At 47.9% G+C, this 71434-nt stretch overlaps 1 long non-coding RNA gene and 1 other non-coding gene across 3 annotated transcripts; both read left to right on the top strand.

The window, feature by feature from the left end:
* The first annotated feature begins 28017 nt into the window (after nucleotides 1–28017).
* Nucleotides 28018–54484, top strand: LOC103232910 (uncharacterized). 2 transcript variants are annotated; one of them, XR_012092044.1, is made up of 4 exons: nucleotides 28018–28168; nucleotides 46674–46741; nucleotides 48614–48914; nucleotides 50817–54484. It is a non-coding gene; the product is annotated as an uncharacterized lncRNA (long non-coding RNA). The 2 variants fall into 2 exon arrangements; XR_005238615.2 differs by having other exon boundaries at nucleotides 28020–28168; nucleotides 48614–54484.
* LOC119622058 (small nucleolar RNA U13) lies at nucleotides 50386–50489 on the top strand. Its single transcript, XR_005238652.1, has one exon. It is a non-coding gene; the product is annotated as a small nucleolar RNA U13 (small nucleolar RNA).
* Nucleotides 54485–71434: the final 16950 nt, after the last annotated feature.

Raw genomic sequence — 71434 nt, 5'->3', positions numbered from 1 at the left:
GGGTGCAGTGGCTCATACCTGTAATCCCAGCACTCTGGGGAGGCCAAAGTGGGAGGATCGCTTGAGCCCGGGAGTTTGAGACCAGACTGGGCAACATAGTGAGACCCCCATCTCCACAAAAAATTAAAAAAATTAGCCGAGTGTGGTGGCATGTGCCTGTACTCCCAGCTACTTGGGAAGCTGAGGTGGGAGGATGGCTTGAGCTCATAAGCTTGAGGTTATAGTGAGCTATGATCACACCACTGCACTCCAGCCTGGGTGACAGAGTGGGACTCTGTCTCTAAAAAACAACACAAAACTGAGGCAAAATTCACATAACACAAAATTAGGCATTTAAAAGTGAACAATTATGGCATTTAGTGCATCAAGAATGTTGTGCAACCATCAGCTCTTTCTAGTGCCAAAGCATTTTCACCATCCCTAAATTAAACCCTGCACCCATTAAGCTGTTATTCCCTATTCCCTCTCCCTCAGCCCCTGGCAATCACCAATCTGCCTGATTCACTTTAAAAAGTAGTTTCTGATTGTCAAGGATACGTAATGTAAAATTTAGTATCCTAACCATTTGAAGTGCAGATCTGTGGCCTAAAAGTACATTCACAAAGTTGAGCAACCATCACCATTATCCATCTCCAGAACTTTACAACTTCTCAAGCAGAAACTCTATCCCCATTGAAAACTAACTCCCCAATGCCCCCTTCTTCAGCCCCTGGCAACCACCGTTCTATTTTTTGTCTCTATACATTTGCCTATTCTAGGTACCTCGTGTAAGTGGAGCCATACAGCAGTTGCCGTTTTGTGTCTAGCTTATTTCACTTAGCACAGTATCCTCAAAGTTCCATCACGTTGTAGCAGTGTCAGAACTTCTTTTTGAAGGTCGAGTAATATTCCATTGTATGGTTACACCATTTCTTGTTCATCCATTCATCCACTGGCGAATACTCAGGTTGCTTTCACCTTTTTGCAATTGTGAATAGTGCTGTATGCTTGAGTCTCTGCTGCTAGTATACTTTTGACATAGCTGTGACAGTACCTTGGACAGTTTGGAGTTCTGATATTTCATTTAATGTTATAGCACTTATGCCTTTTTCTAATTTGCCATGCGGTCTTTATAACCATCCTTCTCCATAGCTCCATAATAGTCCATTTGAGTAACTCATTTTTTTTTTTTTTTTGACAGAGTCTCGCTCTGTTGCTCAGGTTGGAATGCACTGGCACTTAGCTCACTGCAGCCTCCACCTCTCAAGTTCAAGTGATTCTCCTGCCTCAGTCTCCTGAGTAGCCGGGTTTCCAGGCATGCAACACCACGCCCAACTAATTTTTGTATTTTTAGTAGAGTCGGGGTTTCTCCAGGTTGGCCATGGTGGTCTCAAACTCCTGACCTCAAGGGATCCACCTGCCTTGGCCTCCCAAAGTGCTGGGATTACAGGTGTGAACCACCACGCTCAGCATTTTTTTTTTTTTTTTTTTTTTGGCAACTCAATTTTCAGAAAGAAATGAAGGGCCAGTTTAGACAACTCTTACAGACCTTTGCATCCATTCAAAAAGGTTTAGAGTGGGACATGTTGTGTATGATTTTTATTTATTTATTTTTTTTGAGAGGGGTGTCTCGCTATGTTACCTAGGCTGGTCTTGAACTCCTGGCCTCAAGTGATCCTCCTGCCTCAGCCTCCTGAGTAGCTGGGATTACAGGTGTGTGCCACCATGCCTAGCTGAAAGTGGGGCATATTTGAAAATCTCTCCCTAGGAGAAGTTTGAGCCCATAGCACAGACACCCCTTGCAGAGCTCTCTTCCTCTGATCCTCCCCCAGCCCCAGCCTATCCCCATCAAAGCTCCAGGAAAGCGAAAGGAGACAAAACAGATAACAAGCTGAACAACAGAGAGGAGTTTCTCTGAAGTTCAATGCTGAAAATAGGAGGGGAGAAAAAAAGGAGGCAAGAAAAAACTTTAAGAAAAGCAGAAGTGAATTCCAATCAGTTTGCATTCAGCTTCAGTGAGTAGCCGCGAGGCTTGCCAAGGAAGCAAGCTGGGTGCCAGGCCCTCGCTATCTCTGCCTTCACCCACACCCTTCGTGCGCATCCGTGGGTAGCACCCGTAACACAGCGGGAAAGCCGACCTCCCGGACTTGCCTCTGCTCATGTCAAGTGATATAAGCAAGACTCAGGCTCCTTCAGGTAGCAGGGAGCAACAGAGGCATACAACAGCTTTAGAGAACCCAGGGACTCCTGCTGACAGCCCAGGGTGCCTGGTAAGGAAATAAAGTGTTTTGTTTGGCTTTGTTTTGTTCTGCACAGCCTACTCTCCCAGCCCCATTCACCTCTACAGCATCACTTGAAGCAACAATGTAGCTTAATTATGCTGCCTTTATAAAACTTTGAACTAGGCAGGCTCCTTTCCTTGTGCTAAAATCCTTTCCTTCCTTTCAGAGCTGAAAGAGCTTCCCTGCTCAGTCTGGTTTTAAAACCCTCACATCAAGCATGGAAAATTCTATAAATACCAAATGCATACCTGGAGTTTAACCTTTAATTATTCTAGCCTCCAGCTCAACCTCCTGATTCTACCATTTTCTTTCTGCACATATGTCCTCTTTAAGCTCTGTCCAGAGTTTGATCAGCATTAATAATAGTAAAAAAATTCTCCTTGGGAAGACTTTCAGAGCTGTCTGAAGAGGAACAGAAATTGTCAAAGTGGGTGCAATCTTTGGAGAAACACTCATCTGGCAGCCTGTGGTGCTGTATTGATGCTGGAGGTTTGGCTCAGTTTGGCGGCCTGAAATCACCACAATCCCATGCAAAGGAGGTAAGGCAGGTATACACTGATTTGGCTCCATTTTCTCCCAAGCAGTCTCCTGGATGCATTTGTTGTGATGACCACTGTTCTGGTTATTTATTGCTGCATAATAAACCACTCCAAAATTAGTGTCTTGAAACACCAAACATTTAGTTTTGAAACCAACCAATAGTCCCATAGACAGTTTTGTTTTGTTTCGTTTTGTTTTGTTTTGACAGCGTCTCACTCTCTTACCCAGGTTGTAGTGCAAGTAAGTGGTGTGATCTTGGCTCACTGCAGCCTCTGCCTCCCCAGTTCAAGCAATTCTGCCTCAGCCTCCTGAGTAGCTGGGATTACAGGCACACACCACCACACCCCAGCTAATTTTGCATTTTAGGTAGAGACAGGGTTTTGCTGTGTTGTCCAGGTTAGTCTCGAACTCCTGACCTCAAGTGATCCACCCACCTCGGCATCCCAAAATGCTGGGATTACAGGTGTGAACCACTACTCCCAGCCGACAGGTTTTTTTTTTTTTTTTTTTTGATAAACATAGAAATGGACCCTTCTGGTCTTAAAGTGCAAACCTTTATTCGTTTTATCCCAGTTCCTTCCTCAGGAAAGGACCTACAGGCCTCTCAAAAAGTATCAAAGAACTGAAACTCACCAGATCATCACATCCAGACAAAGAGATGTCAGGCTGCTCATCCCATCATGATTGCTTCCTTACCCCTCCTGGGTTCCTGTTTTCTCACATATAGTTACATTTCTTCCTTGCTAAATAAACCCTAATTTTAGCAGGTCAAGGAGATTTTTTTTTTTTTTTTTTGGCACGGAGGAGTGCAATGGCGTGATCTTGGTCACTGCAACCTCTACTTCCTGGGTTCAAGCGATTCTCATTCCTCAGCCTCCCAAGTAGCTGGGATTACAGGCGCCTGCCACTACGCCTGGCTAATTTTTGTATTTTTAGTAGAGACTGGGTTTTGCCATGTTGGCCAGGCTGGTCTCCAACTCCTAACCTCAAGCAATCTGCCTCCCTTAGCTCCCCAAAGTGCTGGAATTACAGAGGGGATGGATTTGACACTGATCTCCCATCTCTTCGGCTGCAGCACCCTATTAAAGACTTCTTCCTTGGCAATACTTGTTTCTGTGATTGGCTTCTCGTGCAGGAACAGCAGGACCTAGACAGAACCCCTGGTGTTTTGGTAACAGATTGCTCCCCAATTTGTGATCTGGACAGAGTCAGTGGGCCCAGTTTGTCTTTGCTCCATGGAGCATTCTCTGGGGTGGTTTAAAGGATGGGGAGTGCTCGATGGCTGGGGGCCAGAATCAGGCAAAGGCTCTGTGATCTGATCTCTCATACGTCTGGTGTCGATGCTGGCTGTTCAATGGGACGCAGCTGGGGTTGTTGACTGTAGCCTGTCCATGTGACTTCTCTCTGTGGCTTCTTGGCTTCCTCATAGCATGGAGGCTGGGTTCTAAGCATGAGTGTCCCAAGGCAACAAGGTAGAAGTGCATGGCATTCTCATGGCCTAGTTTCAGAAGTCACATAGCTTCACTTCTAACATGTTCTAGTGGTCCAGGTAGTCATGAAATCCTGATTAGGTTCAAGGGGAGCAGGAGTAGACCCCACCACTGGAAGGGCCATTGTCATTGGGGTGTCATTGTTGCATTGTAAGAAGAGTCTGTGGGATGGGAGATTGTGGTAGCAGTCTTAGTTTGCTTGGGCTGCCATAACAAAATAGCATGGATGGAGTGGCTTAAGTGACTCACATGTATTTCTAAGTTCTGAAGGGTAGAAGTCCAAGATCAAGGTGTCAGCAGGGTTGGTGCCTGTGAGGCCTCTCTTCCTGGCTTGTAGACAGCTGCCTTCTCATTGTATCCTCACATGGCCTTTCCTGTTTGTGTGCATGGAGAGAGAGATCCCTGGTGTCTCTTCTTATAAGGACCACCAGTCCTATTGTACTGAGGCCCCACTCTCACGACCTCACTTAATCTTAATTACCTCCCTAAAGGCCCTGTCTCCAAATATAGCCACATTGGGGTTAGGGTTTCAACCTATGAATTTTCAGGGGGACACAATTTAGTTCATAACAGTGGCCTTCTTTGGAAAATCCTATTTGCTACAAGCCCTGAGCTGTGTTCCTCTCTTTGGGTCTTTCAAGCTGAAATCATCCTTTTTGAGTGATAAGCAGGTCAAAAGGATAGCGTTGTGCTTGACCTGTAGGTGAGCTTTGGAAGATGTTACTCTGTAAAGGTCTTTTTCTTTCTAAGCCAAGTCTACCTGCCAAGCCTGGGACAAAGAAATATTTGAGGACTAGTAGCACAGTCTTCCTTTCTAAACTAGCTGTGTCACAGGGCCACAGGGGAGACTGTGTTGATCAGTTCAAACCTTGACTCCTGTCGTGGTTTTGTATTCTGTCACCTTGCCTAATCTGGAGCGATGTTTCCCAGAATCCGCTTCTTTTTATGGCTCCAGATTAGAGTTGGTCAGAAGACAAACTTGCACAACATTTAGAAGGTGGAGGAGAAGCAGCTGTCACTCCTCTCTGGTCATCTGGTTAGATGCAGTGAAAGACAGAAGGTGCTGGAAGGTACTAGCATGTCCTTATTCTCTCCTGCTCTGCATCCAGCTCTCTTTCCCAATTACCAGCCCTGCTGAGCCACAGCCACTGCAGGCCACCTCCAGACATAGAGCCACAGTCTCTATGGGTTTCTTTCTCCTTGAGCCCCCTCAGGCAGCTGGACATACCTGGCTTTGAGAGGGCTGGCTAATGAATCTTTTCTGATCCTCCAACTTCTCCTTTTAGACCCTTCCTCTCCCACACTCTCCCAGAATTGTGTAGAGGTAAAGTCTTAACTCCTACTCAAAACCCTTACTGCATAATACTCATAGAATCTGTTTGCCTGCTTGGACCCTGACTTGTACAACTCTCTTCATCCTCTCTGCCTCAGTCTCTTCACAGAAATGCCCAGGTATGGGTGACTTTCCATGAATTTGATGAGAATTATTCATAATGGAGACCTCAGGGGCAACCATGTCCCCCCTCCACCTGCAAACCACAAAACCACCTTTTGATTTGTTTGTTTCTTTTTGAGACAGGGTCTTGCTCTGTTGCCCAGGCTGGAGTGCAATGGCATGATCATGGCTCACTGCAGCCTCGACCTCTTGGGGCCAAGGGATTCTCCCACCTCAGCCTCCCAAGTAGCTGGGACTATAGGTGCATGCCACCATGTCCAGCTATTTTTTAATGTTTTGTAGAGATGGGGGTCTCACTATGTTACCCAGGCTGATGTTGAACTCCTGGGCTCAAGTGATCCTCCTGCCTCAGCCTCCCAAAGTTCTGGAGCTGGGATTACAGGCATGAGCCACCACGCCCCAGCCCTTCCCCTCCTCACCCTTTTTTTTTGCACACAATCACGTTATACTTGCAGTAGTCCCAGGAAAAACCTGGGGAAAAGGATCACACACATGCACCCCATTCCCTCAATAGGTTCTACCCTTGCAGGACTGTAAGACACTGGTTCTCCCCTCCCTGAGGCCTGGCCATCCTTGAGCTAAGATACACACACCTTTCACTTTAAGTAAGGATACTTGAAGACAAAATGGATTCAGCCTTGTACAGGAGAAAGTACACAGCAAGGGTTCAAGGGAGAAGGTGTAGGCTGGTGCAAAAGTAATTGCGGTTTTTGCCACTACTTTTTTTGTTTGTTTGTCCTTTTTTGTTGTTGTTGTTGTTTTGAGATGGAGTTTCACTGTTGTTGCCCAGTCTGGAGTGCAATGGCGAGATCACAGCTCACTGCATCCTCCGCCTCCTGGGTTCAAGCGATTCTCCTGCCTCAGCCTCCCTAGTAGCTGGGATTACAGACATGCGCCACCACGCCCTGCTAATTTTTGTAATTTTAGAAGAGATGGGGGCTTCACTATGTTGGTCAGGCTGGTCTTGAACTCCTGATCTCAGGTGACCCACCTGCCTCAGCCTCCCAAAGTGCTGGGATTACAGGCCTGAGCCACCATGCCCAGTCCACATTATCTTCTCTTTATGTGTGTCTGTGTCCAGATTTTCCCCTTTTATGACGACATCAGTCATATTGGATTGGGGTCCACCCTAATGACCTCATTTTATTATTTTAATTTATTGATTTATTTATTTTGAGATGGAGTCTCGCTCTGTCACCCAGGCTGGAGTGCAGTGGCACGATCTTGGCTCACTGCAACCTCCACCTCCCAGGTTCAAGAGATTCTCCTGCTTCAGCCTCCTGAGTAGCTGGGATTACAGGCTCGTGCCACCACGCCCAGCTACGTTTTTGTATTTTTAGTAGAGAAGGGGTTTCACCATGTTGGCCAGGTTGGTCTTGAACTCCTCAATCCACTCGCCTTGGCCTCCCAAAGTGCAGGGATTACAGGCATGAGCCACCGCGCCCGGCTACCTAATGACCTCATTTTAACTCAGTTACCTCCTTAAAGACCCTATCTCCAAATAAGGTGACATTCTGAGGTACTGGGTTTAGGACTTCAACCTAGGAATTTAAGGGAGACACCAAGGCAGCCCCTAACAGTACCACTCCAAGGGTTGTCTTGCATAGCACTTTGCATGTGCGTTCTCCAACCCTGGGGACCTTCTGGCATAGTAACCAGTGCAGAAACTTCTCTTGCCTCTCACTTTCTCTTTTGCTGGTCATGACTAATACCTCTCAGCCCAGGTTTGAGCAGAGGACAAGGGCACCAGATTTAAAGACCCCACCCACAGCCCCATGATGGATCAGGAGAAGCCCTCACCTCTTTGACCACACCACACCCAAGCCTTAGGTTGAGTTCACCAACATGGCTCACAGTCGCTTTGCTAGGGGGAAAAAAAAACCCCTGTTCTGTTGGCTGTAAGGTGTCACCAAGGCAAGACTTGCGTGTGTGACTCTTACCTCCTGTGAAATGAGTAGTTTGACTCCCTTTAATGGGGTGTTGTGATGTTTAATGTTTGCCAGAGAAGCCCCAGAGAAAAAGGGTAGAATAAATCCCAATGATGATTCTGTAGAACAATCCTGCTTTTCTTATTCATGCTCAGGAAGGGGTCTGGGATAAATGACTGAACTCAACACAAGTTCGTGTTCCAACGAGCAGGGCCGCATGTACGCACGCAGTAAATATCTTTAACACTTTACAGGAGAGCAAAAGGAGGCAATTCTCTTAGCAGACTGCCCTGTAATGCTGGTCTGATTCATTCCTGACTGATGTGGCCCACATGTGTTCCCTGCGACAGCAGAAACAAGTGGCCTTTGTGCCCTGTCAGCGTTTTCCGTCCTGGCGTAAATTAGTTACACTCCAGCCATTTCATTAAGAAATTATGTCTCTGATGTGATGTGTCAGGTTTCCAGAGGTGGACAGAAAAGCCTGCTTGTGGCTGGGGACGGCCTTTTCCCCTGAATACAATGACTGCTCCTGTGCCACTTGATCATTAGGGGGAGAGGGGGAGGGACAAACAGTCAATGCTGGACACGCCATGACCACAGTGGAGTAGGACAAGAATGTAACAGAATTGTCGGAGGCTTCATCGTCGTCCTCCTCACCCCCACGCCTGCGGTTAGAATATTACAGACATCTGGAATTATGACTGGTTAAATGCAGTCAAACACAGATTTCTTTTTGTGGAAATATTCTGATCTAAGACCCAGGAGGGCAGGGAGATTGGGTAATTGCCATCCTTGCAATAAACATATTATGGAAGTTTATAAACTTGGCCTATCTCTTGGCTGCTTTAGGCTTCTGGTGCGCCTGGGATGGCTTTGATTTTGAAATTACTTAGACGATAGGCAGACTTTTCCTCTCCTCAAATTCGCAGTTCAATCTGATAAACACATCTGCTGCAAGCCCTGTTTTGGCTAGTTTGAGGCACACCAAAGGACAGCGTACTTTTTACGAAATAAATATCTAAAAAGCATTTCTGTGGCCCAACTGGAGTTGGGAAGAATGGAAAGTATCACAAGATATTCCGTGCACACGATATCTAATCTCCCTTTTATATAGAAGAAATTCAAATGAGCCTCTGCCATTAAAACTTTGATTATCAGAAACTTCGTTTTAATCAGCGCTTGCCATAAATGCCGCGTGCTCAGCTGACTTGTGTATTTAACATTCTTGATATTATACACTGTTCCAATTATCCAAATTTTTCTTAAACTCAATTTCCTGGGGCCTTGTGGTGTTCGGCTAATCAAGCTTTAACTTTTTAAAAAAGTGTTTATCTCTGGGCTCTCTCCATACACACTGTGTATATATACACACAGGGACCAGATCTAGGAAGATGCCGGTGTGCATTTTTCAGGCAGCCAAATGCACACCCATGGTGTAGGACTTTGCTGATAAAGGGAAAACGCTGGACAATCGGGAATTTAAATGCCACTAGCTTTATTCCTGACCACCTCAATGCCCTGCCTCAACAACTGGCCTCATATTCATACCGCCAGCCCGGACCACCCCACAGTCCCCCGCGGCACCTGATACTGACCACCAGAGGCAGATGGCGCACTCTGTGAATGCAGACTTTGCTGGCTGCCTGCTTTCCCCTTCCATCTTCCCAGTCGCTCAGAAAGATTAGCTTTCAGGGATGTGGTGAGCACAGACAGTCCTCATAACCCAATCCAGTATATCACACAATGACAGGAAATACCGCATGTCATTACAACGTGCATGCTTCTGAGGCAGTCCCCTGCACAACACACATCGTGGCATATGCACATGCACATATTGCACCCAGATACACACACCCTCCATTCCGCACCCACGATTCACTGTGCAGGCTGTTGCCTATTTGGGCAACAGAGCAGTTCGGGAAGAGGATCGACTTTTTTTTTTTCTTCAATTTTTGTGGCTACTTTGCTTTGTATTCTAGCTAGGCTCGGTCCACAGGGGTCAAGAATTGTTAAGAAAGTCCATCTTGGCCTCAGTCCATTCCAGCCACCAGAAGGGTTGGAGCCAGATATTGTGTTCTTTCAGTTGAGGGAGGGCAGGTCAGCTATAGCAGGCCCCCCACTGCCCGCCTCGGATCCAGCATGATTGCATCCTGCAGACCGGCCGAGCCGCGCCAAGCCAAATGTCCACTCAGCATCTTCTGCGCATGTCTAGCAAGTTTCTTTGCCCTTTGAACCAAGCTCTTTTCTGCCATCGGAATGTTCTTTCCCCCTTTTTCTGTCTATTGAAATCTTCCCCTTTTCTCAAAGCCCACTCAAGCCCCACCTCCCCTGAAGAGGCCAGCTGGAAATGATCTCTCTCTCATTTCAGCTCCTCGAAGCCCTTATTCTCTATAGCACTTCTTAGATCCAAAGTAAACACTACCATTGGGTGTTTGGGGTGTTTTTTTTGTACGTGTAAGAGTAAGGACATTGCCTTGTGCTTCTCCGCCTCCGGATGGAGACTAAATATGATGACTTGCACATAATAGGCATTCAACAAATGTTTGTGGTTGCTGATACTACTACTAGCAGTTACTGTTGATTGAACACCTACTGTGTGCCACGCATTCTCTATAGATAATTCTATTTCATCTTTTTCTTTGTTTTTGAGACAGAGTCTTGCTCTGCTGCCTAGGAGGGAGTGCAGTGGTGTAATCTCGGCTCACTGCAAGCTCCGCCTCCCAGGTTCAAGCCATTCTCCTGCCTCAGGCTCCCAAGTAGCTGGCACTACAGGCACCCGTCATCACGCCTGGCTTATTTTTGTACTTTTAGTAGAGATGGGATTTTGTCATGTTGGCCAGGCTGGTCTCGAACTCCTGACCTCAAGTGATCCACCGCATCAACCTCCCAAAGTGCTGGGATTACAGGTGTGAGCCCCTGCACCCAGTCCTTTTTGTTTTTGATTAAATAAATTTTACATACTTGATCTTTTAATATGTTCTCTTTACAAAAAATTAAAATTCAATGCGTAGGGCAAAAAGTGAACGTTTTGGCTGGGTACGGTGGCTCACACCTGTAATCCCAACACTTTGGGAGGTTGAGGTGGGTGGATCTCCTGAGGTCAGGAGTTCAAGACCAGCTGGCCAACATGGCAAAACTCCATCTATACTAAAAATACAAAAATTAGCCAGGTGTGGTGGCACATGCCTGTAATCCCAGCTACTCGGGAGACTGAGGCAGAAGAATCGCTTGAACCCAGGAGGCGGAGGTTGCAGTGAGTCGAGATCACACCACTGTACTCCATCCTGGGCAACAGAGTGAGACTCCACCTCAAAAAAAAAAAAAAAAAGCAAACGTTTCTCCCATTCTGCCCCCACCTTCTTTATGTCCCCACCTTAATTTCCCTCCCCAGAGAAACCCAGTGTTAATAGTTTGGCCTACCAGACGTTTGCCTAATATATACAGCAGTGATTCACAGTTTAAACTTCACAAAATCTTTAAAAGTATTATTATTATTTGTTTATCTTTAAACATTTTATTTTAAAAAATAAATAGAGATGGGAGTCTCACTATGTTGCCCTGACTGGTCTCCAACTCTTGGGCTCAAGCGATATACCTGCCTTGGCCTCCCAAAGTGCTGGGATTACAAGCATGAGCCACTGTACCCAGCCTACTTTTATTTTAGAGTTGAGAACAATGGAGTCAGAGAGGTTAATGGACATTTCCAAGGTCACACAGGTAGTAAGTGGAAGAGCCAGGATTTGAACCTGGCCTTTGCACTCACATCTGAATCACTGTGGGGCTTACAGAGTTGCCTCTGGGCTGCCTGTATTGTAAAAATCCCTTACAGGTAGATTCCAGTGTATGCAAAGGTTTATGAAAATACTGCTCTAAAAGCATCCAGGGTGGTCTCCTGCCTTCTAGCACCTGTTTACACTGCCCCATCCCACCCCCACCTGCTAGAGGGACAGCCAGAGGAGGTAGAGGGTAGGCCCACATGAATCACACCATCTAGGTTCAGATCCTGGCTCTTCTACTTCCAACTGTGTAACTCCAGCAAATTAATTAACCTCTCTGGGCCTCATATGTCCCATCTGTAAAATGGGGATGGTAAATAATAACACTTTACCCACAAGGTTGCTGTGAGGATTAAATTAGGTTAATGCGCATAAGGCATTTAGAATCACACCTGGCCAAGTAGTAGCTGTACCTGTTGCTGCTGTTATTGGAGCTGAACTAATCTGGAAGCTTTCTGGGGAGCCCCTTAGGTCTCTCAAGCCAGCATTCGACAGTAGGATCACAAATTGTGGTTCTCAGTGACATTCTCAGATTGGGTCTTTTTTGAGCCCAAACATCCTGCTTGTAACTGCCTGGAAAGACCCACATGAGTGGAGGCCATTCCCTGTCCAATCCCTTCCAGCGACAGGCAGCTGGAAGGAGCTTCAGAGCATCCAGTGGCCTCCAGAGCTTTTTCTTATGTCTATCCTACTTCTCTCCTACTGTCATTTGAGAGGCCAGCCCTTCGTGGGTGCTGTTGGTGTCCAGCCAGATTCCCTGTACTGGCCAGTGCTTTCATCCCCAGACAAATGGCTCGCGGCATCAGCCTTCTCTGGGGAATTGCTATCGGCCTTACCCAGGGATGACCACTTGGGCTTATGTCCTCCTTTTGCCCTCATGGGGGTGGCCTGCAGTCAACCAATTACTAACTGATTTAGGGGACAGAAAAGCCTGGCTGCCTTGTGTCAAGTATGGGGAGGAGTGTCGTTATGATGCCATTCATACTCCAGAACCCCCACTCCAACCCCAGGCTGAGGCTAGACTTTGGCCAAATCCCAATCTTCACTTGCCTTCCCCACCCCCACTCTGCTTCTCTCCATCCTTACCTTTATCTCTCGAGAGCCCTCCCTCCTCCATCTTTCACTTGCACAAGAATCCCTGTCTAGGGCTCTCTGCTTCCAGGGAACCTGATCTAAGATACCACTGGTCACCACGGCCTGCAGTAAGAACCCTCGCAATGCATGGAGACTGTTACCAAGCCATTCCTTGGCCTCTCTGTCCCCCACTTAAGTAATTAGCTCCCTCTCAGGGCTTATTTTCTAACCCTCTAATCAGAAGCTGGCATCAGAGGGAGAGGATGATAAATGAAATAGGGGGTGGTGGTGCCGCGTGGAGCTGAGAAGCACAGTCACCTGGGAGCCAGGAGCAGCGGGAAGCTCCTACTCAAACCCGAGTGTCAGGACCACCGGCTGAAGACACTAATTTGCCTCTGCTTTCTGCACATTTGCACCCTGAGGTCAGGAGCCTTAATACCAAGAAAATAACATTAGTTAGTTCTGCTTGCTGCAGATACATTAAAGCCAACAGAGAGAAGGTTGGATATGTGGGAAATACAGAAGAGACTGTTCAACCTGTTCATGCTGTGCATCGTAGGTTTGGAGGGGCAGGAAGGTGCTGAGTGCACGCAGGCCAGGGAGGTGTGTCTGCCCTGGTCTATTACAGTATCACAGAAACAAAGCGGTTGCCAGGAACGGCTGTCCCGCCCCACTGCCTTTTGGTGGAACACTTTCTCGATAAATATCTGTTGACATCAGAGCCTTTGTGTTTCTCTCTGCAGTGCAGTTCCCTGAACAGTATCTCTCCAGAAACTGTTTTCTTTTTTTTTTTGAGACAGAGTCTCACTCTGTGGCTCAAGTTGGAGTGCAGTGGCGTGATCTCGGCTCACCGCAACCTCCCCCTCCCGGGTTCAAGTGATTCTCCTGCCTCAACCTCCTCAGTAGCTGGGATTACAGATGCCCACCACCACGCCCGGCTAATTTTTGTATTTTGAGTAGAGATGAGGTTTCACCATGTTGGCTAGGTTGTTCTCGAACTCCTGACCTCAAGTGATCCACCCACCTCGGCCTCCCAAAGTGCTGGGATTACAGGTGTAAGCCACCCGTCCCAGCCCAGAAACTGTTTTCTAGGGAGCTAATACTGCTGTAATGGTGGACATTTCCCTTTTCCCTTTCCTAGTTCTCCGAAAAAAGCCAAGTGATACATGACCTACTCCTTCCTTTTGGAGGTCAGGGTCTGCCATTGGGTAGGGGACTCACAGCCAGATTTACAGCAATAGGGTAACTGACATGGCCTAGAAAGGGGACAGCAGATGTCATATTAAGGACACTTTTTGGTCCTCTAAAAATTACTTATGATTTAAATTGATTTAAATACAAAACATTATACACTAGGGGGAAACATCAAGAAACACAAACACCTAAGGGCAAGTCTAGCAACTTTCTGCATAAATTTTAATTCACAAGTAAATGCTTACTTGTTCTCTATTTTTTTTTTTTAAGAGACAAGGTCTCACTCTGTCACCTTGGCTGTAACACAGCAGTGTGATCACTGCAGCTTTGACCTCCAGGGCTCAAGTGACCCTCCCTCCTCAGCTTCCCAAGTAGCTGGGAGCACAGCCACATACCACTATGGCTGACTGATTTTTAAAAAATTTTTGTAGACACAGGGTCTCCCTATGTTGCCCAGGCTGAGGGAGAACCTTTAATTTACTCTCAGCTAAGTTTTACTGAATTTTGAAAACCATCAGTCCTGCGTAAATCTTCCTAACTCTTTCCTCCATGAGGATGATCCAACATCATTTACTGGATTCTCTCTCTTTCTCTGTGTGTGTGTATATATACATATACACACACACATACACACACGTGTATATACATATACACACACACACATATATACACACACACATACACACACACTTACCCCCACATACTTACATATACCATTAATAGGTTTTATTTCGGTAATCTCAGCACTTTGGGAGGCTGAGGCAGGCGGATCACGAGGTCAGGAGATCAAGACCATCCTGGCTAACATGATGAAACCCCGTCTCTACTAAAAGTACAAACAAAAAATTAGCCAGGCGTGGTGGCGGGCACCTGTAATCTCAGCTACTCGGGAGACTGAGGCAGGAGAATGGCGTGAACCTGAAAGGCGGAGGTTGCTGTGAGCCGAGATTGCGCCACTGCACTCCAGCCTGGGCGACAGAGCGAGACTCCATCTCAAAAAAAAAAAAAAAAAAAAAAGATTTTATTTTCTAAAGCAGTTTTAGGTTTACAGGAAAACTGGGCAGAAAGTTTAGAGTTCCCATATAGTGCCCCCAGTTTCTGCTATTATTAATATCTTGCATTAGAATATTGGTTCAATATTGATGAATCACTATCGATACTGATTATTAACTAATTGCTGACACTTCTTAACTAATGTCCATAGTTTACATCAGGGTTCTCTCTTTGTGTTATACATTCTACAATTTTCCACAAATGCATAATCACCGCTGCGGTATCACACAGAATAGCTTCACTGCCCTAAAAATCCCCTTTGTGGTCGGGTGTGGTGGCTCATGCCTGTAATCCCAGCACTTTGGGAAGCCGAGGTGGGCAGATCATGAGGTCAGGAGATCGAGACCATCCTGGTCAACATGGTGAAACCCCGTGTTTACTAAAAATACAAAAATTAGCTTGGCATAGTGGCACATGCCTGTAATCCCAGCTACTTGGGAAGCTGAGGCAGAAGAATCGCTTGAACCAGGGAGTAGGAGGTTGCAGTGAGCCAAGATCATGCCACTGCATTCCAGGCTGGTGACAGAGCAAGACTCTGTCTCAAAAAAAAAAAAAAAAAAAAAAAAAAAATCCCCTCTCCTCCATGAGTTCATTCCTTCAGCCCTGCCCCCTAACCCCTGGCAACCACTCATCCTTTGACTGTCTCTCTGGTTTTTCAATTTCCAGAATGTTATATAGTTGGAATCACGCAGCATATGGCCTTTCCAGGTTGGCTTCTTTCACTTAGTAATTGGCATTTAAGTTTCCTCCATGTCTTTTCATGGCTTGATGGCTCATTTCTTTTTGGCCCTGAATAAGATTCCATTGTCTGGATGTATATGCCCCTTGCTATGTACTAGACATTGATGTCAGAGCTAAGGAGATTCAGAGGAGGCTAAAAATTGGTTTCTACCTTCGAGGAACTTCTAGTCAAGGAGAGAAGACATGTACCCATGCAATGTCATTAACATGAAACAATAAGGCAGACACATCGAAAGACACACGTGAATGAAGAACCGCTGCAACACTTAGAAGGAAGGAGGGGTGACTGGGCACGGTGGCTCAGGCCTGTAATCTCAGCCTTTGGGAGGCGGAGGCAGGTCGATGACGAGGTCAGGAGATCGAGACCAACCTGGCTAACACGGTGAAACCCCATCTCTATTAAAAATACAAAAAAATTAGCCAGGTGTGGTGGCAGGCACCTGTAATTCCAGCTGCTCGGGAGGTTGAGGCAGGAGAATTGCTTGAACCTGGGAGGCGGAGGTTGCAGTGAGCAGAGATCGCATCACTGCCCTCCAACCTAGGCGACAGAGTGAGGCAGAGGACCGAGAGGGGCTTTGAGGAAGGCAATGCTTGTCTTGGGACCTTCTCAACTTTCAACCCTGTATCCCTTCCACTGAGGTTGAAGACAGAGAAGAGAAAAAAAGAGGGAAAGGATGCACCTATGGTGTGTCCATTTCTCTGTTGTGAGGTGGCCCTAGAATGGGGAGCACTTCTGGCAATCAGGCTGCAAGTGTGCGGGCTCCTGCTGTCTCCTCCCTCACTTAACAGGAGAAGGACAGCAGTGAGGAAACTAGTGTCTATGTTAAATTCCATCTCAAGGAAGCAAAATCTCTCAAATCTTTAGCTGACTGTTTTGTGTATGTGTGTGAGTGCGTGTGTGTGTGGAGTATGAAGTTGACTTTAGAAGAGATCATTTTATATCATGTTTTATTGTGGTCAAATACACATAAAATAAAATTTACCATCTTTTTTTTTTTTTTTTGTTTGAGACAGTGTCTCACTCTGTCGCCCAGGCTGGAGTGCAGTGGCACGATCACAGCTCACTGCAGCCTTGACCTTCTGGGCTCAGGTGATCCTCCCACCTCAGCCTCCCGAGTAGCTGGGACTACAGACATGGCTCCACCAATTCTGGGTAATTTTTGTAGTTTTTGTAGAGACCGGATTTCACCATGTGACCCAGGTTGGTCTCAAACTCCTGGGCTCAAGCAATCTGCCTACCTTAGCCTCCCAGAGAACTGGGATTACAGTCATGAAAAACTGGCCATCTTAACCACTTTAACTGCATAGTTTAGTGGTATCAAGTATATTCACACTGTTGTGCCGCCATCACCGCCATCCTTCTCCAGAAACTTTTCTTCTTCCCAAACTGGAATTCTGCATCCTTTCAGCACTAACGCCTCATTCCCTTCCCCCACCCCCTGGCAACCACCATTCCACTTCTGTCTCTGAGTGTGACTACTCTAGGGACCTGAGATATGTCAGTGGAATCCTACAGCATTCGTCCTTTTGTTCTGTTTTCCACAGCATTTGCACCATTTTACATTTCCACAAGCAATGCACAAGGGTTCCAATTTCTCCACATCCTCGCCAATACTCATTACTCTCTGTGTTTTTGTTTGGTTTTGATAACAGCTATCCTGGTGGGTATGAAGTGGTATCTCATTCTAGTTTTGATTTCTTCAGCTACACTTTTTTTTTTTGGAGACGGTCTCACTCTGTCGCCCAGGCTGGAGTGCAGTGATGCAATCACAGCTCACTGCAGCCTCAACCTCCTGGGCTCAAGTGATCCTCCCACCTTAGTCTCCCCAGTAGTTGGGATTACAGGCGTGCACCACTATGCCTGGCTAATTTTTTGTAGAGATGGAGTTTCGGCATGTTGCCCAAGTTGGTCTCGAACTCTTGAGCTCAAGTTATCCACCCGCCTTGGCCTCCCAAAGTGCTGGGATTACAGGCCTGAGCCACCGTACCTGGCCCTCAGCTAAACTCTTTTTTTTTTTTTTTTTTTTGAGACGGAGTCTCACTCTGTCGCCCAGGCTGGAGTGCAGTGGTGCGCGATCTTGACTCACTGCAAGCTCCGCCTCCCGGGTTCACGCCATTCTCCCGCCTCAGCCTCCCAAGTAGCTGGGACTATAGGCGCGTGTTACCACGCCCAGCTAATTTTTTGTATTTTTAGTAGAGACAGGGTTTCACCATGTTAACCAGGAAGGTCTTGATATCCTGACCTCGTAATCCGCCCACCTTGGCCTCCCAAAGTGCTGGGATTACAGGTGGGGGCCACCTCTCCAGGCCTAAACTCTTTATTTGTTGGGGAACGAGTTGGGAGTCCTGATGCCTGTACAGCATATGAACTGTCAGTGAACTCAACTCTGCCTGTTAGAGGCCAGACTTCCCACCTTTGACAGTTCACCTGCGGGGCCTGTCGTTTAAAATATGGAGAAAATGTTGACATCCCTTCCCCACCCTTCCCTGCACTGCATCCTTCTTCCCCAAGGGTTATGGATCCTATTTGTTCATGTGTAAAATGTGCTTCTAAATAGTTAAATGCACACATATATTCGCATATAGTTGTGCCTTATCTTTTGTTAATCCATTTGTAAAATGGCAAGCAAGTCCAAAATACAGGGGCCCAAAAGCCAGAGTTGGGGCAAAGACTGTGCCACTCCAGCAGAAAAGGGCTGGGTACTGGTAGGGGTATGGCGGCTGGGGGATGGGAGTGAGCAGAGGGCCACAGAATTGGGAGCCATTCTTCATGTTTTCCTTTTTCTCCCACTTCTGGTAGCAAGATTTTTTTGTTTTTGCAGTTCATTCCAGTGTCTATTATCAAGCACACACAAGACAAGGCAAAGCTGAGACCAAGGCCTGGAGGATTCAGCTGCTAAAGATGCAGTAGCCATTTTTAGACTTGAACAGTTCATCATTCACATAAACAGTGAAAGGAGGCTGGGTGCGGTGGCTCACACCTATAATCCCAGCACCTTGGGACACGAAGGCAGGCGGATCACTTGAGGTCAGGAGTTTGAGATCAGCCTGGGCAACATGGCAAAACCCCATCTCTACTGAAAATACAAAAATTAGCCGGGTGTGGTGGTGGGTGCTTGTAATCCCAGCTACTTGGGAGGCTGAGGCACGAGAATTGCTTGAACCCAGGAGGTGGAGGTTGCTGTGAGCTGAGATAATACCACTGCACTCCAGCCTGGGTGACAGAGTGAGACTCCATCTAAAAAAAAAACATAAAAAACAGAAACAGTGAAAGGAAGATTAACCAAAGGTGCCAGCTCTCCTGGGTCCTTGTCCCACACCAAAAAGAACGACCTTGAAACAAAAGGGACAGGATGACTGCAACAGAAGTTGAGGGCTGCCCTATTGCCAAAGGACTCATTCTAGACTGGCTGTATCCGACTGGCCAACTTGATAGGCCTGCTGTACTACCAGGAGGTGGTGCAGGAAGCCTCAGACCTCCTCAGAACCCAGGTGAAGAGAAACTGTCTCCTGACAGTGTCTAAAGAGAGATAGGGAGGCACTGTGAGCTAAACTGTGCCCCCACCCCCATTCATTCATATGTTGAAGTCCTAACCCCCAGGATCTCAGAATATAACTGTATTTGGAGACAGGCTTTTTACGGAGGTGATTAAATTAAAAATGAGGTCGTGAGGGTGAGCCTTAATCCAATCTGACTGGTGTCCTTACGAGAAGAGGAAATTACCACGCAGACACACACGCAGGGAAGACCACGTGAAGACACAGTGAGAAGCCAAGGACAGAAGCCTGGGACAGATCCTTCCCTCACAGCCCTCACAAGGAACCAACCCTGCCAACATCTTGATCTCAGACTTCCAGCCTCCAGAACTGTGAGACAATAAATATCTTTTGTTGAGGCTACACAGTGCATGGTACTTTGTCGTGGGAGCCCAAGCAGACTGTTCTAGGAGGCAAGTGGAAGATGGCCTCCGAGCAATTCCTCACAGGCCTCCTGTCTTCTCATGTTCTGCCAAGAGCAGATAAGTTGCATTTCAAGCCTTTGCCTGCATGGCCCGCATGGATATGTGCAAGGTAACTGGGGTGCCATGGCAGAGCCCTTTCCCCCAGCTGTCACCAGCTTTGTGGATAGTGAGAGATGTTGTGCTACCTGGCAAATATTTCAATGCACACGTGTTATTCATATTATTTTAACTTGTTTTTGTTTTTCTTTTTGAGACAGAATCTCACCTGGTCACCCAGGTTGAGTGCAGTGGTGCGATCATGGCTCACTGCAGCCTCCACCCCTCAGGCTCAAGCAATCCTTCCGTCTCAGCCTCCCACGTACTTGGGACTACAGGTGTGCACCACCACACCCAGCTAATTTATTTTGTGTGGAGCCGGGGTCTCACTCTGTTGCCCAGGCTGGTCTCCAACTCCTAACCTCAGGTGATCCACCCACCTCGGTCTCCCAGAGTACTGGGATTACAGGCATGAGCCACGGTGCCTGGCCCTAATTTTTGTATTTTTTTAAGTAGAGACGAGGTTTCATCATGTTGGCCAGGCTGGTTTCAAACTCTTGACCTCAAGTGATCCGACCGCCTTGGCTTCTCAAAGTGCTGGGATTACAGGTGAGAGCCACCTTGCCTGGCCTTATAATGTTTTTAAAAATATATTTCTTATATTTTTTATTTAATTAATTAATTAATTAATATTTTTAGACAGAGTCTTGCTCTGTTGCCCAAGGCTGGAGTGCAGTGGTGCAATCACCACGCACTACAACCTCAACTTCCCTGGCTTAGGTGATCCTCCCACCTCAACCTCCTAAACAGTTGGGACTACAGCTGTTTGCGACCACACTGGGCTAAGTTTTTATTTTTTATATTTATTTTTTGTAGAGATGAGGTCTTGCTGTGTTGCCCAGGCTGGTCTGCCACTCCTGGCCTCAAGTGATCCACCCGCCTCAGACTCCCTGTCTAAAAAAAAACAAAAAAATTATTTACATTTCTTTAAAGGTGTATATAATTAAAATAATGACTGGAACTGCCAGATCACCCTCCAAAAAAGATTGCACCAGTTTTCACGCTCACCAATAACACACGCAAGTTATCTCTTCCCACATCTTTGCCAACAGCGGATGCTGGAAAGCTTTTTGATTTTGTGCCAGCTTGATGGCTTTTTTTTTTTTTTTTTTTTTTTAAAGATCCTCTCGATTTCATTGGCATTTTTCTGGTCACCCGTCGGTTGAGCATCTCTCCTATTTATTGCGCATTTGCATTTCTTTTTCTATGACTTACCTGTTTATAGTCTCCCCTTCCCCATGTTTCTATTGAACTGTTTGCCTGTTTCTTGTTTATATGTAATGGATATCCACTTTTTGTTGGATGTGTAGCAAACATAGTCTGCTGAAGTATCTTTTGTTTATTCCTTTTGTTTATGGCAAATCTTGGGCAAGCAGCACAAATAAGTGAAGCAGGCGTGAAGGGCATCTCTCTAGGATCGGCAGCCCCTCCTGGGCTCCAGCTAACCACTGCTGGGTGGGAAGGTGGAAACCTCTGTGCCAAATCTTCTGATTTTTCAGGAGATGCCGTATATATGGGTATTTACAGGAAAATTTCCAATTCTTTTTTTTTTTTTTTTTTTGAGACGGAGTCTTGCTCTGTCGGCCAGGCTGGACTGCAGTGGCACAATCTTGGCTCACTGCAACTTCCGCCTCCCGGGTTCACACCATTCTCCTGCCTCAGTCTCCCGAGTAGCTGGGACTACAGGCGCCCGCCACCACCTGCGCCTAATATTTTTGTATTTTTAGTAGAGACGGGGTTTCACCATGTTAGCCAGGATAGTGTCGATCTCCTGACCTCATGACCCGCCCGCCTCGGCCTCCCAAAGTGCTGGGATTACAGGCGTGAGCCACCGTGCCCAGCCTTTTTGTTTGTTTGTTTTTGTTTTTGAGATAGAGTCTTGTTCTGTCAACCAGGCTGGAGTGCAGTGGTGTGATCTCGGCTCACTGCAACCTCTGCCTCCCGGGTTTAAGCAATTCCCTTGCCTCAGTCTCCCGAGTAGCTGGGATTACCGGTGCCCACCACAATGCCTGGCTAATTTTTAGTAGAGATAGGTTTTCACCATGTTGGCCAGTCTGGTCTCAAACTCCTGACCTCAGGCGATCTGCCTGTCTCGGCCTCCCAGAGTGCTGGGATTACAGGCATAAGCCACCAAGTCTGGTCAAAAACCAATTTAAAAACCCTGGCAACTCGTTCAAAAATTTGTAAGCACTATAAAAGACACCACCTGTTTGAGCTGGGTTGCATTTGCAGGATGCCAGTTTGCAACCTCTGGTTGATGGTGCATTTTTGTTGCACAGGAGTTTTTTGTTTATTTTGTTTTTTTTAAAGAGAGGTCTTGCTATATTGTCCAGGCTGGTCTTGAACTCCTGGCCTCAAGTGATCCTCGCGCCTCAGCCTCCCAATGTCTTGTGATTATAGGCATGTTGCCACACTTGGCTGCAAAGTTCTGTTTTGTCACATCTGTCCATCTTTTCCTTTATGACTTTGGAGCCCTGTGTTATTCTTTTTCTCTTTTTACCATTCTTTTTTTTTTTTTTTTTTGAGACAGAGTCTTGTTCTTTTGCCCAGATTGTAGTGCATTGGCATACTCTTGGCTCACTGCAACCTCTGCCTCCCAGGTTCAAGCAATTCTCCTGCTTCAGCCTCCTGAGTAGCTGGAACTAGGGGTGCATGCCACCACGCCCGGCTAATTTTTTGTATTTTTAGTAGAGACGGGTTTCACCATATTGGTCAGGCTGGTTTTGAACTCTTGACTTCAAGTAATCGGCTTGCCTTCGTCTCCCAAAGTGTTAGGATTACAGGAGTGAGCCACTGTGCCTGGCCCTTTCTACCACTTTAGCATTTTTTTAAAAAAACTCTTTAAATCCTTCTATTTTAAGGATACATAAAGAAGCTTTCATGCTTTTTATTCATGTCTCCTTAATGAGAAATAAAAGAAAGTGTATACATTACGGGGCTTGGAGGGTAGGGCAAGACGTGACCTTGGGGACTTGGGTGGCTAGGCCTGGGAATGGCTGAAGCACCAGCATTAGAACTCCTCATCAGCTTCCCATTTTCTTTTCCTTTTTTTTTTTTTTTTTTTTTTTTTTTTTGAGACAGGATCTCCCTCTGTCACCCAGGCTGATCATAGCTCACTGCAACTTGGCACTCCTGGGCTCAAATGATCCTTCCACCTCAGCCTCCTGAGTAGCTGAGACTGTAGGCATGCATCACCATGCCCAGTTAATTTTTTTTTTAAGATTTTTCTTTTTGTAGAGGTGGAGGGTCTTTCTTTGTTGCCTAGGCTGGTCTCGAACTCCTGGCCTCTAGTGATGCTCCCACCTCAGGCTCCCGAAATGCTGGGATTACAGGCATGAACCACCTTGCCCGGCCTCCATTTTATTTTATTTTTTTCTTTCTTTCTTTCTTTCTTTTTTTTTGAGACAGAGTCTCACGCGGTTGTCCAGGCTAGAGTGCAGTGGCACGATCTCGGCTCACTGCAATTTCTGCCTCCCAGACTCAAGTGATTCTCCCACTGAACCCTCTGAAGTAGCTGGGGCTACAGGCATATGCCACCATGCCTGGCTAGCGTTTTTGTATCTTTTTTTCTTTCTTTTCTTTTTCTTTTTTTTTTTTGAGACGGAGTCTTGCTCTGTCGCCCAGGCTGGAGTGCAATGACACGATCTCGGCTCACCACAACTTTTGCCTCCTGGGTTCAAGCAATTCTTCTGCCTCAGCCTCTTAAGTAGCTGGGATTACAGGTGTACACCACCACGCCTGGCTAATTTTTTGTATTTTTTAGTAGAGACGGGGTTTCACCATGTTTGCCAGGCTAGTCTTGAACTCCTGACTTCAAGTGATCCTTCTGCCTTGGCCTCCCAAAGTGCTGGGATTTCAGGCGTGAGCCACCGCACCCGGTCTGTATTTTTTTTTTTTTTTAAGTAGAGACAGGGTTTCGCCATATTGCCCAGGGTAGTCTCAAACTCCTGAGTTCAAGCAATCCACCCACCTCAGCCTCCCAAAGTGTGGAGATTACAGGTATAAGCTACCATGCATGATCTTCCATTTTCTTATTTAAGGCCAAAGACCCCCGACATGGTGACATTTCAGGGGGAAAGAATAAAGCTTCTCATTCCACGATGAAACCAGAGGGCCTGGGACACTTAAATTCATACTAAAGTGTAAATGACTTACTTCAAACTCTTTCTTGGGAGTAAGTGTGTGAGTTAGAGCAGGGAGAGAGCAACTGGGCACTGTAAGCCTGAAAGTGCAGGAGGGCAGAGGAGTTCAACTTGAGCCCCACTCCTCCGTCTGGGGGAACTTCCCCATTCCCAATTGTGCGAGGCCCTCCCCGCAACACTTGGCTTCCACTCTGGATTGGTGCTGGCATAGCTCCAAGCAGAGTGGATGGGAAGCAAAACAAACACCCCCAACCATCTGGGGCTGTTTAATGGCCTTTGGTGGCATCATCTGGGCATTTGTCACCCATCATAATGCACAGCTTGCTTTGGCCAAAGCAGCCCATCCTAGAAACTCCTCCAAGGGTTATCTGGCTGTGTAGAAGGTGGGATCTGATGAGGGGCAAGACAGGAGATCACTGGCTGGGGATGGGCCAGGGCTCATTCCATTTTCTGGCACAGGATGAGAGAGGTGCTGGGCTCACCCGAGAGAGTTGGTGCTGATGGGCATGAATTTACTCCTAATGATTATAATTGCATTTTTATAATTATAATTATAATTGAGCACCTAGTGTGTCCCAGAAGCTGTACTAAGCACTGGATATGCACCACCTCAACTCCTTTAATCCACACCCAGCTTTCAAGGTAAGGCTGATACTATTTTGTGATAGGGCCCAGTGTAAACCAGGAAGCATGCATGAGCCTGGCCTCTCAATGCTAATTCCAGCCCAGGGCTTCCTGTCCTCCCCACCCCAGGCAGGGAGGGGTGGCCCTCCATTCCAGCAACGTCTCCAGCAGGGCCTTGCAGGGCCCTGGTCCCATGTCTCCAGCCTAGAGGAGGGTGGGAAGCAGCCCTAGTTACTCACTGTGCAGGCTCCATCCTCGCTGATCCCACCCCTTTTGCCTTCCTGGTTGCTGCTGCTCCCTGCCCATCTCTCCCCTTGTTGAGGACTAATGTGTCCTGAGCCACTCGCTGACAATCCAGGTGTGAACCAACAATGAAGGTGCTGGATGGGAAGGGTTTTAAGGTGTGACTTCTCCAAGCCTCTTGGATTTGTAAAAAGCAGCACAGACAATAACAGTTTATGTCCTGATTATGAAAGCAATTCATGCCCTTCATAGAGAAGTCAAAGATACAGAAAGATATAAAGAAGGAAAAACCACATCCTACCACTTGGAGATAATTATCATCAATATTTTCAGGTGGTTCTTGCCAGTCATTTTCATATGTTTATATATAAATATATAATTTTAAGCAAAATTGAGATCATTTTAGCAATGTACTTTTGGATCAGTTCTTCCCACAAATTGTATCATGTGCGAGCACTTCTAAAAGGAATGCCTTGAAGGTAAAAGTCTTTTGGGGGCTGGATGTGGTGGTTCACACCTGTAATCTCAGCACTTTGGGAGGCTGAAGCGGGAGGATCCCTGGAGTCCAGAAGTTTTGAGACCAGCCTTGGCGAGACACTGTCTCTACAAAATAAAAATACAAAAAATTAGCTGGGCATAGTGGTGCGTGCCTGTGGGCCCAGTTACTCAGAAGGCTGAAGTAGGAGGATCACTTAAGCTCAGGAGTTCAAGGCTGCGATGAGCTAAGATTGCATCACTGCTACATGCCTGCCTAGGCAACAGAGAGAGACTCTGTCTCTCAAAAAAAAAAAAAAAAAAAAAAATTCTTCCTGAGTCAGATGGGTAGAATCAAGGAAAGGAGAGGATGTGGAGGTTTGATCAGCTGGGGGGCCCCCACCTTACCTTCACCCTGGGCCTCTGCCTGGGGTGGAGAGTGGAGAGTGACACCATCAGCTTGGGATGAGGGTGAGGGTGAGGGAAGAACCCTTTGCCACCCTGTTCACTCACCAGTTTCGGGGAGGTGGGGAGCCTCCCTGCAACATTCACCTGCCTTTGAGGTAGGAGCCTCTGGTCATGTCTCACCCCCACCCCATTGTAAGCCAGGTGCCCCCTCCCCCCGCACAGTCACCCCCTCCCCTGCCCCACCTGGTTTCCTGTTTGTGTGTGTGTGTGTGTGTGTTGAGGGAACATGTCACAGAGGGACAAATGGGCTGGCTTCTGGATCCTTGAGGCACTCTAGTGGCGGGGGCAGGGCACCCTTGGCCAAGGCATTTCCTGTCTCTTGAGAAACAAGCTGCCTTTTGGCCGAGACCACAGAGCTACTGATCCCCATTAGCTGTTTTCCTAGAAGTGAAAATGGATTTGCTCTGAGTTCTGTCATCCCTTGTGACCCAGGGCTCACAGAGGCCGGGCCAAGAGCACAGGACTCACCACCCAATGGAGCCATGCTAATCTACCCTCAAGGGGACCTGGGCTTAATGCCAGCCTTGTGAGTATGCTCCCTGGCTCCTTCCTCTAACCACCTGACGATGACAAAGCTCTAGAAAGGTGTGACAGTTTGGTGCTTCCCTGGAAGGTCATCCATTCATCGGTGCCAGTAGAGGATGCCCTGCTAGACCACAGTGGTTAGAATCCAAGAGACCTGAGTTAGAGTCCCACCTCTGACCCTGGCTGGGCCACCTTGGACAAGTTACTTAACCCTTCTGAGTTCTGCTTTAAATGGCATACATACCACATCTCCCACAGTACCCGAAACACAGCAGGCACTCCATAAATGATCATTATTGTGTCTTAAATTGACTCCTAACTTTTGGCAGCAAATATTATCACCCCATTTTGTGGAGGGGGCCACAGAGGCTCAGAAAGGTTCACCAGTGCTTCAGTTCCTTTTTACTGTGCAAAAACTACCCCAAATCTTAATGGCTTAAAATGACAATGAATGATAATTTCTCATGATTCCATAGATTAATTGGGTAGTTCTTGGGCTCCATATGGTGTCAGCTGGGGTCTCTCATGGGGATACAATCAATTGGCAGCTAGATTGGGCTGGAAGGTCAAAGAAGGTCTCTCACATGATTGGGACCTTGGTGCTGGCTGTTGGCTGGGTGGCCTGAGCTCTCTTCTTCATGACCTTTTCATCTGGCTGGCTTGGGCATCTTTAAGTATGGCAGCTGGGCTTCGGGAGCGAGTGTTCCAAGATGACAACCCTCAATATGCAAGCAATTATCCTTCCTCTGCTTTTCCTCATGCTCATTAATATTCCATTGGCCAAAGAAAGTCACATGGTCAAACTCATAGTCAACACACGGGATGTGGGAGGCATGGCTCCTAGGGGACTGCCTGTGTAACAGTCTAGCCACAAAAGCTTGCCTCGGATGCCACGGCCATTGACTGATATAGCTGGGATTTGAACCCAAGCCTGTCTGACTCCAGATCTACGCTCCTTCCTCAAGTATTGGTTGAGGCTGGCGTTTGTGGTTCCACTGCCTGAACCTAGTGGTTAGGCGATTTTCCATCTTGTCTCCAGCCTACCTGTGTCCCTGGTACTCTCTGTGATGGTCTTATCGTACCTCTCCTGCTCCCGACAGAGGGGAGAGAAACACCCTTCTTCTGCCGGGCTCCCCCTGCCCTTTACTCCTCCGTGTTGACTGCAGAGATCTACCCCTGCTTCCTCCAGAGTCCCAGAGAGGTTAGTGGTGGCCCCATCCTTTCTGACCCCTCCTGCAGCAGCAGCAGCCTGGCTCTGCAGGCCTCATGACCCACATGCCCTTCTGGGCCTCAGCTCAATTTTCAAGGGTACTTTTATTGGGAAAGTGAGGGATCACGAGAACAAAGACAACATCCTTGAGATAAGCCCAAGTTTACAGCATGCTGTCGTCATCCCAATGGACTTCCGGTCTCCCTACCAGCTGGGCTGTCTTCTGAGATGGGCCCCCTCCCCTGACCCCTGTCTACACTCAGCCAGAAGCTGATTTGAGCTGGTCCCACGGTGCTGCCTGTGGGAACCCAAGCCCTTCCTGCTCCTATCTGCCTCTGGCTGGATGACGCCCTGGGCAATTCCGCCCACTGGTTTGACCCCAGGCCCCAAACCTAGGTGAGGAACGCCCTCCTCACAGTCCTTCCCTGCTTCCAGTTCAGTGTTGACAGTGAGCAGTGCTCGCTTTGCTACGGCTAGGCCCTCACTCTCCTCTCTTTTCAAGGCCCCAAGAGAGTAAGCCATTTATTCACACCCTATCTTGACGCAAAGCCGGGGCCTTGAACCTGGGGCACTGCTTTCAGCCATTATTCTTGCAGAGGCCGCAGTGCTCCTAGCCTGCATTTTTGGAGTCTGAGCAGGGCCCACAGCTGTTTTGCCTCAGCTAGGAGTGAAGGCTGACAAAGAGCAAGGTCTCTGGAGAAAGAGGAAATGTTTTCTGGATGCCGAACTGGTGACTGTGGGGGGTGTGGGGCAGCGGGGAGGGAGGGGCTCTCACTTGTGCCCAGGGAAAGGTCATGGTCAATGAGAAAGCCTTTGATGGGGAGAGTCTGAGATGAGACCCAGGAACATCACCACGCAGCTGTCCAGGAAAGATGTGGGACCCTCTGTCAGACCAGGCCAGTTCTCTTAAGGTAAGATCAGCAGGCCAAGGTCCTGGGATGTGGGAGCTCCTAGGAAGTGGACTGGGATGCCTGAGGGATCCAAGAATTAGCAGTGTCCTGTGTGGTCTCGCTGAGGGAAGCCAGGCAAATTCTAGCAGCTCAGCTGTAACAGCCAGAGCTCTTGGCTCCAAGCAACAGGAAACAATTCTGGCTTATTTAAGCAGAAAAGGACTTTATGAAAAGGATCTTGGGGAACTCACAAAATAACCAAGAGGGCTGAAGAATCCAGTTTGGTGAGCCGACCAAGGAGGCTGTACAGCAGTCAGGACCACAGCCAAAGTCGGGCCAATCCAGGGATGACCTCGCTGCCAAGTCCAGGACTCCCTGGCATACACTGCCACCTTGGGACATGGATATGGTCCCTGCTGCCCCAGGAAATGGAATGCCATTGCCTTGGTGACTGCCACCGTCCACCAGAATGGACTTCAGTGCTCCTTGCATCTCAGTATTACCAGTTCCCAACTCCAAGCCTTTAATAGGGGCATCTGATGGGTTGAGCCTAAGGCAGGAGCCTATGCCAACTGCAATGGCGGCTGTGAAAGTGCCTATCTGGGATTTTTAGCTTCTCTGGTGGGAGGCAACTAGGAAGATGGAGGATTCTCCAAATATGGGAGGAGAGGTTGGAGGCTAGATACCTCACCTGGAAAAATGCAGGGCAGCTGAGTGTTGGAGAAACGTGTCTCCAGAGACAACCTGTGCATGTATTCCCCCTCCTCCAGATGTCGATGTCGGGGGGCAGGGGGGTGAGGTCAGGAAGTATACAACGTGGGGTTGGGAACCCTGGGTTTGATTATGAGTCTCCTCTGCCTGTCAACTTGAGATAAGCTATTCACAATCCTGGGGCCTCAGTTGTACCTCAGTGCCTTTGAGCATGCAGAAGGAGTGTGCTAGCTTTTGCTGTCGTGTGGGCCCTCTGGCCGAATGATGCCCCAAGACTGCCAAAGCCCCAAATGGAATGGGGCTCTTTGCTCAAGGTAATGATTGAAAGTACGGGTTTTGGAGTCAGGGAGATTGGGGTTTACCAGCCATGTGCCTTTGGATGTGTTCTTTAACCTCTCTGAACATTAGTTTCCTTATCTGCAAAATGTAGGCATGGTGGCAGGCACACAGCCTCCCTTCCAACCTTGTCCTATGGTGCCCCCATGGTCTGCAGAGACTGAAAGGCTAAAAACTGGATTTCCCAGACACCTTTGCAGCTGGGACTGTGGATGAGAATTCAGTTTTACCAGTTAGATGCACTCGTGTGAAGTTAGGATGGCAGATGTGAGGCAGAGCCCACAATTCTTGCCTGCTGCTCTGGCTGTACCTGCTGGAGGTGTGTGTGTGTGAAACAACATTCTAGTGTTTGCTCAGTTACCAGCTTTGTGGGTGTTGAGAGGGGTTGTGGTGGCAGTGGCTTCCTGATCCTTGGATCACAGCTATGGTAGTGCACTCTGGAAATCTACATTTCCAGAGGCGGGCTCCCTCACGCCCCACCTTTCTGATAGTGGAAGAGATGGCAGTAATCTTGGCGGACCAGTTCAGTGGTGTTGTTTTGGGAGCCCAGAGACTGACTGCTCCTCCTGCACCCTTCCAATAATTTTGTCAGTACCTAATTTCCTGTGTTAAATCTCTTCTTGCTTAAAATAGCTGGAGAGGTTCTCTCTTTCCTGCAATTGAACTCCAACTGCTGTCAGGGTAACCCCCATTTGCTCCCAAGGTTATTGATGGAATGAAACGAGATGATAAATCCCTTTATGTATGCTAGGTATTTGTCTTTTTCTTTTTCTTTTTTTTTCGAGGCAGAGTCTCGCTCTGTCGCCCAGGCTGGAGTGCAGTGGCGCGATCTCAGCTCACTGCAAGCTCCGCCTCCTGGGTTCACGCCATTCTCCTGCCTCGGCCTCCCGAGTAGCGGGGACTACAGGCACCGTCACCACACCTGGCTAATTTTTTTGTATTTTTAGTAGAGATGGGGTTTCACCATGTTAGCCAGGATGGTCTCGATCTCCTGACCTCGTGATCCACCCACCTCGGCCTCCCAAAGTGCTGGGATTACAGGCATGAGCCACCGCGCCCGGCCTGCTAGGTGTTTTTCAAAAACAGGTCTCTTTTTTTCAGAGGTGACTAAATGTGATAGAAACCCTTGTGACAAGCCACCCTAATTTGTACAAGCTCTCAGCCAGTTGTTTTACATAGAGTTGCTGGGGCAGGAAACAACCTGAAAGAATTCAGATTCTTTGGGTGGGTCGCCTGCTTTCAAAGGCTCATCAAGTCCTTGTACTTATTCAGGGGGAGTTCTGCCTCCCTGCCTACCATTAGAGTAATGACTGGCACCACAGGCATGGCACAGGCAGCTGGGAAAGGTGACAGGCTTCCTGGTGTGAGCCCAGAAGTTCAGCTGCCAGAGATCCTCCTCCGTCTGTGACTGTGCTCCACCATGATCACTACTAGTTCGTGTTAAAGCACACTGTTTAGGCTGGGCGTGGTGACTCACGCCTGTAATCCCAACACTTTGGGAGGCTGAGGTGGGTGGATCACTTGAGGTGAGGAGTTCCAGACCAGCCTGGCCAACATGGTGAAACCCCGTCTCTACTAAAAATACAAAAATTAGCTGGGTGCGATGGTTCACACCTATAATCCCATCACTTTAGGAGGTCGAGGCAGGCAGATCACTTCAGGCCAAGAGTTCGAGACCAGCCTGGCCAACATGATGAAACCCTGTCTATTCTAAAAATACAAAAATTAGCAGGGGTGGTGTCATGCGCCTGTAGTCTCAGCTACTCAGAAGGCTGAGGCAAGAGACTTGCTTGAACCCGAGAGCCGGAGGTTGCAGTGAGCTGAGATCGTGCCACTGTACTCCAGCCTGGGCGACAGAGTGAGACTTCATCCCCCTCCCCCCAAAAAAATTTTAGCTGGGCGTGATGGCGTGCACTTCTCATCTCAACTACTTGGGAGGCTGAGGCAGGAGAATCACTTAAACCCGGGAGGCAGAGGTTGCAGTGAGCGGAGATGGTGCCACTGCACTCCAGCCTGGGCGACAAAGCAAGACTCTGTTTCCAAAAAAAAAAAAAGAAAAGAAAAGAAAAGAAAAAAGCACGTTGTTTAATTCCTGCCTCCTCCCAGTTAATCTCCACGCGATATTTACAAAACCTTCCCCTCCCCTCCCATGAAGAACAGGCTGACAAAAGATCTTGCTTTCTGTGGTGAAGAATGTTCTCATGGCCATGGCATTGGCCTCCTGAGTTAGGAGTTTCCAGAGAAAACAACTGAGAGGATGTAAATTGTACAAGGACAGGTTGCTTGGGGAGAAGTTCAAAAGACAAGGCTGGGCTTGGAGGACTGGGCCACCCATGCAGAAGGGCGTTGGGTGCTGCGAAAGGAGAGGAACACAGAACTGGAGAAAGGGTGTGAAAGTAAAGGGGGATCTTGGAAAGCCCCCCCCCCCCGCCCCCGACCCTGTTCAGTGGACAGAATGCTTCTCTCCCCTCATAGATCCAAATCCTTCATCTTCCCATCTCACCCTCTTGCTCTCTGTCATTCGATTTCCTGCCACAAAATGGGGACCCTCTGTGGAGTGAGGAACCAGGCAGGTGGCCCTAGGGGCCTCCAAGCTGGGTGGAAGCTGGGCTGGGGTTGGTTGCCGGAACAATCCAGGCTCCACTCCAGCCCATAGGGGGCTTGAGGCTGGGTGGGTGTGATAAACTGTTTCAGTGGTTTTCAGGAGCCCTAATCAATTGCGAGGCAGAGCAAAGCCCTCTGGGGACAGATAAAGCCAGCCCTGTGTCAGTGCCCAGTTGGAGTTTGTGTGGTTTGAACTTTTGTGTGGTTTGGACAAGTTCACCGGGTTTTGCTGGGGCGGTTTATTCTGTTTCCAAACTGCAGTAGAGGGAGGCAAACGGCCCTTGGACCCTACAAGCCACTCCTGAAATGCGATAGGTGGCCTCTCCTCTCTCCCGCATGGTCCCAAAGGCTCAGGGAAGAGAGGCCGGGCAGGTCCAGGCCACAGCGTTCCTGGTTCCCGCCGGTGGCTCCGGGTGTAGACATTTCTAGAAACGCTCCCCCACCCAAGGCTGGCTAAACCTTCCCGTTGGGGAGCTGAGCTGCTGCAGGTTTGACTGTCTGCTCCCGCTTCCAAACTAGAAAGACGAATGCCCACTTTCGGATTCCATCTTCTGCCACGGACGCCTCCGGGACGCGCAGCCGCCCGGCGCAGAGGAAGCCCGGGACGCTGGGGACACCGCCTGGAGCCTCCGCGCATAGCACCGGGGCGTTTTTTTCCTTCCAGCTGGAGGCTTCCCATTTAACCTCGAAAGTGCCAGAAGATCCGGATCTCTGGCGGGCAGGCCTTTGGCTGGCTCTGGGCGAGGCTGGGACCCCAGATCCGAGTGCCTCTGGCGAGCACTCGGCGTGCAGATGTCTTGGGGGGCCTATACGCTGGAGAGGAAGTCTGCCCAGCGAGGTGGACGGACACTGGGCCCTCGGGGACCCATCTGACAACGCCTGGTTCCCTGGGAAGCCTGTGCGAGCCTGCGGGGGGCCAGGGCAAAATAGAACCAGGAACATGTGTTGTTTGGGAGGGAAGCCGGGGCGCATGGCATGTCTCAATAGTGCTGGCACCCTCCAGGGACCTTCCTGCTTCCACAGAAGGTGGGGACGGGGAGGCGAGCATGGAGAGAGAGAAAGGAAAGTGGGAAGAAATTGGTCACGGAGGAAGCTATTTTTATGCTTTGCTACAGCTGCGTGCGTTTCTCTGACCAACTAGGCAGCGAAAATTAGACCGGCTCTGGCTGAAAACAGGCCCTAAACCTCACCGGGGGGTGGGGGTAGTGGGACACGCGCAGGAAAGGGGAGGAGAGGGGGAAATCCCCTTGGATCTGGCAAACCCCAGTGTCCCGGAAGCTGTCAATGCGCAGCGAACAAGCTCCCCTGCCCTCCCCGGCTCCAGATGCCTCAACCTTCACCTTGGATGTCGGAGGCATCCTTTCCCCTCTGTGTCACATCTTGGGCATGACACAGCCAAGACTGAGGGTTAGTTCATCAGTGTCTTCTGCTTTTAGGCCTCAGAGGACCTTATCCTTTTTGGCAGGGGACCAGACCTCCTGGGTGGCCTCCGTCACCACTAAGTCACTTGGGCACCTGGAGAAATGGCAAAGGTCCCAAACAGGAAACCAAGATTGGGAAGTGAGGGCCCTAGAATTAGAATCTTTTGGGGTCTATGATTGTCTAGGTCAGCGGTTCCCAAAGTGCGGTCTGAGGATCCCTGTGGTTCCCTGAGCCCTTTTCAGACTGTTCTTTTCTAACTGCAAAGCTCCATTAGGCTGGATTTTCTTCAGCCAAAACAACCTATCACAACGCATTGGATGCCCAAGCCACTATGAGGAAGCAGCTGTCTTCGATTAAGCCAGATATTAAAGAGGTTTGCAAAAATGTAGGAACGATGCCACTTTTCTCCCTAAACTTTTTTATTTGTTTTGGAAAATATGGTTATTTTTAAATAGAATTGTGCTATTGATGTTACTATAGATGTTACCATGCATTTTATCCATTGCTGTGTAACAAGTTACCCCCAAAACTTAGTGGCTGAAAACAACAGACATTTATTATCTCACACAGTTTCTGTGGGTCAGGAATCTGGGAGCAGCTTAGCTGGGTGGTTCTGGCTCAGGGTCTCTTAGGAGACTAATCAGGGTGTGTTCCAGGGGTAGGATCATCTCAAAGCTCAGCCGGGGAAAGATCCACCTCCAGGCTCACTCGTGGCTGCTGACAGGCCTGGGTTTCTTGCCACGAGGCCCTCTCCACGGGGCTGCCTCGTGACAAGGCAGCTGGCTCCTCCTAGGGAGAGAAAAGAGGGCACCCAAGACAGAAGGCACAGTCTTTTTGTAATCTAATTTTGGAAGCCACATCCCTATAGGACAATAGATCTATTAGGAGTGAGTCTGTAAGTCCAGCTAGCGTTCAAGGGGAGGGAATTACTCAAGGGTGTGGGTGACAGAAAGTGGGAATTACTGGGCGCTATCTTAGAGGCTGCCCACCACACATGTAATATATTAATGATTGTTATTTTTAGATCAATTAATACATAAATATTAAAAATGTTCCTGTTTTCATTTTTAATGTGGGAAATACTGATAAGACCAATATAACCAAAAGCATTTTGGAGTCCTCGATAATAAATTAAAAAGTCAAGGAGTCCCAAGACCTAAAGGTTTGAGAACTGCTGGTCTAGGTTTGTGGTACTTACAGGAGAAGTACCTTGGTACTATGTGGGGGCCAGTCCATCCACCCACCCATCCACCCATCCATCCATCCATCTATCCCTCCATCCAACCATCCCTGCATCCTTGCATCCATCCATCTACACACTCAGCTATCCACCCATACATGCAATCGAAATATTCAAACTACTGGGCTAGGGCTGGTGCTTTAACAGTAAACAAGACCGCCAGTGATTGTCCTATGGAGCTATAATATGTTAACAGATGACACAATTAACAAATAAATAAGATAAATTTTTAAAACAGTAACTTCAAGTTGTGATAAGTTGGGACCCCAAAGCCTAGACCCTGGAGAAGCAGTTACTCTTGAATTGACACTATTTTGGGGGGCATTATAATAGGTGACCCACACTGTGGGTGAGGTGGGCCCAGACTGCATGGTCCAGGGAGAAGGGAGTATGTCCCAGCTGTGGCCAGATAAGTGTAAAGCCCTAATGAGCCAGAATAATCTGGTATCTCCCAGGTTCTTCATGCTTAGTTAATTTTTGCCCCCCACCCACAATGAGTTTTTCATAAAAGTCCAGCTTCCTTTAAGTCTCTAGGGCAAGCCTGGGGGGAAATAATCCAGGTTTGTCCTGGAAGCCAGGGTACTGGTGACTGTGAGACTTAGGGTGAGAGGCTCTCACGTGGAAGATGCAACCCATATGGGCAGAATAACTGGGACTACAGGCGCGTTCCACCATGCCTGGCTAATTTTAAAAAATGTTTTTTTGTAGAGACCCAAGCTGGTCTCAAACTCCTGAGCTCAAGTGATCCTCCCACCTCGGCCTCCCAAAGTATTGGGATTACAGGCATGAACCACTGTTCTCCACCTGATAACATTTTTTGGGAGGAGGTAGGGATAGTCTGGGGCAGAGACAGGCAGTGATCCCAAGCTGGAGACACAAGGAGGCCAGGCTGTGGGACAGAAGCAGGGGGTGGGTGGCTGGGATGAGAATAGAGCATACATGACAAATAGTGGCTGAGCACAGTGACTCACGCCTGTAATCCCAGCACTTTGGGAGGCCAAGGCGGGCAGATCACTTGAGGTCAGGAGTTCAAGACCAGCCTGGCCAGCATGGTGAAACCTGCCGTCTCTACTAAAAATACAAAAATTAGCCAGGTGTGGTGGTGCACGCCTATGATCCCAGCTACTTGGGAGGCTGAGGCAGGAGAATTGCTTGAACTCAGGAGGTGGAGGTTGCAGTGAGCTGAGATCACACCATTGCACTCCAGTTTGGGCGACAGAGCAAAACTCCGTCTCAAGGAAAAAAAAAAAAAAGACAAGTAGTGACCTTTCCTACTTAAAACCCTTGCCTAGGCCAGCCCTGTTCTGAGCATCAGCTGAAAGACTTTGAGCATTTTTAAAGAGGAAATGTGCCCCCTCCCGCTCCCCCCAACTCGTGGTTTCACAGTGTACATTGTGCTTCAGAAGGCAGGGCTCACCCCCTCAGGGGACACAGCAGCATTAATCTGTTACAGCTGCTTTTAGTGACCAGGTCCCAGCACACAACAGCCTCCAGAAAGACCAGGCCAGGCCTCTTTGGAATGACATGGGGCAGGGGTGCTTTTTTCTAGGGTGGGTGGGTCTTTGCGGACCAGGCACAATTCTGCTTCCAGAGCAGTCTTCACCATAATGGTCCGTTGGTGGCTTCAACCTCAGATTTGAATGTGGGCTGCATCATAGCAAAATGCTAAAACCTTGTGAATATTTGTATGCAAGTTCAAGCCCTATTTGGCTCTTGACCCCTTTTAAGAGAGAACGGGATGTTGCCATTGGTTTCAGGCCTCATCTGTGGATTAAATTGAGCTAATAATAACCAGCTCAATTGCCCCTGACATCAGTGGTTCTGGAAGTATGGTCCTGGCCCGGCAGCATCACTGGGGAGCTTGTTAGAAACACAGATGTTGGGGGCTCACACCAGACTGGCTGAGTCATGCTCTTTGGAGATGGGCTGAGGCCTGGGGATCTGTGTTTTAACAAGCCCTCCGGTTGATTCTGACGCCCATTCAAGTTTGAGAGTCACTGTTCATTAAGTGTATTAACCCTATTTAAGAGATGAAGAAAATGCAGTTCAGAGGGGCATAAGTAACTCTACCAGGATCAAGCCGCCAGCAAGTGGAGTGCCCGGACTCAAACCTACGTGTTTCATTGGAGGAATTATGTGGGCCGAGCATGGTGGCTCACACCTGTAATCCCAGCACTTTGGGAGACCAAGGAGGGAGGATCTCTTGAGGCCAGATGTTTGAGACCAGCCTGGCCAACAGGGCAAGACTCCCCCATCTCCAAAAAAAAGAAAAAAAAAAAAAAAAAGAGGAACTGTTTTTTCTTTTGTTTCTTCCGGTCCACCCATCTATCCTCTTTCAGCCTCGATTCTCTCTCCTGGGGTTCTCAACTTGGCTGCATATTGACACCAGCTGGGGAGCTTTAAAAAATAATATTGATGCTAGGGCTTCACCCTAGGAAACAGCATCTGCAGGGGGTGGCTCCAGCATCTGTACTTTCTTCTTCCCTGATCACAGGCAGCTTCACCCAGGTTCCGCTGCCATTTAAAATGCTTCTTGGCCAGGCGTGCTGGCTCACGCCTGTAATCCCAGCGCTTTGGGAGGCTGAGGCAGGCAGATCACAATGTCAGGAGTTTGAGACGAGCCTGGCCAACATGATGAAACCCCATCTCTATTAAAAATACAAAAATTAGCCGGGTGTATTAGCGCATGCCTGGTAATCCCAGCTACTCAGGAGACTGAGGCAGGAGAATCGCTTGAACCCAGGAGGCAGAGGTTGGAGTGAGCCGAGGTTGCGCCACTGCACTCCAGCCTGGGTGAAAGAGCGAAACTCAGTCTCAGAAAAAAAAAGAAGTCTCTGATGAATGCATTTGCACTAAGGTGTGAGTAATTGAATGTGTTACCTTTCTGGGGTATCTGCATTTGAAAAAAGAAACCAAGGACATAAAATAATGAATTGCACAAGCATCCCAGCAAGTGGGAGAGGCCGGCTTTTGATCCCGATTTGCACTTGTGGTAGATTGATTGCTCTTAACGCACCCTGCTGGAATCTACCCGGCAGACCTGCTCGTACCCAGCCTTATCTGAGGTTTCTGAGTATGTTGTGTCTTTTTGAGGGGCGTTTTGGACTAAAAGAACTTGCATGAATCATTCTTGAATGCCCTTAAGCTCAGCCTTGCTCACACAGGGCTGAGTTTCCCAAACCCGTAACGGCCGGTCAGTTCCATTCTAACTAGCCAGCAAAACCAAAATCGTTTTTAAAAGGATGTTACTTTTAAAGCATTCCAGAATGAATGCTAAGGACCTCTCTCTTCAGGCCTCTTCCCACGTCCATCCAAACATATTCTGCCACAGAAATTGCGGCGGCACCTAAGTCATAAGTTAGAGAAGAGTAATTCCCCAGACCCTTATTCAAACACATTGTGTGAGACCCACAGTGTGGCTAACTCTAGGACTTGAAAAGATTTAGATGTTGACCTAGGCTGCAGGCTCCCTCCATCCCGTTTAATTTTAAGTTGTGATCAACCTTTGGTCTTTAAAAGCAAAGAGAAAGAAAAGCCCACCCTAAAATGACTTTTTTTTTTTTTTAAATGGCAGCGACAGTCTCTACCCTGTTTCCCGCACCTGGTGGGGGACACAGAAACACCTCCGCCCTTCAGGAAACAGCCCACTTGTCAGCAGCTGGGCTCCCAGGAACAAAGGCCTAGGTTCATTACCACAGTATCGACCGTGACACGTTCCACCCGGGCCACCTCCCCCAGAGTTCCTCAATTCACACCCCAAATGAAGTGTAATTGGACCTGGACACCTTTGAAGTCCTCTAGCAGATTGCCAGCATTTTGAAATGTCCTTGATTTGCATGGTGAGGACCTGGTTGGAGGTGACATTTTCCTTCCCCTCATCCCACAGTTTTAAAGACAGAATTATTTTAAATGACATTCTCCAACCAGGAAGAGTTACCATGGAAGAAATCAAAGTTCTCAAAGCCAAAAAAGAAAAAAAAAAAAAAAAAGAAAGAAAGAAAAGAAAAGGAAAAATGTCCGATGATTTGATTAATTTCTAATTCACACTTTGGCCCAGTCCTGGATCTAAGGGTGCCACATAGGGAGCCATGGTTTCCTCCCCAACTTCTCCCCAGGTCTCCAACCTAGGGGATGACAAGGACTCAGGAGACTTGGCTAGGAGGTTCTGATGGCCAGCAGGCCACTTGTCAGACCTGAAATCAGAAAACAAGCGCAGCTGCAGGCCCTTGGGTTGGTGAGGGAGGCAGTGTGTTGATTGCAGACCATCTATCTTCCTTCCCAGCTGAGCCAGGGCTGCTCTGCGGAAATCACGTGCACTCCCAGAAATAAGCGTGCCTGTGTGCACCATGAGTCTAAAGCTTGATGGTTTCCTGCAAGCCAGAGGAGGAAGGGCCTGCCTGGTGGAGTCATGCCTGCAGACACGTGTCGAGCCCATGAGGGGCCAGATTGGCAGTCCATTTTGCTCTAGGAAGCGGCCAGCCCCCAGTTTGCAGCCGCCCCCCAACTTGTCTGCTTCTGAGAGCTTCCTCGGGGGCAGCCATCCTCTGAAGCAAATGACCCACTTTCCCCCAGAGCAGCGCTGTCCGACAGAACTCTCTGTGAGCACGGAAAGGCTTTCTATCTGTGCTGTCCAATAGGGGAGCCACCAGTCACATGTGGTTACTGAGCACTTGAGATGTGGCTGGTGTGATTGAGGAACTGAATTTTATATTTTCTTTAACTTTAATTGAAGTAGCCACATGTGGCGAGTGGACAAGTGGGACAGCACAAAGATAGATGAACAAATAAAACCCATAAGAAGGCCGGGCACAGTGGCTCACTTCTGTAATCCCAGCTCTTTGGGAGGCTGAGGCAGGAGGATTGCTTAAGGCCAGGAGTTCAAGACCTCATCTCTACCAAAAATTTTTAAGAAGTAGCTGAGTGTGGTGTCACACACCTTTAGACCCAGTTGCTTGGGAGGCTGAGGCAGGAGGACTGCTTAGCCCAGGAGGTTGAGGCTGTAGTGAGCTATGATCGAGCCACTGTACTCCAACCTGGGGGACAGAGCAAGACCCTGTCTATAAAAACAAACAGGCTGTGTGTGCTGGCTCACGCCTGTAATCCTAGCACTTTGGGAGGCCAAGGCGGGCAGATCATGAGGTCAGGAGATCGAGACCATCCTGGCTTACATGGTGAAACCCCGTCTCTACTAAAAACACAAAAAAAATTAGCCAGGCGTGGTGGTGGGCAACTGTAATCCCAGCTACTCCAGAGGCTGAGGCAGGAGAATGGCATGAACCCAGGAGGTGGAGCTTGCAGTGAGCCCAGATCATGCCACTACACTCCAGCCTGGGCAACAGAGCGAGACTCCATCTCAAAACAAACAAACAAAAAACAAAACACCCAAGAGTGGAAGTCCCAGTTTGCAGGGTATATAATGTTGACTATCAACTCCCCAAAAAAGGCCATCAGAAAAAATCAAGCAGTGCTAGTTTAAGTTTATTAGACCTGCTTCAGTAAGAGAGAGCCCCCTTGACAGAATGTTACTAGCGTCTCAAAGTGGGGAAACTGGCGACATGTATTTATAATGTTTTAGAGCCCAGACTGGGTGATTTCCAAATTGGGTCTTTCAAGGCAAGAAATTTGGACTGGGGAGAGTTTATGGAGAAATAGCTTTCGGCTGGTGAATACAGCAAGGCCAAAGTCCTGTAGTAACCCTTGATTGGCTAGCTAGCTGCTGGTCTTGACAACAAGTTATTTTAGTGGGTTCCATCTTATCTTCCAGAAGCAAGTATTTCTTAGGGCAAGTAGCTAAGGTATTTTTGCTTGTTTTCAGTATTATTTTAACATAGGGACATGAGCGTATGCCTGGTCCCAGTATTGTTTAACATAGGGACAGGGAATAACAAATTACCCCAAAACTTCATGACTTAAAACAATAAACATTTATTATCTCACAGTTTCTGAGAGTTAGGAATTTGAGAGTGGCTTAGCTGGGTGGTCCTGGCTTGAGGTGTCTCATGAGGTTGCAGCCAGGGTGTTGGCCGGCACTTCCAACAGTTATCTGAAAGCTTTCCTGGGACTGAAGGACCCACTTTCAAGGTTGCTCGCTCACATAGACAGTACAATGGGGTTGGCTGTTGGCAGGAGGGCTCAGTTTCTTGCCATGTGGTCCTGTCCAATGGGACTGCTTGAGTGCACTTATGGCATGGTAGCTGGCTTCCCTGAGAGCAAGTGACTCAAAAGAGAGCCAGACTGAGCCCACAATGTCTTTTATTACCTAACCTTGAAGTCTCAGTTTATCATTTCTACACTATCTTATTGGTTATATAGGTCGGCCTTATTTAATGTGGGAGGTGACTGTGCAAGGAGTTAATATCAGGGGGCGAGAATCCCAGGGAGAGGGAATAATGTGGTTTCAGTTCTTAGTGGTAAGTGAGGGATAGTAATATAAGGGGAATGGAGGTTTCTGGGTTTCAGAGCTGAGAAGCAGTGGTGGCAAATCTGAACATGTAGGTTGGGGGGACCCACTGACTGACCCAACATTCCACCCACTTCTTTTGGTATGTTGTTCCAGTTACTGTTGCTACATAACAAGTTACTCCAAAATTCAGTGACTTCAAACAAACATTTCATTATGCTCATGGACTTTCTGGGTCAGGAACTTGTGCAGGGCACAATAGGGGATGGCTTGACTGTGCATTGCAATGTCTGAGGCCTTAGCTGGAAAGACTCAAAGATCAGAGATGATGTGATGCTTAGGAGCTGAGGGTCATCTGAAGGTTCCAGCATTTACATGTCTGGTGCCTGGACTAGGAAGACTCAAATACTTGGACTGTGGATTGAAGAGTTATCAGATGACCTCACCATGTAGCTTGGGCTTCCTCACAGCATGGCAGCCTTAGTATAGTGGGACTTCTTACACGGCAACTCAGGGCTTCAAGTGTGATTGTTCCAGAAAACACGGTGGAAGCTGCATGGGCTCTTATGATCCAGCCTTGGGAACTTCCACTGTGTTGATTGAACCAGTCACAAGCCTGCCTGGATTCAAGGGAAGGGGACACAGACCTCATTTCTCAATGTCAATGGAGAATGTCAATGCCACATTGTAGAAGAGCACATGAGGTGGATGATATTGCTGCAGCCATTCTTGGGAAATACAGTCTGCCATGCGTGACAATTTCCTAAAGCTTTTGTCTTTGATGGGTGGGAGCAGTGGGGGTGGGAGGAATTTGGGCCCAGGGCATCCTACAGAGCTATCTTTGTTAGACAATGCTTGTTCTGTCCTAATCATAGCTTGCTGGCTGCAATGGTATAAACGTTTGTGTCCCCCTAAAATTCATATGCTAATACTAATCCCCAGTGCAATAGTATTAAGAAATGGCGCGGCCGGGCACGGTGGCTCAAGCCTGTAATCCCAGCACTTTGGGAGGCCGAGACGGGCGGATCACGAGGTCAGGAGATCAAGACCATCCTGGCTAACCCGGTGAAACCCCATCTCTACTAAAAAATACAAAAATCTAGCTGGGCGAGGTGGCGGGCGCCTGTAGTCCCAGCTACTCGGGAGGCTGAGGCAGGAGAATGGCGTGAACCCGGGAGGCGGAGCTTGCAGTGAGCTGAGATCCGGCCACTGCACTCCAGCCTGGGCGACAGAGCGAAACTCCGCCTCAAAAAAAAAAAAAAAAAAAGAAATGGCGCTTTTGGGAGATGATCAGTTCATGAGGGCTCTGTCCTCATGGGATTAGTGCCCTTATAAAAGAGGCCCGAGGGAGCTTATTTGTCCCTTCCACCGTGTCCTCACACATAGAAGGCGCCATCTATGACACAGAGGGCCCTCACTAGACACTGGATCTGGTGGTGCCTCGATCTTGGACCTTCCAGCCTCCAGAACTGTGGGCAATAAATTTCTGTTGTTTATAAGCCACCCAATTTATGGTAATTTTTATGGCAACCTAAACAGACCAAGACACTGGCCCAAGCCCAAGCTGACGGGGACACACAAGGAGGAAGAGATGAATCTAGGAAAGGTGGTTCTTCACACAGGCACATAGGACAGTGTCCCAGAGGATGGTGCCAGAGAGAGCTCAGACTGTGTGGCCTTGAACAAGTGGCTTGACACTTGTGTGCCCTATCTCTAAACTGGGAAGGATAAGCCCTGTCTCAGGATTTCTTTTTTTTTTTTTTTGAGACAGAGTCTCGCTCTATTGCCTAGGCTGGAGTGCAGTGGCGCGATCTTGGCTCACTGTAAGCTCCGCCTCCTGGGTTCACGCCATTCTCCTGCCTCAGCCTCCCAAATAACCGGGACTACAGGTGCCCACCACCATGCTCAGCTAATTTTTTGTATTTTCAGTAGAGACAGGGTTTCACCATGTTAGTCAGGATGGTCTCGATCTCCTGACCTCGTGATCCGCCTGCTTTGGCCCCCCAAAGTGCTGGGATTACAGGCGTGAGCCACCGTGCTCGGCCAGGATCTCTCTAAGGAGCAGGTTATGTTCAGTGTGTCAAGTTATAGCAGAGTAGCTGGCACAGAGTGGGCATTCAGGGGATGGTAGCTGCCATTAGAATATCATGATGGCTTCCTCACCCCTTATCCAATCTGAGTCCAATGATCTGTGGCACAGTATTAGATGTGGCTGGGTAACAAATCACCCCAAAATTTAGTGGCTTAAAATAATGAAAGTCTTTTTTTTAAAAAGCAAACCAACAAACAAACAAACAAAAAACAACTGCCCTTGTTCCTGTGACTCCGAATCCAGAGCTTGGCTGGGCAGGGTAGCTTAGGATCTCTCAAGAGGTGGGCTTCAGAAGTTGGCAGTTCTCTGAAGGCTTAGCTTCCGAGGTGGTCCACTCATGTGGCTATTGGCTGGGCGCCTCAGTTCTCTTCACCTAGGCCGTCTGCAGGGCTGTGTAAGTGTCCTCTAGGCATGATGGCTGGCATCCCCTAGAGCAGGGCTTCTCCATGATGGCAGAATCTGCATCTGTCTTAGTCCTGCTAGATCTCCAAAGCCCAGCCTGATGCCTGGCCCAGTGCATTCTGTGAGGTTCCAAAGACTGAGAGCTGCCTTAAGTATTCTGTCCTAGTTCTTTACATTCTTCTGCAAGGTCTTTTGGTGACTCTGCCTATGTTGGCAGTGATCTCCGGTTTTAAAGAAGATCCATGCACCTCTGATTGGGAGAACCTTGGGGAAAAGAGAAAATTCAGGCCTGCCAAGTCTCAGGCTCCGCTGCCCCTCCTTGCCAGAGACTTTCCTTCTAGAGCTCAGCCTTGGGCTTCTGAGTGCATCCTAACAGAGTCCACATTCACAGAAACCCAAATAACTGTTCCACAAGGCAGAGGGCTGTGTGGGCCCTGCGAGAAAGGAGAGAGCATACAGGAAGGAGCTCACATCCTGCCAAGGGTAGCCAAGGAACCCAGTGTTCCAGCTGGGCCGAGAAGGACTGGTCAAAGTTGCTGTTCTGGTTAAGTAGCATGTGCAAAGGCCCTGGGGTGGGAAGATAAGGAACAGGTTCTGGGGCTGCTGAACAGCAAGGATGGGCTGGGAGGGCAGGGACAGATGAGGCCAGAACTCAGGGTTAAAGCTGAATCAAAGGACAGTGGGATACCTGAGGCAGCCACAAGAAGGAAAATGGGGCTGGGGTGAAGAAAATGAAGCAGAGAGCTGAACCAAAGCCACAGCCCTGAGAAAGCGATGATGTAAGGGAAGGAAAGAGGCACCGGGGAGAGATATTTAGATGTAAATCTGACCAGACTAGATGTCCAGATTAGATTAGAGGGGAGGAGGTGGGACGGGTGGGTGAGTGGTTTTCCCTCTGAATGTTTAGAGGCAGCTGTGTTTAAGGAGGCTTAAGGTGTTTACTCAGTGTCCTGGGACCAGAAAGAGACTCCAGAAAGCCTGGGGCCCGGCAGAGTTTGGGCCATGATGTCATTCACACAGGGAGTCTGGCTGCAGCCTGTCTGGGGTGAGGTCCCCACTGCGGCTTGTCTCCTAGGCAACCGACTCTGCTGAGAAACACGCAGTAATGACTCTCTAGATTTGCAGGTTACCAAGCACATGAAACATATATCTTTGTTTCATTTAATTGTCCCAGTGGGAATTATCCCCATTCTACAGATGAAGCCACTGAGGCCTCAAGGCTCGGAGAGGTCGAGTATCTTCTCTCAGGCCAAGGAGATGGCAGAGCTGGGCCTGGAACCCAGTGGTCCTAACCCCTAGCCAAGTCTTCTCTCCAACACACTTTCCTGCTTTCTAGTCTCACAGCTCCCTTAAGAGCTATTTCTATTGAATCCAGTTCACAAGTATTTGCAGAGCTCCTCTGTGAGGTGGGCAGGTGTGGCAGGCTTCAGGTGAAGTTGCAAGCATCTCTGGGTTTTTGGGTGGGGGATCCTGAGAGAAGTATGTTAGGAGTGTGAGTAGTATGATGGGCTGAAAGTGGAGGGGAGGGACACTAAGATCAGAGCCATCAATCAGAAACAGGTCCCTGAAGGCAGACCGTCAGGATGACAAGGATCTTGGGCAAAGGCCCATCAAGGCAAGTGTCAAGTTCACAGAGAACTTGATAACAGGCCTCTCTGCTATCTCCCTCTTCTGGTGCCAGATGTTCATGAATTTGACCTCACCTTTCTGGTTTTGTCTTGTTTATTGTCCCCACTGCACTGCAAGGACTTCCCCTCCCCCTACCACGCCCCTCTTTGTCGGTTCCCTCTTCCAGGAATAGGTGGCCAGGGTAGTACCAGGACCCAGAGAGGAGCTATGAATTCCAGGCTCTTATTTCCTTCCCCAGCTCCCTTTGCCTCTGGAACACCTAAGTGCTTTCTGCGACAAGCTCTCTAAATGATTGGAACTTTCTCCCAAATCAGCACTTTTTCATGCTACATTAGCATTTATTGGTTTGATATTTACATTTGGCAAAGGAGCACCCAGTCCCTGGGTCCCTGGGAGCACACACCATCAACTGAAACAGATGCTAATTGCCATTCATTCCCCTCCCTTCATCCCCTCAGCCCCGCCCCCATCCACCATCTGCTTTGTCCTCCCCCCACCCCCAGTCCAGTAAAAGAAAGTTCTGAAGGGGTTATCTTTACAGACCAAAAGTTCTGCTGATAAACAGGGGCCCTGCAGAGAGGAGAGAGGTATTCCCTACACAGAAGTCCTGGCAGGACCGATCTGAATTTGCATTGCAGTAATGCATATTATACTCCTTTGGAGTAGAATTTCCTTGAGGGCAGGAATCTATTTTGGTTCTTTGAATTTTTCCACATTCCCCTCCAAGACCAAGGATGAAGCTGTCAGAGGCGTTTGAACCAGAGCAACTCCATGTTGAATAGGGGCTGGGTGAAATAAGGCTGAAACCTACTAGGCTGCATTCCCAGACGGTTAGGCATTCTAAGTCACAGGATGAGAGAGGAGGTCAACACAAGATACAGGTCATGAGGACTTGCTGATAAAACAGGTCGCAGCAAAGAAGCCAGCTAAAACCCACCAAAACCAAGATGGCAACGAGAGTGACCTCTGGTCCTCCTCACTGCTACACTCCCACCAGCACCATGACAGTTTACAAATGCCATGGCAACGTCAGGAAGTTACTCTATATGGTCTAAAAAGAGAAGGCATGAATAATCCACCCCTTGTTTAGCATATCATCAAGAAATAACCATAAAAATGGGCAACCAGCAGCCCTGGGGCTGCTCTGCCTATGGAGTAGCCATTCTTTTATTCTTCTACTTTCTTTTTTTTTTTTTTTTTTTGAGACGGAGTCTCGCTCTGTTGCCCGGGTTGGAGTGCAGTGGCTGGATCTCAGCTCACTGCAAGCTCCGCCTCCCGGGTTTACGCCATTCTCCTGCCTCAGCCTCCCGAGTAGCTGGCACTACAGGCGCCCGCCACCTCGCCCGGCTAGTTTTTGTATTTTTTAGTAGAGACGGGGTTTCACTGTGTTAGCCAGGATGGTCTCGATCTCCTGACCTCGTGATCCGCCCGTCTTGGCCTCCCAAAGTGCTGGGATTACAGGCTTGAGCCACCGCGCCCAGCCTATTCTTCTACTTTCTTAATAAACTTGCTTTCACTTAGCTCTATGGACTCACCTCGAATTCTTTCTTGAGCGAGATCCAAGAACCCTCTCTTGGGGTCTAGATCAAGAACCCTTTCTGGTAACAAAGCTAGGCAAATAGTAGATTCTCTAAGAGCATTTGTCTACTCTGAAATTAGTAGAAAGTTCCTCCCTCCCTCTCTCTGGCAGCTGCAGTGAAAGACAGCGAAGGAATTATCTGGGAATCACGAGGAGAATGGAGACCACATGGAAAGGAGGTAAGTTCTCCCTTTTCCCTTTCAAAATCCCCTACAGTTTTGACCAAGGAGCCTAGGCCTGCAAGGTTGTGGTGGAGGGAGGAAGCTGTGTGGTAATGTGGTTAGAGTTCAGCTAGAACTGGCTCCAAAAGTCAGCGTTGCTATGTGACTAGTGCTGGGCTGTTTACTCCACCTCTCTGGGCCTCAGTTTCCTTTTTGGTAAAATCACACTTCCGATCTTTTCTTTCCTCATGGGCTGGTGGTGAAGATGAAGTGAGATCAGGCATGTATGTAATGGGCTTAGGGCACCCTGCCAGGCACACAATAGGCTTAGGAGATGGTGATTCCTGGTATTTCTTCAGACTTTTGGGCCCCATGCCTTGTGAGAGTGGAGTCCTAAGTGTATATTATAATTCCCGAGGGTGTCTCAGTATATTTATGCTGTCCCCTGTGATTTTAAAGGGCAGGCTCTCATATCAGCCTCAGAGCCTTGCTACTCAAAGTAGGGTCTGCAGATCATCAGCAGCAGCTTCACCATCACCCAGGGGGCTGTTAGAAAGGCCCACTCTAGACCTGATGAATCCAAATCTGCATTTTAAGAAGATCCCTCAGTGACTCATACGCACATTAAACTTTGAGAAGCACTTTAGAAACCCCCCTGTGAGATATCCAATGTGGAAATGACTACTCCCAATTTGAGGATGCAAAAATTTCCTCAAAGAATTGATGACGTTCTTTCCCCAATCCCATGAACATCTAGAAGACAGAAGAGGGTTTGTGACTCCTGTGTGTCCTGGAAACTTCTCTCTACCCATAGTTCTTCCTTGAAGGCTCAGCGCACTCCAGTGAAAGGCAGAGATGAGTGGGCAAAGAGACTAGGGTTTCATCTGCAGTCACATATCCAGGAAGGGGTCAGGGATGCCTGTGGCTGTCTGTATCTGGAGTTCACCAGGAGGAGTTTGGGATATTGGCCTATCGGCTCGAGTTGGGATAACAAGAAGGCAGGAGAAAATGTCTTGTCAACAGACACAAACATTCTTTTGTTAAAATAGAATTTTCAAAAAGTTTAAAAAACTTGACTCTCATGCAAATGTAAAATGACCACATGTCAAAGATTTGATTTAGCTCATTAATTAATGAAGAAACCTGTAAGATGTTAAAACTTATACCCATGAGAATGGAAGGAACTAGTATTTATAGGCAATTTAATAGAAGAATGTTAGGATGAGATGGCTGGATTGGAAATTATTTGCATTTGTATCGGACAAAAATGTGAAAGTTAACCTCTGTCCCTACAGGGGCAATCAAGAGTGCAAGCCCAGCTTTGCACTGCAAGAACACCCAATAATCTCTTTTGCCTATTTCCAATTTGGGATAATTTTTTCTGACACTACCCTCTGCTAGTCCTTGAGAATCTGGAAATAGCTGTTGCTTGAGAATTACCCTTGGAATGGAACGTGGGCCTTGAAAGAAAGGGGGAAAGAAAAGATGAACAAACCCCTCTTCTACCAGATCTGGAGTGTGTGCTTCCCTGTCTACCTTCCCTGGGTCCTTCAGAGCACGGTGCAACTGCATGAGCTGGCACCATGCAGAGGGGAATGATGGCTCACAGGAGGGAGACAAGGCAGCCTGCTCCTGACTCCTATTCTCTGTAACCTTGGCTGTTGCACAGAGGGAGATGATGTATCTGCAAACATATGCAGCCTTGTCCAAAATATTTTCCCCTCCTATGTAGTTCTTGCCAATATTGTTAATCTGTGGGTTGACTTCAGACCAAAATAAATCTCCGGGCCCTGGCCACCAGCTAGCTAATTTTACTTTGTAACCAGGGAATAGAAAGTGCGGGCCCTCAGCCGACCATTCTGTGTTTATTTTGTTTTCTCTCTGCTGCAGTTTAAAAATCACATTTGGAAAAGTAGACCCTTTATGCAAAAGAACAGCCACTGAGAGAAACAGCAACAGAGATGGATGGATTAAAAACGGCAAGTTCTATCATCGCCACCCCCCGTCCCCCCACATACTTTTCTCTCTTTTCAGGATTCTGATGGTGCGTGATGTCTGGAGTTGCAAAATGTGCCAGAAAGCAGAAGGATACACCGCCATTCAGAGAGGATTTTCTTAGGGACTTGAAGAAATTGACCTCGAAATTTCAGTAAATGAGAGGACTGTGGCTGGCCTGTATCTTTGGCACTGGGTACATCCTGTCATTCTTGTTGTACCTACATAAGAGAATTTAACTCTGGGTTCTCCCTGACTAATTCCAGGGGAAGTAAATGGGTAGACCCTTAACACTTCTGTGCCAGAAGGGACCTTGGAGGGCATCTAGTCCAACCTTGCCAGTTGAGAAGCAGGATTACCTAGTGGTTGGGAGCACAGACTTGAAGCCACATAGTCCCAGTTTGAAACTGACTCCATCGCTTACTAGCAGTATGACCTTGGACAAGTTACTAACCTCTGCCTCAGTTTCCTCATCTGTAAGGTGGGGATGGCAATAATTGTCATTGCATCATAGGACTCTAGTGGGGGACAAAATGAGTTAACACATGTAAAGCACCAAGAATGTGCAAAGCATACAATGAACCCTTGATAAGATAAAGAAATGAGGCTCAGAGAGGAGGAGCAACCTCCCCAAGGTCACTCCAGGAATTGACAAACTGAATTGGATTCGATGAAAAAAGAAAAGAGGTTATCGCTTCTTGGAAATTTTGACTAATAACTGTTTTCTTTGCCTGTGTTACATCATCTTGGCTGAACACTTGGAGAGAACCCTCATGTGGAAGTCAGGGCAGTGCATTCTGTTGTGGGTGTACCTCTCACTGACGGTGGCCCTAGTTTTGGGCTGGATGGTCTCTGGGATTCCTGTCGGTACTAACATCTTATAATTCAAAATCAGGGTCTGCACTCTCCATTCAAGCCAAGCCTGTCTTTTCCTACAACACTCTTTGCACTGTTTGTTTCCCCCTCCACCCCATCCCCACCATTTTCCTCTGCCATTTTGCCCAACTGTATCTCACGGGCATCAACAACCAGTTTCCCTTTGGCTTTCTGACTCTGCCCCCTCCTCATTATTCCCTCCCCTTCTCTCCACTGCTAGGGCAATTATGGTCATCAACTGCCCCACACCTTAGCCCTGCAGTTGCCATATTTAAGTTGATTGTATATGATCAGTCTTGTAGGTTCTTGAAAGTTACCATGTTGGCAGCTTGAAAGTAGGGACTTCATATATGCCTTATCATGACCCATTTTGAGGGCCTCATAGAGTGCCCTTGGCAAGGTTATCCTTTACGGTTTGTTGACTGACTCCAAAACGATTTGAAATATTGGATGAAATCTTACATTATCAAGATTCTCTCTAGTACATTCAGTACAGCTATCATTGACGTCCTTTGTTTGCAAGGAAGCCAGTATTGCCAAACTCTAAAACCCAACAAAAAGGATATTTTAGAACAATTATAATTTCAAACTTGAAAATGTCCTGCTGAGACACAGGAGTATGTTAGATACTTCTCCTGCCACCCTCCTTTCTCCTCAACCTCATCCCGCCCCACTCTCCCTAATATACAGGCCCAAGTCAAATTTTACATTACCACCTATTGGTGAAATGAGCCATTGCAGCCCAGCTCTACAAGACATTGTAAATGCCTGGGTAACAGTGAGTGGTGTAGACCCTTTTATGGTTCATAAGCATATTGATTACATTTTCATGCTATTGTGTGAGATGAACCTCCCTCAAACCTTGTTATGATGTCAGCACATTATCCATCTGATGTGAAAAAAAAATGGTGAGTGGAGATTGAAATGCTGGGAGCTGAGAAGGTAGAGTCAGGTATGGCCCAGAGAAATATATTTTGGATTAGGCAGATCCCAAGGAAATAGTGAGGGCTAATAACAGAGGAAGTCCTAGAGTACAAAAGAAATGACTAAGCACTTTAGGGGCTGCAGAGGAAAAGTAAACAGCTATTTGGGGACACCAACTTCTCCACTGTATACTAACACTAGTGTAAATATAGCAAGGCCCAGTGTATATATAACAATGCAGATATAGCTGGCTGACCACCAATGTAATCCTGCCTTTCCCAAATCTTTTTTCCTAAAGTTGTTGGAGAGCAATTAAAAATTCTACATTGAAGACTAAGGGAAAAAGATGTTTCATTATAGAGCTGGGACTGATTGCATTTTCAAAAGGTGGCTGCAACAATATCCCACACACTTTTCTGCTGTATAATCTGTCACTCCTCCATCGAGTACAGGAGACCATTTCTCCATTCCTTTGAATCTGAGTGAGTTCTGTGACTGTTTTGACTGCTAGAATGATGTGGAAGAGAGATTTTGTGATTTGAAAGGCGAGGTCACAGAAAGCCTTGCAACTTCCACCTGACCTGTCAAGAATGCTTGCTCTTGGGATACTCCCTCTTGGAACCCAGCCACTATGCTGTAAGAAGCCCAGTCTACATGCAGACACCACATATAAGGCATCGTAGTCAACAGCCACAGTCAAGTTCCCAGCTGGCAGCCAACTTTAACCACCAGTCTTGTGAGTGAGCCATCTTGGACATCCAGTTTGGTTAAACCTTCAGATGACTCCAGCCCCAGCTGACACCTGACTGCAACCACATGAGAAACCAGGAATGAAAATCCCCTAGCTGAGCCCAGTCAACTCATAGAACTGTGAGAGATAATAATAAGTTGTGGTACTAAGCCACTAGGATTGGGGCACCATGCAATAATAGGTAACCAAGACAGCAGCAACTTTGGTTAGACACATGAGCCATGGGATGACACATAATTAGGTATATTTTTAAAAACTTGGATTCAGCTTTAGGTCTATGCGTCCCCAACATAGAGAGGCACTATTTCAGTTCACATCTGCTGCCTCTGATCAAAGCACTATCTTGCACTTCCAGAGAGAGAGACAGTGCAAGTGTGTCTATTTACTGACAGGCGTCCCCTTGTGTCCCCATCTGTGTAACTGGAGCTCAGTGTCTCTCACACATTCTAGTATGATACTTGGTGCCATATTTGCAGGTCCTGAGGTAAGAACCCATGCTGTTGTCTTTAGAGAGTTTCATGGGTTGGACTGTGCCACATAGGGGCAAAAATCCACCCACACCTTTTCTTTTAATCACCTTTATGGATGTATAATTTACATATATACGTTTTTCTTATTACTTTTTATTTATGTAATTTATTTATTTATTTTTTGAGACAAGGTCTCACTATCTTGCCCAGGCTGGAGTGTAGTGGAGTGATCATGGCTCACTGCAGTCTTGACCTCCTGGGCTTAAGCAATCCTCCCACTTCAGCCACCTGAGTAGCTGGGACCACAGGCACACGCCACCACTCTTGGCTAATTTAAAACTTTTTTTTTTTTTTTTTTTTTTTTGTGGAGACAGGGTCTCACTGTATTGCCGAGGCTGGTCTCAAACTCCTGGGCTCAAGCGATCCTAGTGCCTCTCACTTCCAAAGTTCCTGGATTACAAGCATGAGCCACCATGTCTGGCATCCTTTGTGGATGTATAATTTACATACATACAATAATATGTACCTATTTTAAGTATACAGTTTGATGAGCTTTGACAAATGTAGCCCGTGAAACCACCGCCATAATCAAAGTATAGAACATTTTTTTTTTTTTTTTGAGACGAAATCTCACTCTTGTCGCCCAAGCTGGAGTGCGATGACGTGATCCCGGCTCACTGCAACTTCCGCCTCCCAGGTTCAAGCGATTCTCCTGCCTCAGCCTCCTGAGTAGCTGGGATTACAGATGCCTGCCACCACACCCAGCTAATTTTTGTATTTTTAGTAAAGACGGGGGTTTCACTATGTTTGCCAGGCTGGTCTCGAACTCCTGAACTCAGGCAATCCCCCCCCCTCCTTGGCCTCCCAAAGTGCTTGGATTACAGGCATAAGCCACCGTGCCTGGCCTATAGAACATTTTAATCACCCCAGAGATGTGCCCCCTGTGCAGCCAGTTCCCTCCTCATCCTCCAGCCCCTGGCGAGCACTGATTTGCTTTGCCACTATCAATCAATTTTTGTCTTTTCTGGTATTTCATATGAATGGAATAATAGAGGATAGACTTTTATGTGACTACACACTATTTAGCATAATATTTTGAGGTTCATCCATGTTGTTGTGTATGTCTATAGTTAATTTCCTTTTCTCACCGAATTGTATACCACTGTATGATATATCACAATTTGTCTATTCATTCTCCTGTTGCTGGACATTTTGATTGTTTATTGTTTGGGGCTACTATGAATAAAACTGTTATGGACGTTTATGTACAAGATTTTGTGGACATACGTTTTTATTTCTTTTGGGTAAATATCTAAGAGTGCTGTTACTGGGTATATTAGTACATTTTCATACTGCTGTAAGGAACTTCCCAAGACTGGGTAATTTATAAAGTAAAGAGGTTTAATTGACTCACAGTCAGCATGGCTGGGGAGGCCTCAGGAAACTTATAATCATGGCAGAAGGTGAAGGGGAAGCAAGGCACCTTCTTCCCAAGGCGGCAGGAAGGAGAATTGCCAACTGAAGGGGGAAGATCCCCTTATAAAACCATTAGATCTCTTGAGAACTCACTCACTATCATGAGAACAGCATGGGGGAAAATGCCCCCATGATTCAATTACTCTGCCTGGTCTCTCCCTTGACATGTGGGGATTATGGGGATAATGGGGATTACAATTCATGATGAGATTTGGGTGGGGACACAAAGCTTAACCATATCACTGGGTTATGTAATAAGTGTATATTTAACTTCATAAGAAACTGACAAATTGTTTTACGTACAAGTGAAGTATGAGAGTTCCAGTTACTCCATATTTTTATCAACACTTGATATAATCAGTCTTTTTACTTGTGGCATCCTTGGTGAGTGTAATGGCACCTCATTTGCCCATAGGTTTTTAACTGCCTACCCAACTAGGATGCCAGCAGGGACTGTTTTCACTGTTACATCCCCAGCCCGTAGAATAGCATGTAATAAATATTTTTGGAATGAATGGGTTCATGTCTCTGAGCTTCTGTGTTTTTCTGAAATATTGATTTCTCTAGGGAGTATGGTGCTCAAAGGACTTATGTACTTATGATTGTGAGAGATACTGTCAAATTGCTTGCTTTCTAAAAAATGCCGAACCAACTTACTCTCCCACCAATGCTGGTTATTGTAAATTGTTTACATTTCTCTGCCAATCAAACAAGTTAAAAATAGTATTTCATTGTGGTTTTAATTTTGTGTTCTCCTTATCATTGGGCAAAATCAAGCATCTTTTTGTATGTTTACGGGTCTTTTATACTTCTTCATCTATGATTTGTGTTCCTATATTTTGCTTATTTCTTATTAGACTATTTTTCTAATTAATTTATAGAAACTCTAAGCTTATTGGTGATAGTAACATTTTGTCTGTGATGCATGTTGCAAACATTTTGTAGAGTGACAAGCAGAATGGTCCAGTGATGACTCCAGAACCTTTCTCATGTTGCCTGCTTGAGATGAGAGCCCCTCCTTCCCCCTAGTTGGAGTGGCTGTGACAAACCCAAATTGTTCTGGACTGAGGGCTCTCCTTTTTCCAGCATGTTTGCTCCCATGTCCTGACTGTTTATTCCCTGTATGCAAAGCCACTCCAAGCTTACACAATTAAAAGATTGTGAACCAGGATGGGGAGGCGTGGGCCGCTCCCCTGGATCACAATGGGCTGTGCTTCATACTGCCGAGTGTTTACTTGAAAACTTCCCCAATAAAACCTGTTCCTTGTACATGGTGGCATTTACCTTTGTCTTCTCTAGTCAGTTTCTTCCAGTCTGTCATTTACTGTAGACATTGTTTATGCTTCTTTTTCATACACAAAGTTTTACTTTTTTTTTTTTTTTTTTTTTTTTTTTAGAGACAAGGTCTTGCTATGTTGCTCAGGCTTGCCTCAAACTCCTGGGCTCAAGCAGTTTTCCTGCCTCAGCCTCCCCAAGGAGCTGGGATTACAGGCACATGCCACTACACCCAGCTTAAGATTTTGCTTTTATATAGTTAAATCTGTCAGTCTTTTCCATGACTTCTGGAGTTCATGACTTGCCTAGGAAGGCTTTTCTCTCCCCAATAGTGTAAAAAATTATTTTGTATTTTTCTCTAGTACTTTTTGAGGTTTCTAATGTTTGGCTCCATCGTCTGTCTGGAATACACTACTGGATGTGGGGATGCCCACCTTCCAGGGGTCAATAGCAATGTTTCTGTCCTTAGAGCTGATTGTAATGTTACCGTACTGCACTTTTTGTTTATTGCTGTACGACATATTACATCAAAATTTAATGGCTAGGCCGGGCGTGGTGGCTCACGCCTGTAATCCCAGCACTTTGGGAGGCCGAGGCAGGTGGATCATGAGGTCAGGAGATCAAGACCATCCTGGCTAACATGGTGAAACCCTGTCTCTACTAAAAATACAGAAAAAAATTAGCCGGGTGTGTTGGCAGGTGCCTGCCGTCCCAGCTACTTGGGAGGCTGAGGCAGGAGAATGGCGTGAACCTGGGAGGCTGAGCTTGCAGTGAGCTGAGATCGTGCCACTGCACTCCAGCCTGGGCGACAGAGTGAGACTCTGTCTCAAAAAAAAAAAAAAAATTTAATGGCTTAAAACAAAACAAACATTTATTACCTCACAGTTTCTGTGGGTTAAGAATTCAGGAGCAATTTACCTGGGTGGTGCTAGCTCAGGGTCTCTCATGATAATTACAGTACGATGTTGGCTGGGGTTGCTATCATCTGAAGGCTTGACTGTAGCCAAAGGATTCACCTCTAAGATGGTTCACTTGCACAGCTCTTGGCAGGAGGCCTCAGTTCCTTACCACATGGGCATCTCCATGGGGCTACTTGAGCATCTTCACAATATGGCAGCTGGCTTCTCCCAGATAGACTGATCCATGAGAGAACAGGGCCAAAGCCAAAAAGTCTTTGAAAATTCACCCTCAGAAGTCATACTCACCATTCCCACAACATCCTATTGGTCAGGGAAGGAATACACAAAGGCATGAATAACAGGAGGTGGGGATCAGTGGCCATCCTGGAGATGGGTTATCACATGTCATCACATACATTGTCAGGCCAACATTCTTGACTCTGTGATTCTTGGCTGTGGGTCCAAAGTACACTCAAGAACGTGAAGAGCTATCAGATAACTACTCTAAATGTCTGAAGAGGAAATTGACAATTCTGGCTATGAACATATGGGCCCCCAAAGACTCTTAATTTTGCTGTTTTTGAACCAAGGAGAAAGACACATTTTTTCAAGTGAATCAATCTGAGTGACAGATGGGGCCAAGGCTTGATCCCAGCGTTTCTGATACAAATTCTATGATCTCCTCCGCTCTCCTGCAAGTACTTGTTGGTCCTTGCTAATTATATTGGTCAAAGTCCAGTCCAGAAAACAGAAACTACTCTAGGTATTTTGAACAGATGGGATTTAATGCACAAAATTATTTACACATATGATAGAAAAGCTGAAAAGGCAAACAGGAGACCGTGAGACAACCCAGAGATAAGTAACTGCAGGAAGCTTCAATTACCCTAACGCTGGAAGGATTTCGCGAAGAGCCAGGTCACTGGAGCCCAGCAGCTGGGGTCAGCAGGCAGAAGCTAGAGATGCTGTGAGCCTGTCCACTGGGATCTGGGGGCCACAGAGAAGCTCCAGCGGCTGGGGCCGAAAGCAAAGAGAAGAAATACCCTGGCTTTTCCCTTCCTCCTGTCCTCCAGTCTCCTTCTAGTGCCTTCGACTGTTGAATGCAGCTAGACGCCAGGAAACATGTAGACAAAACGGAGAAGGGGAAGGGCAGGGAGGGGGCATCTGAGGGCATGAGGCCCAGGACTGGCATGCTGGTGTTGGGCGTGTGGCAGATCTTATTTTTCCAAAATGACCAAACAATATTCCCAGCCCTACATGTTCGTTTAGAACCATGACACTCTTCCCTTGTGTCAGACCATTATTGAATTGTTATAAAGAAATACCCAAGACTGGATGATTTACAAAGAAAAGAGGTTTAATTGGCTTGCGGTTCTGTAGGCTGTACAGGAAGTATAGCAGCATCTGCTTCTGGGGGGGACTCAAGAAGCTTCCAATTATGGCAGAAGGCAAAGGGGAAGCAGGTGCATCACATCACATAGCCAGAGCAGGAGCAAGAGAGAGAGAGACAGAGAGAGAGAGCAGGGGTTAGATGCCACACACTTTTAAACAACCAGAACTCACTATCATGAAGACAGCACCAAGCCATGAGGGATCTGCCCCCATGATCCAAAAACCTCCCACCAGGCCTCCCCTCCAGCACACTGAGGATTACAATTCAACAAGAGATTTGGGTGGGGACAAATATCCCATCTATATCACATATCAACAGGTGGAGTCTGAATCCCTGTCCTTCATCCCAGGTGGGACTTTGCTATTGCCAGGATGAATAGAGTAGGGCAGAAGTGTTGCTCTGTGACTCCTGAGGCTGGGTCATAAAAGGTGATTCAGCTTCCACCTGGCTCTGTCTTGCTTTTGGGATGCTCTCCCTTAGAACTCAGCCACCATGCCATGAACAAGTCCAGATCAGCCCAATGGACAATGCACATGGAAAGGTAGGGTGTCACCAGGAGAGAAACTGAGGTTCCAGCTAATAATCAACATAATCCTTCAGCTCCCAGCCTCCATGTCTTCTATCTGAGGCTCCAGATCTCACAGAACAGAGGCAAGCTGTCCCTGCCATTCCCTCTGTGAATTGGTGGCCATAATTATTTTTATCCTTTTGCCACAAAGTCTTGGGAAAATTTGTTACACGGCTATTATAACCGGGACAGCTAGGGAGAAGGGCAAGAGGAGTTTGGGTGAATAGTTGGGGCTCAGAGCAACATCAGCCTCATCTTAGATCTTCTCTGTTAGGGTAGAATCCCAGTCGATAATTGCATTTGATTGGAGAGCCTGTGGAAGCCAGTCTCACCCCTCTGCAAATTCTTAAAACCTTGCTTTTTGACCCACCCCCTTATATAATTCATTGCTTAACTTAGCACATATTTCCTGGGTGCCTAAACTGTGCTAGACAATGGGTATACGCTTGATTTAAATAAAACAGGCACAGTTCTTAACCTTAGACAGAAAACAAATTACCTTAAAAGTAAATATATAATTACAAATCAAGAAAATTCTCTGAAGAAAAAACATTGGATGCCAAGAGACAGGATAATAGAGGGTCTGGATTTTGTTTGGGGTATTAGTGAAGCATCTCTTAGGAAGTGATATTTCTCTCTCTCCTCTCCCTCTCTCTCATCCCTCCCACTCCCTGCTCTTGCACTCTCTCTCCCCCCCCATTTATCCCTTAGCTTTCCTAAACTTACTTACTTCTTTAAAGCAATGAAATGTTTTATAATACTCCTTCCTTCCTTCCTTCCCTCCTTCCCTCCTTCCCTCCTTCCCTCCTTCCCTCCTTCCTTCCTTCCTTCCTTCCTTCCTTCCTTCCTTCCTTCCTTCTTTCTTTTCTTTTCTTTTCTTTTCTTTTCTTTTCTTTTCTTTTCTTTTTTCTTTTCTTTTCTTTTCTTTCTCTTTCTTTGAGACAGAATCTCACTGTGTCACCCAGGCTGGAGTGCAGTGGCATGATCTCAGCTCACTGCAACCTCTGCCTCCTGGGTTCAAGTGATTCTCCTGCCTTAGCCTCCCGAGTATCTGGGACTACAGGCACACACCACTACGCCCGGCTACTTTTCATATTTTTAGTAGAGACGGGGTTTCACCATGTTGACCAGGCTGGTCTCGAACTCCTGACCTCAAGTGATCCTCCCGCCTCCGCCTCCCAAAGTGCTGGGATTACAGGCATGAGACACCGTGCCCAGTCTATAACACACTTTTAAAAGTTAGCAATAAGAAATTTTTCATTGAGAATGGCAGTTGGATATATGTACAGTAAAAAGCATTTACCCACAAGGAACCAGAGATCATTCAGTGTTTGCAGGGAGACACAGGAAAATTCGGGACTCCCTCCCGCAAAGAATGCTCAGCTGTGCCAGTGTGCTGAGTGTGCCATAGAGTTTTAGGGGAATGACTCTTAGTCCCTGGGAGCCAGGGACTGCAGATTATAGGGTATGTGTGGCTGGTCTCAGCTGTGACCTGTTTCCACAAAGCAAGCACAGTGGAATTGGCTCCAGGAAAAGAGAAAGGGGTCAGTGTTAAAGGATGCAGGTGGGGCCAGGCGCGGCGGCTCACGCCTGTAATCTCAGCACTTTGGGAGGCCAAGGCGGGTGGATTACTTGAGGTCAGGAGTTCAAGACCAGCCTGGCCAACATGGCGAAAACCCATCTCTACTGGAAATACAAAAATTAGCCAGGCGTGGTGGTACGCACCTGTAGTCTTAGCTACTTAGGAAGCTGAGGCAGGAGAATCGCTTGAACCCAGGAGGTGGAGGTTGCAGTGAACGGAGATTGCGCCACTGCACTCCAGCCTGGGTGATAGAGTGAGATTCTGTCTCAGATTAAAAAAAAGAAAAGGATGCAGGGGATAGGGTGGGGTGTGCTGCACCTGGGACTCCCAGGGGAGGGAGGACTGAGTTGCAGAATGGGGACAAGCCCAAGGAGCAAGTCAGGTCCTCCTCATAGCCACTGTGTTGTGCCCTGAGTCTGTCAGTCACTGCACAGAAAGACCGAGGGAGATCGCTACCTGCAGCAGTTCCTGTGGGGAAAGGCGTAGGTCTGAGACCATTCCTGAGGCTCTTGATTTCTGTTTCACCAGCGAAGGAGGCTTCCCTTGGAGATGGGCCTGAGGTATTTACATCCGACATCTCTCTTCACAGGGACCTCCTGCCTGTGGTGCTATCTGTCTGGTCAACCCACAGTAGCCTCACACGCAGCACTCTTCCAATTGCATTGCAAATGTAGACTTGATAGTGAACATTGATGGTTGGTTATTCTACCGCTTCTTCTCGGAGTGGCAATGGTGGCTACTAATGTTGCCTGAATCCCCATAGCCTGGCACCTAGAAGATGCTCCCTATAGGTTGCTTGCAGAGATGTTTCTCAAACACGAAGCCAGACTTTCAAAGCTGCAGTCCTGCTTCCCGAAGCTATGAGGAACACCCAGGTCTCTTGCAATAGATAGGAAAATATGGGTGGGGGGCTTTAAGCCATGGCTGCCTTGATGGTTTTGTTTGGGCTCACTTCTGGCTCACTCCATCCAGGTGTGCTCCCCACTCTGACTCCCTCGCCAAAGATATGAAGACCAGACTTACTAATGGATGATCATCTCAGACAGGGTCGTCCTTAACTTTGTTGGGATCTGGTCCAAGAGTACACCCAGAAGCTCACATACCATATCTGTAAATATCTTTTTTTTTTTTTTTTTTTTTTTAGATGGAGTTTCACTCTTGTCACCCAGGCTGGAGTGCAATGGCATGATCTCAGCTCACTGCAACGTCCGCCTCCCGGGTTCAAGTGATTCCCCTCTCTCTGCCTCCTGAGTAGCTGGGATTACAGGCACCTGCCACCACACCTGGCAAATTTTAGTATTTTTTTTAGTAGAGACGGGGTTTCACCATGCTGGCCAGGCTGGTCCTGAACTCCTGACCTCGGGTAATCCACCTGCCTCAGCCTCCCAAAGTGCTGGGATTACAGGTATGAGACACCGTGCCCGGTCTATAACACACTTTTAAAAGTTAGCAGAAAGAAATTTTTCATTGAAAATGGCAGTTGGATATACGTACATGAAAAAGCATTTACCCACAAGGAACCAGAGATCATTGACTGTTTGCAGGGAGACGCAGGAAAATTCTGGATTCCCTCCCCAAAAGAAAGCTGTAAATATTTAAAGACTAAAATCAAGCTTCCGAACCATTGTGTCCAATCTGTTAATGAATATAACTTCACAGTGATGGGAAAGGCTAGGTTTGAATTTAGACTTCTTGGATTCCCCCATGGTTCTGCACGGGAGCACAGCAGTCTGGGGAGAGCCGGCTCCTGGGCCCTGTCTGTTCTCTTTTCTTGCCCTGCCTCTGAGGCTCTGTATCCCACTGGGAGAGGCCTTGGGTGCATACATGCATCTACCCCACTAGCCCAAGTGTCTCTGCTCTGTCCGATTCCCCCGTCTACCCCAAATACTTCCCCTCTGAACAGTCATGTCTTGGCTACCACTCTGACCTAAGGGTGGGCTGTGGTTTGAATGTGTCCCTCTCGAATTCATATGTTGAAACTTACTCATCAATGGGATGGTGTTAAGATGTGGGGCCTTTAGGAGGTGATTAAGTCATGAGGGCAGAGCCTTCATGAACGGGACTGTGACCTTATCAAAGAGGTGTGAGGGAGCTGTTTGTCCTTTCTGTTATGGGAGGCCAAAGCAAGAGATGCCATCTGGGAAGCAGAGAGTAGCCCTCATCAGACACTGAATCTGTGGGTGCCTTGATCTTTGACTTCCCAGACTCCAGAACTGTGAGAAAACAAATTTCCATTCCTTATCAGTTACCTTGTCTCAGGTATTTTGTGTTATAGCAGCAGAACAGGACTAAAATAGGGTGTGAACAGACAGTGACATGCTCCCTTGGGACATGGGGAAGCCTGGGAATCCCCTGATGGTGGGCTTAGGGCTGTCAGGTAGGGAATTCTGGGTCCTAGGATCCCAGAGCGTGTCCAGAAGAGGAAAACGGGCTCCAGGCGGGTGTCCCTTTGTTCGTGTAGACTACTTGCCCACCGGGGTGGCCAGAGCAGGGGCCTCTGGAGCATGGGACCCAGTTCTAAGGGTTGCTCTTGTCCTAGAGAGCAGACTAGGCCTTGTTCAGTAGAAGTGTTGTATCCTTTGAGCTATCACTCATTTATTTTCCCTTTTTTTCCTGAGCAGCTGCTAGAAACCCTCATTTGAGCTATTCACTTGCTGGGAACCCATTCTTCCAGGGGTGATGTTTCAAAATATTTCACCACTGTATAGTATAGGCAGGGGCCCCTCAGAGCAGATGCCTACTTAGTGCCGAACCTTCTGCTGGGCCCGGCACTAATCCTTCTGTTACTGGGTCATGGGGAGATAGAGGAGGGGCCCGAGCCACAAGGAGAAATATTGAAGGAGAGGCTTGGGGAAGGGACCATTTATCATCAGTAAAAGTATTTCAATATTTTAACGACTATCCCACTATACCTGTGAATGTTAGCTCTGCATTCTCTGCACCCCCCTTGGGTTTTATTAGGGGCAGCACTGCATTTAGCTGAAAGACTATACCCCCAGCTTCACTTGAAGCTTAGAGGTGACTGACGATATATAAGGGCAAATCTTCAAAGAGGCTCCTTCAGCTGGGAGGATTCCTTTTGCCCTTTGCTGTTCTTCTTCCTAAACCTGTCTACCTGGAATGATGATGGCTGGAGCTCTAGCAGCCATCTTGTGATCTTGGAGAGGGAAGCCCCATTCTAATGAAAGCAAAACAGAAATATCCAAGGAGACTGGGTCCCTGGTGACTACCATACCAACCCCAAACTGCCCACCTCTGGACTTCATTTTATCAGACATTAAACCTAAGATTTGGCTGGGTGTGGTGGCTCATGCCTGTATTCCCAGCACTCTGGGAGGCTGAGGCGGGCGGATTGCTTGAGGTCAGGAGTTCGAGACCAGTCAACATGGTGAAACCCTGTCTCTACTAAAAATAATAATAATTTTAAAAATTAGCTAGGCATGATAGTGCATGCCTGTAGTCCCAACTACTCGAGAGGCTGAGGCAGGAGAATCACTTGAACCTGGGAGGTGGAGGTTGCAGTGAGCTGAGATTGTGCCACTGTACTCCAGCCTGGGTGACAGAGTGAGACTCCATCTCAAAAAAAAAAAAAGAAACAAACAAACAAAAAAACCCCCTCAGATTTGTGTAAGCCTCTGTAGTTAGGTCTCTGTTATTAGCACCTGAACTCAAGTGCTAATTCATTTCCATGCCAGTCCTCAGTGCCCATGTCTCCTCAGGGCTGGTCCAGAGTCAGAGATGCAGATGGAAAAGGAAACTTCATTTGGCAAGCACCTTCCACAGGCTCGATGTGTTTTGTCAGCTAATCCTGAAAACCGTTCTGGCCATGAGTGTTGCTCTCCTCAGTTTGACAGGTGAGAAAACTGGTCTGAGAGGTTACGTGGCTTGACAGTGGGGAGGAAGGAGCAGAACTGGGGCCAGGGCCTGGGTCTCACAGCCCATCTGCTCCACCACAACTGAGGTCCCCTTCCTGTCCCTGGGGGAGTGCCCTGGGTGACCCTCTGAGGCTGGGTATTGTTGGCTTGGACTGATCCTCACTGGCACCCAAGTGGATGTCTGTCTGTCCAGAAAATTAGGGGAAATGAGTGCCATAAAAGAGCCTTTATAAATCTCCTGTCTTTCCTCATTCTTACTCATGAGAGAAAACTCCAGAAAACTTCAATGAAGATACGGGCCAGAGGGTAGGGAGGAGCTGTGAGTCAGGCAGGCAGTCTTCTGCCCTCTGTGCTCAGGGAATCACAAATCCCTGGGCAGAGGAGGGGGAGGAAGGGACCCATCTCTGAGGCGGAGGCCTCTGAGGGGCCTGAGAAGGTGCTCAGGCTTTGAAGGCTTGGAGGCTGCGGTGTCCTCGGCCTGGAACACTTGTTCCCCGTGAAACCTGAAAGTCTACCTTCTCCCTGACCTCTAAGGGCAGCTGCAGCAGGAAGACCATTTTCTGGGGTAGATTTATTATCTCAAAGGTCACTAGTAAGCACTGGTGAGCCCAGCACCTGGAAGACAGGTCCTCCCACCGCTCTGCCTGACTCACTTCCATTTCTAGTACATTTTGAGGAGAGGAAGAATTTTCCAGAAGCCTGAATTCTTCCTTTAGATCTCCCTGAGTTCTACATTTCCAGTTTTTCTCTTCAGGGGCCAGGGCCTCTCCTTCTTCCCCCTCTCTATCTGCCCAGGAACTTGCAGAGGTGAAGTCCAGCCCCAACACCCCTGCAGAGTGCAGCCCCTACACCCCTGCAGAGCGCAGCCTTCACACCCCTGCAGAGCGCAACCCCAGAGCAGGAGAGAGGAGCAATGGATTTCTGAGCACTGCAGAAAGAGCAAGCCAGACGAAGGGCAGCACAGGCTGGAGGCTCAGAGGACCTCCTCAGGGCCTGGCTGCCTCTAACAGCCTCTCCCTGTCCCTGACTCCCCTCGGAAAATGTGACCGGCCAGGCCCTCCTGACAAGCCCCCGACGCGCCTCCCCCTTCACAGGCTCCCAGGCGGAGGAGATGGAAAGCAGACCCTCCCGAATGTTTAACTTCAGCGGAGATGATAATAACTTTCCCATGGACGCAACTTTATCCTTTCCCTGTGTTCCTTCGGGGATCCCGAAACTCCATACGGTTCTCATTTGCAGCTCGTTCCTGAGGAGGCCTCATTTCCTCGCCACACACCCCTGATGTGGTCAGGGTCTCCCTCCCACAGCCCGGGTGGGGGTGGGGGCGGGGCGCGGGTGGGGGAGGGAGCTTCTTTGAGCTTTTCTCTAACGCCTGCCCCCACCCCACTTTGCCAGCCGTGGCCTTCCCATCCCTCCCTTGGCCTCTGCACCTTCCCTACCATGGCCCCCAGCCCCAACACCTCAGGCCTTTCAGCTCCTGCTCTCCACGCCCAGGGGCCGCGGTCAGGGCTGGGGCTGTTCCCTAAGCAGAAGTGTCCTTTCTAGAAGTTTCTAGCACCTAGCCCGATGGGCATGTGGAATGATTCCAGGGGGTCACCATTAGCACTCTATGCTATGTGAATGGCGCCTCCTGGAGTTATAAGACGAATGGTTCCCCTGCTAGGTCCTAAAAGGAGAGTCACTTCCCAGCCCCTTTCCAGCCAGGAAAAGACCCCAGCGGCTTTTTCCCACACCTCAACCCCCTCTTGCCAGCCAGTTCTGCTCCTTAAACTACTCCCACCGCACCCCTCTCATAACTTTGATCTTGCAGGAAACCAAGAGGAGTCCGAAGAGGAAAGAAAAAACAAGAGACTCTCACTTTGCTTAGCACTTTGGTTTGGTTGTTATTAACACTTTCACATTCACTGTACCTTTCAAGCTTCAAAACACCCCTGTGGGGGGCTTTGGGGAGGAGGTTTGTTACCACATTTGACAAAAGAAATGAGCAAGCAGAGACCCAGAGAGCTTTAGAGGAAGAGCCTGGGTCCATTATGTCCTGTTTCTGCCCCTCCATGTCAGAGGTCAGGAGGCAGGAAAGGAGGAAACGGAAGGTGAAGTCTCCTGCTCCAGCATGTCAGCTGTGTAACTGCGCATGAGTCACGTAATCGCTCTGTGTCTCGGTCTCTTCATCTGTAAAATGGGCATGATGATAGCATAGCTCTGGGTTAACAAAGGGGAAGTGTTAAGAACAGTGCCAGGCATGAAGTAAATGCTATTACTATTCTTGCTGCTGATATTATGAGACGTGAATGAAAGATCACGGAACTCTGCTTCTCTTTTCCTCTCAGTCCCTAGTCTCCAATACCCACAGTCAGAGAACTTGGATGACAAGTAAGCCCCATTGATGGTGCTGCTGTCTTCTCTGCATCTGGCTGTCACTTCAAGTCTGGCCATCATGTTTGGTTTTCCAGGCCTGGTTCCAGTGCATTCGATCCCTCTCTCCCCGTTGCCAGCCGGCCAGGGTCCGCCTGGGCCTCAGGGGTCGCAGATTTGCCTTCTTGGTTGCCCAAGGTCTCAATAACCCACAGAGAAGCAAGCGTTTGGCTTGGAGCTTGGAGCAGTCCTCAGGAGCCAGGTTTGCCCTCAAAGGCCGGCCCTTCAGGGCGGTTCTTTTGTCTCAGGATGGACACAAGATAAATAGATGTGATTAGGAGATCAAAGCCTTTTCCATGGGTTTGGCCTGAGGGGGCCCTTTGATCGGCCAGCCATCCCTTCACCGCCACCCACATCACCCCCACCACCCCTGTAGTCCTCCTGCTCAGAAACCCTTCCCTGCTCTCCAGCTGCCGCCTCTGCTCCCCAAGCTGGGCCAGGCAAACCTTGCCTGGTGAAGGGTAGCTGCGTTTCCCCCTCCAGGTTGTTTACTAAATCACCAGTTCGAAGCCGAAGCCAGCACGCTGCAGCAGGCCTGCGAAACCCAAATGGTTTCATTTTGAGCCTCAGTTGCAAAACCTGAAATCTTGATATGCTTGTAAATGATGGGCGGTGAATCACGCTCTCCGGGTATCTAATTAGATACAGGTCCTGCCCGGTCTCCTAGAACTTCATCCAGTAAAGGGAGGGATCATTAAGAGCATTCTTTCTTTTTCCTTTCAAAAGGGTAGGCATTCCCGTGTAAGTGCTTATTGTGGAGAACCTGTGGAATTTTCCTTAATTGCTCAGAATGTACCCTCTGCCATTGATGGGTTCCTGTTCAGGCTGCTCAGGCAGCTAAGCCCCCAAACTAGAAGGGAGGTGTGTTTATTACTGGGCACATTCCAGGACAGGACATCTCCTTGCCATCAATACAGGCCATGGGGGTCTTGGCTGGCCTGTCCCTGGGGTTGTCGTCCCTCTGTCTTAACATCATAGTTCTCCGGGCCCTGCTCAGGGAGTTGACAATGTGCAGGGCAACTGTGTGTCTGTGAGGGAGAATTTCCTTGTAAGAACACAGTTGTCTGGGAGATGGAGGACCGTTTCAGGGGAGAAACTCTAGGGAGGAGGGGCACCCTTGCTCTGAGATTCCCTGGGGACGGGGGCAGACAAATGGGGGGCTCTGGCTGCTTTTCTACTTTCATCTCCAGAATGACAGGCCTTGGAGAAACTGTTTTTTCTAATCCAAGAGGGATGGATAACCTAGGTTCATTCGTTGAACAAATATGTAGTGAGTGCCTACCTTGTGCTAGGAGCTGGCCCAGGCACTGAGGATACAGCAATGAACAAGATGGATACAAGATTTCACCTCTCATAGAGTGGAAACAGGAAACGTAATCAGTGAGTAAATTTTCTCATCTGCTAAAAAGGAGAGATGTGCTATGGACAAAAGTAAAAGGATGGAAGGGGAAGCGGGGGATTGGGCAAGTGAGCTGGGGGTGGTGGCTGTATTGATAGGGTGGTCAGGGAGGTCTTATCAAGAAGGTAACATCAGCTGGGTGCGGTGGCTCACGCCTGTAATCCCAGCACTTTGGGAGGCTGAGGAGGGTGGATCACTTGAGGTCAGGAGTTCGAGACCAGCCTGGCCAACATGACGAAACCCCATCTCTACTAAAAATACAATACAATGAGTGGTGGCATTTATGCCTGTACTCCTAGCTACTCGGGAGACTGAGGCAGGATGATTGCTTGAACTGGGGAGGTGGAGGTTTCAGTGAGCCGAGATTGTGCCACTGCACTCCAGCCTGGACAACAGAGCGAGACTCTGTCTCAAAAAATAAAATAAAATAAAAAGAAGATGAAGGGCCAGGTGTAGTGGCTCACGCCTGTAATCCCAGCACCTTGGGAGGCCGAGGCGGGTGGATCATGAGGTCAGGAGATCGAGACCATCCTGGCTAATGCGGTGAAACCCCGTCTCTACTAAAAATACAACAAAAAAAATTAGCTGGGCGTGGTGGTGGGCACCTATAATCCCAGCTACTTGGGAGGCTGAGGAAGGAGAATGGCGTGAACTCGGGAGGCGGAGCTTGCAATGAGCCGAGATTGCGCCACTGCTCTTCAACAGAGTGAGACTCAGTCTCAAAAAAAAAAAAGAAGATGAAGAAGGTGACATTGGAGCAACGTCTTAAAGGAGGTGAGAAATTAGACCAGGCTAATTATCTCGAGAAATAGTGGTTCAGGCAGGGGAACTGCTGGTGCAAAGGCCCTAAGGCAGGATTGTCTGAAATGCCTCAGAAATAACAAGGAGATCTTGGCTGGGGCAGAGGGAGAAGGAAAATGGGAAATGCAGGCACAGAGGTGAGGGCTGGGACAGATGATTGTACCATCTTGATGGCCATTGTCAGGACTCTGGCTTTTACTTTGAGTAAAATGGGGAGCCACTGCAGGGTGTTGAGCCAAGGGGTGACGTGATCCAACTTAGGTCTTAAAAAGATTTCCTTCCTTCCTTCCTTCCTTCCTTCCTTCCTTCCTTCCTTCCTTCCTTCCTTCTTTCCTTCCGTTCCTCCCTCCCTCCCTCCCTTCCTCCCTCTCTCTCTCTCTTTCTTTCTTTCTTTTTTTTTTTTTTTTTTTTTTTTTGACAGAATCTTATTCTGTCGCCCAGGCTGGAGAGCGGTGGGGCGATCTCGACTCTCTGCAACCTCCGCCTCCTGGGTTCAAGCGATCCTCGTGTGTCAGCCTCCTGAGTAACTGGAATTACAGGCACCGGCCACCATGCCAGGCTAATTTTTTTTTTTTTTTTTTTTTTTTGTATTTTTAGTAGAGACAGAGTTTCACCATGTTGGCCAGGCTGGTCTCAAACTCCTGACCTCAAGTGATCCACCCTCCTCAGCCTCCCAAAGTGCTGGGATTACAGGCGTGTAAAAGGGTTACCTTTCGAATACACACTTTTCAAATTTCTCATGCAGAATAAAAAGGAAATAAGTATTATTAAATTTCAACACTGAATTTCTAATACGTGCTAAGCATTGTGTGTTCCAGATGCTAGAAGTATAGCAGGCTCTTCATTCAAAGAACTTACTGTGTTGTTTTGAGGGGAGGATGTTCTGTTGGAGACAGGAAACAAATTCAGTTGCAACACTAAGTGAAGAAGCACAGAGGTGACAGGTGAAGGGAGTAAATTGCTTCCTGGGATGGGAAGAGTCAAGGCAGGCTTCCTGAAGGGATATCTGACCTGGGTTTTGAAGGCTGAATAGGAGTTTTCCAGGTGGACAAAGGGAAAAAGGTCATTTCAGCAGAGAAAACAACCTGTGGAAAGGAATGGAGACTTGAAAGAGCAGAGAACTGTAAGTAATTCAGAGAATGAGTGGACATTGTATTGTGGAATGTGCTGGAGGGAGTGGCAGAGATGAAACTGAAGAGATAAAGAAGAGTAAGAGACAGAAAGGGTGAAAGAGAAGAAATGCCCGTCTCCTTTTCCACGGCAGTTTAGGATGCATTCTCTGCCCAGTTGATATGGCTTGGCTCTGTGTCCCCATGCAAATCCCATGTCAAATTGTAATCCCCACATGTCAGGGAAGGGGCTTGGTGAGAGGTGATTGAATCATGGGGGCAGACTTCTCCCTTGCTGTTCTCATGATAGTGGGTGAGTTCTCATGAGATCTGGTTGCTTGAAAGTGTGTGGCACTTCCCCCTTTTCTCTCTCTCTCTCCATGCTCTTCCATGGTAAGATGTACTTGCTTCCCCTTCACCTTCCGGCATGGTTGTAAGTTTCCTGGGGCCTCCCAGTCATGCTTCCTGTTAAGCCTGCAGAACTATGAGTCAATTAAACCTCTTTTCTTCATAAGTTTAACCCAGTCTCAGGTAGTCCTTTATAGCAGTGTGAAAACCAACTAATACACTAGGCTTCACATGTCAACAACTGTGTATCTGGTTTCTGATATTTCACCAGATCAAGTTTGATATGTTCTCTGTGATGTATTTCTTCCCAGTGTGGGTTCCCCCAGAAGCAGACCTGAGTGCAAGGAGTTTATTTGAGGGATGATCTCCAGAGACACCAGCAGGGGCACAGGGGACACAGATAAGGAAGGGAAGCAGAGCTGTAGAGGGTGAGCAAATGGCAGTGGGAAACAGCCTTAATCCTGCCGCGATCCCTTGGGAATCAGCAAGGAATTTGCCCCAGAGTTGTCTCACTTGAGGGGTGAAGGGGCTGGGGCATTCATCCTCCTGTCCCATCCGTCATGAGTTAAGGGCTGTTGCCTGGGGTTGATGATTCCTTGGCCCTCCCAGCCTGCCCTGCAGCCTGGGCCACCCCCATGCAAACAGCTGGAGATATGAAAGTGAGTACCTAGGGCGTATGCTTAGGCACCTACCATGTCTGTCACAATTTTTTCAAGGACCCGCTATGTCTACGTCACTGTGCCAGAGGGGCCTTGGGCCTACCTGTGGCCAAGGAGGACGCTGATATGAGTGGAGGCAAAAGGAGACCAATTGAGTCCCACCTTTAGGCGCTGGGGGCTCCATCTTGCTGCAGTCCACATGGCATAGGCTCAGAGGAAAAGGGAGAAAGGGATGAGGAAAGGGCTGGCTGGGACACTGGTTCTGGTGTTAGGTGTAGGAGAAGAGTCAAAAATCTCTCTCTTTTAGGCCGGGCGTGGTGGCTCACACCTGTAATCCTAGCACTTTGGGAGGCTGAGGCGGGCAGATCACCTGAGGTCAGGAGTTCGAGACCAACCTGGGCAACATGGTGAAACCCCATCTCTACTAAAAATATTAAAAAATTAGCTGGGTGTGGTGGTGCGTGCCTGTGTTCCCAGCTACTCGGGAGGCTGAGGCACAAGAATCACTTGAACCTGGGTGGTGGAGATTGCAGTGAGCTGAGATTGCTCCACTGCACTCCAGCCTAGGCGACAGAGCAAGACTCTGTGTCAATGAAAAAAAAACTCTATTTTAAAATCGGTGTTAAATATATATAACATAAGCATTCACATTGTTCTACAACCATTAGCGTCATCCATTTCCAGGACTTTGTCATCTTCCCAAACAGAAACTCAGGACCTTTGAACAGAAGCTCCCTGCTGCCCCCTTCCCCCAGGCTCTGGTAGCCTCCAGTCTACTTTCCATGTCTACTTGACTACTTAGGTATTTCAAATAAGTGGAATCATACAAATATTTGTCCTTTCGTGTCTGGCTTCTTTATTTCATTCTTTTGAGACGGAGTCTCTCTCTGTGGTGCCCAGGCTGGAGTGCAGTGGTGCAATCCTGGCTCACTGCAACCTGTGCCTCCCTCCCAGGTTCAAGTGATTCTCTTGCCTCTGCCTCCTGAGTAGCTGGGACTTCAGGCACGCATCACTACACCTGGGCAATTTTTGTATTTTTTTGGTAAAGACAGGGTTTCACCATGTTGGCCAGGCAGGTCTCCAGCTCCTGACCTCAGGTGATCTGCCTGCTTCAGCCTCCCAAAGTGCTGGGATTACAGGCGTGAGCCACGGTGCCCAGCCCATGGCTTCTTTCACTTAGCATACTGTCTTGAAGGTTCATCCATGTTGTAGTATGTATCAGAATTTTCTTCCTTTTTTAAGTTAATAGCCCATTGTATAAATATACCATGTTTTGTTTATGGACATTTGGGTTGCTTCCACCTTTTGGCTGTTATGAATAACGCTGTTATGAACAAGAGTGTACAAATATCTGTTGGAATCCCTGCTTTCAGTTCTTTGGGATATATGCCCAGAAGTGGCATTGCTGGATCATATCGTCATTCTATGTTTAACTTTTTGAGGCACTGCCACGCCGTTTTCCACAGTGGCTGTGCCTTTTCTCATTCCCCCTAGAAGAAATACATGAGAATCTCTTAAAGACACTGGTGCAGCTCTTTATGCCAGCTGGTGAGGCGGGGACAGGATGAGGACCACCCTCCACCTGGAGAGATTTTGGCAGAGTCACGTGAGGACATACCCAGATTGACAAGGCAAGGCATAGTGACAGTGGAAGGGGCCCTTTTGGTGTTTGAGTTTCTGGCTTATGCCATGCATAGCCGCATCACTTTGGTTGGATTATGTCATACTGTTAGACAGCAAGAAGGACATGGGTTTGAGTCCTGCCTTTACTGTGGCTGTGTGACCTCAGGCAAAGGACTTCATCTTCCTGAGCCTTGATTTCCTTCTCTGTACAAATAAATCAGAAAAGTAACAGGGTTGGGGGTGGGCGCTCAGTGAAGTAGTGCAAGTACAGGGCTT

This window comes from Chlorocebus sabaeus, chromosome X, assembly GCF_047675955.1.
Source record: "Chlorocebus sabaeus isolate Y175 chromosome X, mChlSab1.0.hap1, whole genome shotgun sequence".
Lineage (NCBI taxonomy): Eukaryota > Metazoa > Chordata > Mammalia > Primates > Cercopithecidae > Chlorocebus > Chlorocebus sabaeus.
The sequence above is the reverse complement of the archived record's forward strand: the minus strand, read 5'-3'. Positions and strand labels throughout refer to the sequence as shown.